This window comes from Schistocerca americana, chromosome 2 (assembly GCF_021461395.2).
Source record: "Schistocerca americana isolate TAMUIC-IGC-003095 chromosome 2, iqSchAmer2.1, whole genome shotgun sequence".
In the NCBI taxonomy this organism is placed as follows: Eukaryota; Metazoa; Arthropoda; class Insecta; order Orthoptera; family Acrididae; genus Schistocerca; species Schistocerca americana.
The window spans coordinates 385905510-385977598 of NC_060120.1; the positions used below are offsets into that span (position 1 = coordinate 385905510).

The 72089-nt window shown below is 40.9% G+C and overlaps 1 protein-coding gene across 2 annotated transcripts; it reads left to right on the plus strand.

Annotated features, from left to right (window-relative positions):
• Positions 1 to 13416: 13416 nt before the first annotated feature.
• On the plus strand, positions 13417 to 37719 carry LOC124595097 (centrosomal protein 20-like). Of its 2 annotated transcripts, none has more exons than XM_047133691.1 (4): positions 13417 to 13613; positions 13690 to 13893; positions 14202 to 14286; positions 17054 to 17111. In XM_047133691.1, exons 1-4 carry the CDS (start codon positions 13586 to 13588, stop codon positions 17076 to 17078), a joined length of 342 nt encoding a protein of 113 aa, XP_046989647.1. In that variant the 5' UTR covers positions 13417 to 13585; the 3' UTR covers positions 17079 to 17111. The 2 variants fall into 2 exon arrangements, with proteins under 2 accessions (XP_046989647.1, XP_046989646.1); XM_047133690.1 differs by lacking the exon at positions 17054 to 17111 and adding an exon at positions 37518 to 37719 and having other exon boundaries at positions 13422 to 13613.
• Positions 37720 to 72089: the final 34370 nt, after the last annotated feature.

Here is a 72089-nt window from a genome sequence, read left to right on the forward strand (position 1 = left end):
TGCTCATTTGTATTTCTAATACTCATTCCATGAATTGACCTGTGGGTTTGGAAAAGGAATGTACTTTTACTGACTGGCTGGAGTTGCCCAAGAGAAGGAAAGAAAGAAAGAGTGAAAATCAGTAGTGATGTTGCCGAACAAATGATTGAGCCCAACGTTTTCCAGGAGAATGTAGGTGAACCGTAATTCTTCAGGCCACACGAAGCCAGGTACATTTTTACAATGCAGTGAAAGTCAAATGTGGAAATAAGGAATCCAAACTCACTCAGTTTAACAGTATGCTGCATAAATGATTCCTCCTCTTCTGAAGTAAATGCACAGGTTCATTCAGGTACAGCCTTTATTCTAAGAATTTTAGAACTATGTGCAATCCCATAAACCAATACAGCCTTGTGAGAGTATATCATTTTTGCCATCATATCCGCCGAACACTATTGCATCACATCATACGAATAAATTTTGTATGGGTGACCCACAATCTTCTGTCATGCTCTCTTACCATCATTCATTGTTGCCTAAAAGTTATACACTCAGAAAGATATTTTCATCAGTGAAAAACATGGAACAAACAGTGGTCCACACTGGAATGTAGACCATAGTTGCACTCAAAGTTACACATTCTACTTTTATTGCATGTTTCTCACATACATCATCAGTAGATAAGCACCAAACTGAGGATGGCATATGCCAAATATATTATAAGGTAAATATAGAAAATTCACATGAGGTAACTCCTACCTAGCTTTCAGTATGGAGGAAAGTAGGATGGCCAAGTTAAAAATAAGCTGCTTTACGTTTATGCTTTGGATGCCATGATGCATTATCAAGCAGGGCTTTGCAGTTTCTTGCTCTGCTGCTAGGGGCAGACCACCTAAATATTTCAGGAGTGATGATAGCACTCAGCTATTACCAAACAGTGCTGTGTGGAGTCTTCGTAACCGATATAGACCATCATTGTGCTTCAGGACCACATTTAGGGGAATCTTCTATATGCTAATGTACTTTCACGGATCCTAAGCAATGGTCCTCACAGATATGGAATATGTGAAAAAAATTTTAAACATATTTTGATTTAATAGGTAACAAATTACTTTTCACAAAACATGTCAGTGTCCAATACACTCAAGAGCATATGATAATTCTTAGGCCGTTGTAGCCATGTGCCATCAAATAAGAAAATCAATTTACAGCACTTATTTACAGTGATTGTATTACTGAACTGAATTTGCACAGAAGTCATACTGTACTAATATTTGCATTATTTAATATTATTGGTAAAATATACACATGAACTGGTTCTACTAAGGAAATCATCAGTGTAGCAGTTGTTCACCACAAAATCCTTTAGTCTTCTTTTAAACTGAACTTTGTAGCAATTAACCTTTTTGTGGCTGCTTGCAAGTTATTGAAAATGTGTGTTCCTAAATAATGGATCTCTTTTGGGAGCAAAATAAGTGATTTAAATCTCTGTGGAGATCTTTCTCATTTCTGATATTGATACCAGGAACTGATCTGTTAGTTTGAAAAAGAGATATACATGGTCCAGTCATATTACTGTGACCACTTTCTGTGCCCGATGTCAATATGCAATAACCACTCAGACGGTATGTGACAGCTCTGGCAGTGGAGGGTCTATCAAGTGTGGCGCGGTGATATAGAAAACAGTGCAGTCATTGTTGTAATGCAGAAACAGAGTGATTTATCTGACATCCAAAAGGGCATGATCATTGGGTTACAGGTAAAGGGTGGATGCATTTTTGAAACAGCTATGTTTGTAAGCTGTTTGCATGCAACCATGATTAAGAGTACCTTGCATGGCAAAATGGCACTAACCAAAACCGGCCCAAGGCAACTGTTGTGCACTGCTGTCCATAGATTGCAGGTGTGAACAATGGCTGCAGGGATTTGTATGGGCAAACAAATGTGTAATTGTTGAACACCTGACCACTCGGATGAACCACGAGGCTACCAACAGTGTCTCCTCCAATGACGTTCAGTGATGGTTGCTGCGTATGGACCTCTGCAGCAGGCGTTGGTTCATGCACTCATGCTGACTGCTGTTCAATTGGTGACGAAGGCTGGAACTTGCATGTCAGTACCACAGAGTGGTGACAGGTGGCCTTTTCAGGTGAATAACTTTTTATGCTCCATTGGACAGATGGCTGTTGATACCTACAAACCTGCAACAGACATTGGTAGGGTCCAGGATGAGGGTGGGAGCATTATGGTCTAGGGAATGTTTTTGTGGCATTCCCTGGGCGATCTCGACATTCTTACAGGCACAGTGGATCAAGGCAAGTGTGCATGTATCCTTTGGGACCATGTCCATTTCCACATGCAGTTTGTTTTTTCTGCAACATGATGACATCTACCAGAAGGACAATGCAATGTGCCACACAGCTTACAATTCACATGCATGGTTCAAGGAGCACCTGGATGAGTTTCCCATAGTCCCCTAGCCAACAGACTTGCCAGTTTTAAACCCAATTGAGATTCTGTGGGACCACCTTGACCAGGCTGTTCATGCCATGGCTCTTTGACTGAGAAACCTTGTGCAGCTGGTCACAGCACTGGAGTTAGCATGTCTCCACGTTCATGTTGGTACCTTCCAGAATGTCATTGACTCTCGTTATTCAGACTTTTGACAGGTGGTTATATTAATGTCACTGGACAATGTATTTTTAATGACAAATTTCATTAAGGCATAAATATTGGAAAGCAGTATTTCGCATCCCCAGTTTTCTACACAGACTTCTGTAGGATGATGTGGTTCACACACAAAAGAATTGCATGTTTTTGGATGCAGAAACCTGTAGCTTTGCTTGATCATTTACACCAAAAAATAAACCGGTAATGCATTATGGTATGAAAGTAAGTAGTGTGCTAGCTTTTTAGTTACTGTGTCACCTATGTCTGACGACATTCACATTGTAATGGTGATTAGTTTGGTCGTTTCTGTAATATGTTCCTCCAATTAAATTTATTATCAATTATCTGGGTTGCATCACCAGCAATTATTTCAACATATAATTTCATTACCGTCTCACAGTTATAGAATTTTGTATTGTGGGCGTATACACCTGTAGAGCTGCACCATGATTAAAAAGCAGTATGATATATATTTATTTATGCACCAACTAGTTTCATGATGTTAGAGCCAAATCTTAAGGAATATAAATTCATTTCATAACTTAGTTCAAGCTACTCTGTCCAATTGTAAAAATAAATGTTCACCTGTCAAGTGGTCGGTAGTCAAGTTAAAACAGACCAGAATGCAGGGAACATCATTTTGATAAAGGAAATCAAAGATGTAACATTTTCGTGAAGACATAAAGCACACAGCGGCCACCAAGACTTCCATTCAAAGCAGTTGCTGCATGCCGCACGTCATCACGACAATGTTGCAGCTTTGGTTTCATTTATCAGAATGATGTTTCCTGCATTATAATATAGTTTAACTTAATGACCAACCTGTTGATGGCTGAACATTTTTATTACAACTGAATTAAGGTATGAAATAAATATGTGTTCCAAAGATGTGGCTCTAACATCATGAAACTAGTTGATTCATAAATAAATGTTTATCATTCAGCTGAAGTAGTTTTTTTCATCATGATACCTCACTATTTTGGACAAGAAGAGAATAGAAGCTTTTGAAATGTGGTACTACAGAAGAATGCTGAAGATTAGATGGGTAGCTCATATAACTAATGAGGAGGTATTGAATAGGATTGGGGAGAAGAGAAGTTTGTGGCACAACTTAACTAGAAGAAGGGATCGGTTGGTAGGACATGTTCTGAGGCATCAAGGGATCACCAGTTTAGCATGGAAGATAAAAATCGTAGAGGGAGATCAAGAGATGAATACACTAAACAGATTCAGAAGGATGTAGGTTGCAGTAGGTGCTGGGAGATGTCTCAGGACTGAAGACCACAACAACAACCACCTCACTATTATGTCAGTCACTGACAAGCAGGCACATTCCAAAGGAAGGACGATGGTCAAGGTTCAAAATCCCGTTGACAACAAAGCCATGACGGACTAGGTTTGCCATATCTAGCTGGACCCCGTTGGGACACTGAGAGATGGGGATGTAGAAATTAAATGAAAAATTATTTAACATGATTACAAGGTGTACAACTTTGTTTCTGCCATTTGCCGATAGGTGGTGACAACGGTAAGTAGCGGTCGAAAGAAACAGATCGCAGATGTCAGGCAGTTAGCTTGGACCTGAGTCCACATAACCTCATTCAAACATTAGTCAATTTGTGTCTGCATCATAAAGTTGTTCTTGATTGAAAATGTCAGTTTACGAGCCTAATTCTCATCATTTGCAGGAGGTGTTACTGTTTTGTTTCAATATGCAGAAAATAGCGGCTAAGTCTCATCAAGTGCTCTCAAGTACATAAGGTAAGGAGTAAGGACGCTAGTAGTGAAAGAATGTGCCGTGAGTGGTTTCAACACTTCAAGAATGGTGATTTTAATGTCGCAGACCGGCATAATGGTGGAAGATGCAGAATTGGAGACATTGCCGAGTGAAGACTCGTGTCAAACTCGAGAAGAATTGGCACGATTAGTGGGAGTGACACAGCAGGCCGGGACGAAAAATGGGTTCATTACGATAACCCTAAATGCAAAAAATCATGGGGATTTCCCGGCCGTGCTTCCACATCGACGGCCAAACCAAATATTCACAGCTACCAGATCTGCATTTGTTGAGACCAGCTCGGCGTCATGTACTATGAGGTGTTAAAACCACGTGAAACAATCACAGGTGCTTGTGACCAAACGAAATGAATGCATTTGAGCAGAGCGTTAAAAGACAAACGGCTACAATACAGCGAGAGGCCGATAAAGTGATTTTGCAACATGACAACGCTCAACCCCATGTTGCAAAAGAGGTTAAAATTGGAAGTCCTACCCCACCCGCCATATTCTCCAGACATTGCTGCCTCTGACTGTCACTTGTTTAGATCATGGCGCATGGCCTGGCTGACCAACACTTCCAATCTCATGAAGAAGACACAAATTGGATTGCTTCAAAAGATGAACAATTTTTTCGACGCAGGATTCGTATACTGCCCAAAGATGGGAGAAAGTAGTGGCCAGCGTTGGAAAATACTTTGAATGATACATGTGTAACCAGTTTGTTTCATTAAAGCCTCAAATGTTGGGGAAAAAACGGCGGAAGCAGAGTTGTACACCTTGTGCTTACTATTTAGAACATAATTACATGGAACTTGTAGTGGCAGAAGTAGTTGGTACACCATATTTTTTGGGAGATTTCATCTTTTTCAGCAAGCCTTTATAGAACTCTATGTAAGTCAGCTTGTAATAAAACTGACACCGTAAGACTGATTCCATCATCCCTGGCAGCAGTCGATTTCTTTTATCAGGACTGGGCCGACATCAGTAAAAACACTTTTTCCACAATGGTGGTGTGGCAGGAATAAAAAGAGAATATTTGCATAATTTTGGCATTTGCGTTCAGGAGTTTTGGTTTTCGTTAGAAAGTAAATCCACCTTTCTTTCATGGAGTGTTAGACTTCCATTCTTCCAAGTAATGCTTAGTTTCTAAAAAGCTCTTCAGATACGTATATTCCTGAAAACAATTGTCACCTGAAATCTTGACCCCATTTTTAGTCAGTTATGTAATAGAGTTTTCAATCATCTCCCAATCCGAGGTTTCAGACAGCATCATTCAATCGGATTCTTGATATTTATTAAAAGAAATAGCCCATTTCTCTAACAAGGGGAGGCCACAACATTGGAATCACAGATTTACTACAAACTTCGTATACTTTTGGTAGGCCATTAAAACAACACAATGTGCAAGTAGTAAGAATTCCGAGGAAGTCGCAAGAGAAGTTTTACGCGTTTATTATGTATCGGATATATCTGTATGCAGGTGCCCTATGTTAAAGTTCATGATGGTCAGGTTGTTAGCATTCGAGTGCCATGAGGCATGACAATTCAACTCCAACTCAAATTTAGTTTTTAATCCGTATTTTTTTCATCACTGGTCACACAGTTTAATCTATGTGACATTTGAGAGGTAATATAATTTTAAAAAGCACATCTGTTTGCATGAAGTTCTTAGTGAATTTAGTGTTATTTGACTGCTTACTATTTTTAATTAAATTTAATTATTACTACAAATATTTTATATCTATCAACAAGTAAATGAAGAAAAGCTTAAAATTTTCCTGAAAATGTATGCCTGTTGTGATTTGCAAAATCAATTATGCATGCAATCTGGTGAGATACCCAGAACTACTTCCTAGAACTACTTTGCACCACGACGCTTTGACTGCAGAGACAGAGGCTAGCCTCACTTGGCAGTTAACTTGCATAATGGTGAGACATTGGTAACGTAGCAGCAAAGAATGGTGTAGGTGCAATTTTTTTAAATATCACAGAATTTACACTTGTGCTATAAAAATGAAGATTTGAGTGGGTATCGAACTGTCACCTCGTATACTTTCATCTAACAAAGTTCGGACACTGACACTAGTTTTTCCATAGGGTAAAGGAATAGAAGGAATGGTCTCAGTGGCAAAGTGAGCAGGCGTCATTGTACGAGGCCTGGCTACGATATCATTATCACCAAACAGCAACACATGGAAGGGGTAAATGGGCACAGGAGAATATTCATTTATTTATTGACAAAAATAAATCTGCCTATTCTGTGACTTGTCTCTTTAAAAAAAAAAAAAAAAAAACACACACACACACACACAAAGCTACACTTCTGTGACATGCACATGTGGCATCGATACTCCACAGACGCTGCTGCCCCATTTTCATGGCATGTCTTCTCGTAATGTCGTGTAGGTATCGTTATCTGTTCGTTTCTTTGTGTGAATGTATCAAATATGTCTCCTGCAATGAATAATCCAGCTACGGGGCGGATCATGGAAGATGCTCAGCAAGAAGTTCGAAAAGTATTGACTGTACTTAGCTTTCTTCTCAATAGCACAATGACGATCGTATAAATAGGTCCAAAAATCTACGAGTCCTCTGACACCACCAAATAACGAATCGCATGACCACTTACCCATGTGACAATGTTGGGTTTCGTCCTCGGGTAATAAACAGCATCTGGGTAGAGGAGAGTGTGGGAATCGATATAAGCAGGTGGCATATGCAAAAAGAGAGCCAAAATTTGATGGAAAAAAATACCAGCTCTCTTCCGCTGGCCCACAATGTAGTCAGTGTTCATCTGCATCTTGGACGTTGCAGTTCACAAATAAAGGCAAATCTGCAAGATGGATCCAATGGAGTCTCGAGTAATTTGTTTTCTGTTCACCATCAAGTACCAGGTCAAATGTACATCTGAATCTAGCGTTACAGTGTTGACAGTGCGCCATATGACATTCCAGTGCATGGCAGGACATCTCAGTTCAATATGATGATCTGCAAGTCCAACACGGATGTGTTGCAAGAGTCTCCGATAATTAAAGGTCATCGTGCTTAAGATGTCACCTGTGAAGCTGATGCCAAGACAGCAGATTATATCACACAGTCTGAGTGGGGCAATGCTTGCAGGTGTCATCCCAGTGCCAATATTCAAAGCCATCAATTTATGTATATTTATACAGCTCCCCAAAGCTTCACCATAAGTGGCTAACCAATCCAAGGCTCTGTGTACATCATGTTCGTCATGAAGAATTAACATCAGATCACTTGTGCATGCAGTGCACCTAAAAATGAAGCCACCAGAGACAAACCTGTGGGGTGGTGTTGCAGACCACACAACAAAGGTTCTAATGCTAAAGTGTACAGTATTGTTGATAATGGGCATCCCTGTATAACAGAGCAGCGAATTTGCAAGGTGTTCAACAGTCTACCATTGACAAGCACTTTCGATGTTGGGCCACATAGGAGGCAGCATACCACCTCGACAAAAGTACTCAGGTAATGCATATTCGGAAGAACAGCAGTCAAGTACTTATGACTGACGCCATCAAATGCTAGACTGAAGTCTATCACAGCCAGTGTTCCCAGTATTTGATGAACCTTAGTGAGGTCCCTGTAGTGGCACGGGGCAGCGCGGATATTATGCATTCTACCCATCGATACCTGATCCACTGATAGGACACAAGATGTCATACACCAAATTCGAGCTGCAAGTAGATGAGTGGAGATTTTCATATCAAAGTTTAACAAAGTTAATGGTCGATGGTCCGTAATATGTGATCCTCTGTGAGGTTTACGAATAGGGATGATGATACTTCCACAAATGCAGCCAGAAGTTGCACCTCCAATAGGGCACCAAAAGTCTCTGGAAGGCCCTATAAAACTCCAAGGTAACCCATCAAGTCCTGGTGACTTATTGGGTACCCCTTTTCCTATTGCATCCAACACCCTTTTCCTGTTGCATCCAACACTTCTTCTTTAGTTACTGGTTCTAGCATTTCCTGTTGGAGTTCCGGAGTAACCGTTGCATGTGTCAAACCAGTGACAGGAGTTGTGATCTCTGGATCAGATATCTTCTGTGCATACAGGTGAGAATAATGTGTAAAGTATGCATTGCTTATGTCTCTTTGCCTGACGTGACGGACGCCATCTTCTGTGGTCACCTCATGGATCACTGTCCTGTGTCTGCGCTTTCTTTCCATGGCTACATGGTACATGGAGGGCCATTCGTTGGCGATTCCCTGTGTCTGCGCTTTCTTTCCATGGTTATGGAGGACCATTTGTTGGCTATTCTGACCCTTTGACATGTAAGAATGATGGCCACTTCCAGGTGGTGGTGTGTCAACATCAAAATCTTTGCTTTTGCTCAGTTGACAGTCATCTGGTGGGCTGGTGATGGGGGCGTAATGGAACACGCCCCCAGAATTGCATAATAGAACACTGTAGAGCTGCGCCTCCATGCTGCAGCTTCCCTGCTAAAAGTCTTCAAGGTATGTCGAAGGCTCGGCTTGGCACAGTCCAGCCACCACTGTAAAGCAGATGTATATGCTCCTCATCACCATAGGCACAGTCTCCCACTGCCACTTGACATTCTGGTGAGGCCAGGGGCTGCGGTTGCACCACACTTGTTGGTGTTGAAGCGTGATGGTACAGTATGGTCAGTAAATGCTGCTGGCCACAACTCAGCTGCCATGACCACATCTCTGAGAGAGCGGGAGATATGTATCCTATCAATTCTTCTAGACAAAAGTTCCATAAAGTGCGGGAAACCCAGTCTATCAGCATAGATGATGTCCCAAGTGTCTATCAAACCGAGCTCACGAATGACAGTGCCAACTGCTGGGCATGGTGAAAGCTGAGGAATTTGGTCCTTGGGAGATCATGTACAATTAAAAGTGCCCTCGATCACCATATCATCTCTCCTGCCTTAGCATAGTTGTGTTAATTCCTCAGTAAAGAATAGCGAACGTTCATGCCTCTTGCTGGTACCGGACAGTGCATAAACATTGACGAGATGTATCCCTTTAATTATAAGCGCAACGCCCCTGACACTCAGCAGGTAATGTATATTGGTGGCTATTAAACCTTCTTCGAGATGTATTGCGACACCACTACCTGTATCCAACACGTGTAATATGCATGTCGTGTATCTGGAGATGTCCTGGAAGCACTCTTCTTCGTTAATCTTCTTAACATTGACTACACTGGCTGTGATCGAAAAGTGAATACCAATTATGTACTGTGGATCTAGACATAGTTCATCATGCAATAAGTTTTCTGCTTCATATGCTCGCAGTCTTGGATATTCTGCTTGGAACATTATCTTGATAGTGTTCTTTCTATAAAGTTCGACATGTTACTTCAATGAGCTTGTAGTAAACGCCTCGCGCTCGCGGGAAGTAAACAAACTCGCGTACGTCACTAGACCGGTGGGGCAGTAAGCGCATGTCATCCTCGCTCCGTCGCTGACGGCCAACTGCCACCTGACCTCTATCCAGCACCTACGCCCAAATACATCAGTTATACAAAAGGTGCTTATTGCAACTTTTTAGGAGTTGGCAGAGTGGCGCATCTTACTACTTGCACATTATGTTGTTCTAATGGCCTAATAAAGGTGTACAAAGTTTGAAGTAAATTTGTGATCCGAACAGCGAGGCCTCTCCTCGTAAGTAAGCAAGTTCTGTGGTGTAGAAGGCAGTGGCGGACACCAATCATAATCCCACCATCAAACCACGATCTCCATACAGGTCCCTTTCAAGGACATTAAGGGGTGTTATCTGATTCCTGGTTCACGCCAGATGAAAGCCCAGCGAGAATCACTGTTCAGACTATACCTGGACTCATCAGTGAACATAACCTGGGACCATGTACTGTGTTCTTGACACAAGGCTTTACGGGCTCACCTATGACCAACTCGCCTTCCCCCCACCCCTTGCGGTACCCTCCCTAATTGCCACCAGCGCAGTTCCTACCAGTCAGCCCGCACGCTATTCGTTAGTTTCTTTCGTCAGTCGACTCGACCGAATCGATTTATCGAGAGTAGTTTTACTTTCCTATGTAGCACGCGGGTCCGCGTCATCGTATTTTATACGTTTCTGTCTGGCACATAGATAGCTAACACATACCTACGAGAAAAGTCGCGGCCATTCTAGTGATCTCGATACGTTATTCTGTCTGTCATTTGTTCGAGAAAAGTCGCGAATATTCTGCTGTTGTCTTGTACAGAGAACCTTCGGTACGTAGCGTTATAAACGCGGACTATTCGCCGAATAGGAAGCAACGTAGTTTACATTCAGAAGCAGAAATATTAAGACTGAATAATGAATAAGTAAAAATAGTTGTAGCAAATGTGAAGATTAGTCAAGAGTGAGAGTGATCAGCTGATTGTGAAGTATTAATAATAGTAACTCATTAGTAATTACTCAGTAAAAATATTGCTACGAGACTCGTACATTATTTTTACTAATAACGTAACATTAATTTCCCCTTACCTAACTCGTATATCTCCGGTAATAGTGACTTTCGATAAGATTCCTAAAAGCGCATTATTTCCATCGAATGCACTAGAAAGGAACGGAATCGACAATAAAAGTTCCCCATACATAAATTGCTGGATGATGTCATCACTGGAAACTCGCCCTTATATTATAGGGTGTATGGTAGATATTTGCTTGTTACTTTCACAGTAGGTATTTGTTCACACTCCGTAAAAGTCTGGAAGCGAGCGGTAGCTCAAGATATCTTTAGCGCCCCCTGCTTGAGGTTTTCCTGTATCCGCTACTGATAGAAAGTCATTGTATTTTCCTCAAATTTCGAAATCGGATTAATTATTTCTTGGTTAGGATTCTCCTTCTTTAATTTGTTCAAATTCATCTTGGTTTGCATGCCAATAAAATTGGCAGTCTTCCTTTCATTCGGACGTCTAGTGTCGATCAAATAACTAAGGCTGCATTTACATGTTGCACTGACAGATGGCGTTACTTCAGTATCGAAGCCAAGCTTGTAAGTCGCAAAGCCTAGTTTACACGACGACATTGGGTTGCGCCACTCGTGGCGTGGAATGAGTTGCGCGCAAATGGTTTCATAATTGACAGTAGACACGGCGAAACCAGTATATACCTCAGTTTCGTCGTTTTGTGGGTTTCTGAGTCGTGTCTGAAATGAAAGTTTTTGCAGCTGCACATTGCACGAATTGTGATGGAGTTAAAGCTTGTTACCTGGAATAGCTGCATAAGAAAAAAAAATAAGAAACCTGTTTCGATTCGTGACTGGATGAAGAAAAGACGTCAGCTCGGTTGTTCAGCATCCCTGCTGAAATAATTTGTAATGGAAGACCCCAGAAGTTCTTTTAATTATCTTAGATTGTCACCAGAACTGTTAACGTTTCTTCTAAATAGAGTTAATTATGCGATAAGGAATAAAGATATTGTAATGAATGAACCACTGTCGCCAGAACTGAAATTACATATCATATTGCATGCCATAAGATACGGTTTTAGTTGGTGATGACGCTTTTTCATTAACACCAATAATTATTAATAGTAATAATTATTAACATTAACAGCAGTAATAATTCGAAGCAGGCCGCATTAAGAAGAGAATGGTGTGCAAACTACTATAAAGAAGATAGATCTGTATAGTGGCAATAATTCCAAATTCAAACATATGTGAATGGGAAGCACTGCTGCGACGTTTTAAATAGATGAATACTGATTAAAAAATGTAGCTTATTGATTTGTGTAGCATTTCCTCCTGTCAACAATACTCCTTAAAAAAAAAAAATCGGCTAATTCGAACGATGGGAGTTTAGTCCTGTAGACAAGAGAATTTCCAGATAGAATTACATTTGCTTGTATTTTTCTTAATTCATTTGTATATGTGCTCCTAATTCAATAAATTTTGCCCTGCAACCGAGCGAGGTGGCGCAGTGGTTAGCACACTGGACTCGCATTCGGGAGGACGACGGTTCAATCCCGTCTCCGGCCATCCTGATTTAGGTTTTCCATGATTTCCCTAAATCGCTTCCGGCAACTGCCGGGATGGTTCCTTTGAAAGGGCACGGCCGATTTCCTTCCCCATCCTTCTCTCACCCGAGCTTGCGCTCCGTCTCTAATGACCTCGTTGTCGACGGGACGTTAAACACTAATCTCCTCCTCCTCCTCCTTGCACTGCAGTTCAGATATTGTCAAACTGTCTATGTTCTGATCCACGTAACGGTCTCAGGAGCAGCAAAATGTTGCTTATTTTTGTAATCAGCATCACTGAAATCCCACAAACACCTATGCAAAGCATAGATATCCAAAAAGCGAACATTATTCTCCGTTCCCCCCTTCATATTTCAGTTTGTCTACACTTCACCTCAAAACCCATTCAACTAGTGTCGCCAGAGTTTGAACACGCCGAAACTGTTTAGTTTCACCGACGATTTGCGCAAAAGCGCGGCGCACTTGCGCAGTGGCCGGTAGCGCAGTTGCCTGCAAGAGTCGTCGTGTAAACTAGGCTTAACAGTAGTTTGCAAAATGGAGACAAAAATTAAGTCTTTTCAGGACAGGAAGGTCCATAACGGTGACAGTCCCGTTATATCGGGACGGATGACAACTCTATTACGGAGGAAATCAACCTCAGACTATAGAGAAAAGTGAAAGAAACGATGTAACCTTTCAGGTATTGTTTATTGATTTTTGGGAAATCGCGCAGTTTGAGATTCTGATGGCCGAACCAATGAGTTAAAATTTTAACTCGTTGGGCCGAACAGAGAGTTGAAACCGATCCTCCCGAATGGGGCGCCCCACGTTAGGCGTAGTTAACATCTGTCTGCATGCTACTCGGTAATTATAAATACAGTAGTAAAGAGTTTGGGGGACAAATGCAGCGCTTATTACATGTTTCTGTTTTTAAGAACTGATCGTGTCAGTACCGGTATAGATATAAAATCAGGATGCGCTCTCGATCGCATGATGTCCTTAGGTTTTTTTCCTGCAGCAATGGTATGTCTTGTGAATTCTAGTGGGATCATTTCAATTTTTCAGAAACCCAAATTTTCTAAACAAGACAAAGGAATGTGTTTTTAAGATCCTGGCGTCAGAGATAACTTACCATAGAGAAACAAATCAAGGAGTGGTAGCGAGAAGTTGTCACAGCTACTGCGAAGGCGGCGATACGAAAAATGGATTCAGAGCGGGAGCTCTATGAAGGTGCTGAAGCGTGTAGGTTTCAGAAGTAAATAATATTTGTGGTATGTTTTATGGTTACTGACTCTTGGCGTTCCAGCTTTAAAGGAAAACTTGGAATCATCGGGAAGCCTACGCAAAGTGAGAGCCGAAGTAAAATCAGAAATAATGAAAGTTTTCGACACTAATCCGCAGCCACGGGATAAACCAGAATTGCCCGAAAGTCTACTACTTATTAACAGTTTAATTCAAGAATACTTGGAATGGAATGGGTACATGTATACGTCCCAGATTTTAGCCGACGGTGAGTTGAAGTGTGCAGAAGAGTTTTTGAAATCTAAATATTGGCTCGTGAGTCGACGAAAGTACCTTTCCGTAGGTTAAAAGTGTATTGAGGCGGAAATACACTTTCAACAATAATGTACACGAAAATAATCATCGTGAGGGGCTTTTTGTGTAATATCAGTGATTCTGATAACATTCGCCAATGATTTAATAGTTTTGTAATTTGTTGGGCGTAGCCTTAGATGTAGTGTGTTTCATGCAACTGTCATTACGGTATGCAGGTCTTAAATCTAGGTGTAGGACTTTCATTTTATTGTTAACTTGCAGAGTCCGGAATGACAAGCAAGACATACAGTAGGCAGAGCATGCAGAAAGAACTACAGGTTTCAGAAGACGAAAATACTCGAAAACTGTGAGTACTTACAGTTGTGCTAATAACAAATGTAAAAAATTGGAAGGTTACACTTTTGTTCAGCATTTTTTGTTTTGTTTTCTATTATGTATTATTTTCATTTTATGGCCTTCATTGGACTACTCCAGTCGGTTATACAGAGCATTAGACTGTGTGTTGTTATTCAGTGGTATAATGCAGTTTAATAATAATTTAATAAGAAATTCAGTAGTGCGGTAGTTATACAGGGATTGTTATAATTTATTATTACATGAAGGGTGTATTTCTCTTCTGCTGCCCAGTACTTCTTCATTCTTTCAGATATTTTCTTTCTTCGTCTGAGATCATTCTTCCTGTAACCCGGTTATTGAACTTCATTTGTAGCCTGGTTTGTGTTCTTGCAGTAGTCTGCTTCTCCCTGTTTTTATGTCGTATACTGTAATTTGGAGTTCTTATATCTTCATAATTTATGTGCTCCTTTTAACGTTGCTCTTACTATTCCACAATTTTTCTATTATTATCACACTAATTCTGTTTTCTGATGATCTAAGCAGATGTCCAAAGAATGAGATATGCTTCTTCCTGATTGTGCTCATTACTGGTTCTATTTTCTTGTACACCGTTTCATTTGAAGCTATTCTCCAGTGCCCATTTACTTAATATTGTTTATTTATGCATGTCCTAATTATTCTTCTTTCTTATTTCAATATATTGTCAATTTCTGCTGTATTAGTTGTTTTGAAGATGGTTTCGGCCGCATAAGTTATTTCTGGTTGTGTGACTGCTTTATAAAGTTTTAATTTTGTTTCTGTGGATAGGCTTTTTTTGTTGTATGTGTTTTTGGTAATGTAATTTACTTTATTAAGTTTTTTATTCTGTTTTGTCATGATGCTTTCTCATTTAGATTGTAAGTTAAGATTTCACCTTATTAAGTTTATCAACAATTTTGATTTCTTGTACCCCTATTGTAATTCTGTTTGCAAGTGCTGGGTCAGTTAGCATAATCTCTCTCTCTCTCTCTCTCTCTCTCTCTCTCTCTCTCTCTCTCTCTCTCTCTCTCTCTTTTTTAATGATATTCTGAGTCCAATTTTCTGTGCTATTTCTTATAGTGATTTCACTTGTTGCATGGTTTCTCAAACAGCATCGGCTAGGAGAGCAAGATCATCAAATCTCATGCATTTCGAACTGACATTATATTTAGCACATCCAATTCTTATGTTCTTTGGGTTATTGTTGTACCATTCTCTCATTGTGTATTCCAGGGCACAGTTGAATAATAATGGTGATACATGGTCAGTTGTCGTAAGCCTGTTTTTATAAGGAGTGGTTCAGAAATGTCTCTTCTAAATGTAACCTTCGAATTGGTGTCTGTTAGAGTAAGTAATCTAATTAGTTTTGTATGGAGTCCCAGATTTCTTAAAATATTTAGTACTGGAGGTCTATGGAGGCAGTCATATGCCTTCTTAAAACCTGCAAATGTTATTGCAAGAGGTTTGTTCCATTCCATGTAGTATGCCATAATCAGTTTTAAACCAATGATCTGCCCTGCAAAGCTTCTCTATGGTCTAGAAGCTCCCTGGTATTCCCCTAACTCGTTTTATTATTTGCGCTTAGACAATTTTCATAGAATTAGACACATAGTTCAAACATAAGCAAGAATAACCTGTTAGCTGTTTGTGTTCCAGAATTGGAGGTACATGCATTGACTACACTGAAATACACTTGAAAAAACTAAACAAAAACCATGCATAAATGTGCACACATTAACAAAATCTTTGCTGGAGACACAAATACTCATATGCACATATGGTTTGTATTATTTGCAATGATGTTCTTACAAGTATTCTCACATAGGGAGGAGGTTCAGCCAATTAACATTTTAGTTGTTGTTTAAATGCAGACAATACTTTCTTGCTCCTTTGTTTTGTGGAAGTTTCTGGTCCTTATTCATTAGTTTGTCATTCACTTGTTACGTGATGATTATTCATGCTTCCAATATTTGCTCAAAAATACATCAGTGTTCTTAAAAATACAGTGTTGCCTGAAGTGTTAAGATTATGAGAGTTCCAATTTTTTTCTGCAAGGTTCTCTTGACTGTGATTTTGCCAGTATTATTTCTTTATTTGATCTAAATGCTCTGATATCATCCAATGGACTACAGATGTCAGACTAAATGTCAGTATTTACACTGGGTGTATTATGATTTACAATATACCACTACAGATTTATATAAAATTTGCTGTGCTGAATAATCCATGTGATACACTTCATCATAAGCAGTAGATTTTTTTTTTGGGTATTCTTTTATGGAGTAAGTGTAGTGATAGAGCAAACATCAGAGTTGATGGCTTAAAAAAATTATGTCTTGTCTTTGTTTGACTTTATGCTTATGGGAAGTTTTCTGTGAATCTAACGGCCCTTGTTAAATGTTCCCTTTTGACAGAGCTGTGTATTGGCAATGTAACACATGAAGATTTGAATTTATTCTTGTGTAATGTTTATGAGTGTCACTGCTTTTCATTAGTCTGCATTCATTTGGAAATGACTCTAGAAAAGAGTTCACTAAAATGTGTTTTAGATGTTATGAAATGGTTAGCAGAGAGAACATAATAGCAAAGGCATGAATCTGAATTTGACAAACAATAAAGAGGGGACTGGATATTCTGCTAAGTTAAAATATACTGTACGTGCTTTCCATGTTGCGGCACATAAGAAGCAAAGGTACAGTAATAAAATCAACAAAACAGAATGGATATGAAGGTACGTTTTCTGTATATGATTATTTCAGTTCAGATTCAAGAATGCCACCATAAATCACAAATACTAGAGCAAATAGAAATGCAATGCAGAAGAAAGGCCTGCTATTAAAAGGTAAGCCTGTGACACAAATGCAAGTGAAAAATTTTTGATGCTAATTTTTTTGAATATATGTATATAGAGCAAACTATAAATTAACAAAGACTTATTTATGTATTTCGGTAATGGTACACGTGCAAATTAAATCACTTACGAGTTGCCATTGTCCAGATGAGATGCACAAATCATAAAATACATGAATAAGTGTTTTTGTCTTTACTGTGCCTTCTCCATGTACAAGGTGGTCAGAAACTGTGTGAAGAGTGTATAAGCATGTTGCAGGGGAAGTTGTGGTGGGAAATAATTGTCAAGAAAAAAGTTCAATAATTTATATCGTTTCAGAGTTTTGTAGCATTGAAGTTACCCAATCAGGTCATTGTGCACACAAATTCAAGCATCCTGCCAGAGGCAGTTGCCAAACGTGCTTCGTTTGATTTCTTCAGATTGAACATACATAGCTTTTGCTTTTGTAGCTTACATTTGCCACTTCCAAAAAAGGCACACTTTAACTGATAATGAGCATTTCAGCAAGTGCTAACTGATGGACCCACAGATATCTGTGCATTGACATGTGTAAATACTTCAATATGCTCGCGCGATGACATCACTGGCTGACTTAAGTGCTTCTGTGCATGTTTATAGTAACTTGACTGTAACACCATGAATAGGGTTTGATGTGATCTATGTTACCTTTTACTGTTCTTCTTCAGATAATGCCACCTTTTTGTTTTGTTCTCATGGTCCGGCTACTCAATACTACGACCATTTGTGAACTTATTCTTCTCTACTTCATCTCCAGGCAAGGTGATTCTGTAAGAGAGTGTCTCACTATTTCCTACCACTGGACGATGAACATGTCTTCAATGATAATCTGCTGCATTATTTCAACTATTTAAGCCAAGTGTGAAGACATATCCAGTTTTCAATAACTCATAACTTCAAATGCACCATTCAATACATCTGACTACACCAAACACAACTTAAAAGCTAAGATTTACAGTCTTCATTTGTCTTCAACGTTTTATGTTGTAGTATGTCTGTTTTCTCTAGGGTGTTCATAACACTTTCAAGGGGCACCATCACCAAGGTATAAATGTTCACGTCCAGCAAGTGCTACTGTGCTCACCACACTGTGCCTTGCCCCTGCTGTGTTGTGCCACTACACAGGCACCGCTTGCACAGATCACAGATCAGTATATGCACAGTGGATTTTTGTGAGTACATTAAATGACCATCTTTCACCAGTATGAGTGTCTGTGGTGGAACATACGTCATTCTCGCGAACAACCCATGTTACACTAGGAGCTTCATTTTCAGTTGCCACACGTCACATCTTTTCTCATTCACGATGAAGCTGTAAGCCTTGCGCCAATCTAGGATTTACTTTTTGCCTTTCAGACTACACAAAAATTCCCAATCAGTTAGCTGACTCATTTTTGCAGCTCAATGAAAGTTGCTACACTTTTGAAACCAGTCACTGTTTGAATGGTTGCCAAACTATTCACTGGTAGAGAGTAAGTAAACACAATGCAAGCGATGTCACAGAAAGAAACCAAAGACCAAATATTCAATGCCAATATCTCCAACTACTCACAGACTGTACAACATGAAATATACATAATATATAAAAAGCGCTCTACTCTCCAGTTGCAGCATATGTTTACAGAATGAAATTGCAGAATGAAAGCAACAAAATGAGCAATATAATGAAAGGTATATCACACCCGTATTTTACAGCTCAGTTCTCATTTAGGGGGAAAAGGAAATTTTACACTGTGATATAGCCATTACTGATGGGGTATAAAATTCAGTATTTTAGGACAGGCATTTCAAATGGCATAATTATTCTTGCATATTTAACAGCTCGAATGTCACATTCCAACCTAGGTACAGACCAGTGAGTCACCACAACCAAAAATTTTGCTTTCACGTTCATCAACTTTACCAACTCCTAATCAAACTGTCACATTTTGACCTAATCTAGATTTCGAGATGTGCTACAGATCAGTCTGTTAGCGCAGTCAAGTTTTTTATCATCACCCACCCCCATGAACCATGGACCTTGCCGTTGGTGGGGAGGCTTGCGTGCCTCAGCGATACAGATGGCCGTACCGTAGGTGCAACCACAATGGAGGGGTATCTGTTGAGAGGCCAGACAAACATGTGGTTCCTGAAGAGGGGCAGCAGCCTTTTCAGTAGTTGCAGGGGCAACAGTCTGGATGATTGACTGATCTGGCCTTGTAACATTAACCAAAACGGCCTTGCTGTGCTGGTACTGCGAACGGCTGATGATTGACTGATCTGGCCTTGTAACATTAACCAAAACGGCCCTGCTGTGCTGGTACTATGAACGGCTGAAAGCAAGGGGAAACTACAGCCGTAATTTTTCCCGAGGACATGCAGCTTTACTGTATGACTAAATGATGATGGCGTCCTCTTGGGTAAAATATTCCGGAGGTAAAATAGTCCCCCATTCGGATCTCCGGGCGGGGACTACTCAAGAAGACGTCGTTATCAGGAGAAAGAAAACTGGCGTTCTACGGATCGGAGCATGGAATGTCAGATCCCTTAATCGGGCAGGTAGGTTAGAAAATTTAAAAAGGGAAATGGATAGGTTAAAGTTAGATATAGTGGGAATTAGTGAAGTTCGGTGGCAGGAGGAACAAGACTTTTGGTCAGGTGATTACAGGGTTATAAATACAAAATCAAATAGGGGTAATGCAGGAGTAGCTTTAATAATGAATAAAAAAATAGGAGTGCAGGTAAGCTACTACAAACAGCATAGTGAATGCATTATTGTGGCCAAGATAGACACAAAGCCCATGCATACTACAGTAGTACAAGTTTATAAGCCAACTAGCTCTGCAGATGACGAAGAAATAGATGAAATGTATGACGAGATAAAAGAAATTATTCAGGTAGTGAAGGGAGACGAAAATTTAATAGTCATGGGTGACTGGAATTCGTCAGTAGGAAAAGGGAGAGAAGGAAACATAGTAGGTGAATATGGATTGGGGGGAAGAAATGAAAGAGGAAGCCGCCTTGTAGAATTTTGCACAGAGCATAACTTAATCATAGCTAACACTTGGTTCAAGAATCATAAAAGAAGGTTGTATACCTGGAAGAATCCTGGAGATACTAAAAGGTATCAGATAGATTATGTAATGGTAAGACAGAGATTTAGGAACCAGATTTTAAATTGTAAGACATTTCCAGGGGCAGATGTGGATTCTGACCACAATCTATTGGTTATGAGCTGCAGATTGAAACTGAAGAAACTGCAAAAAGGTGGGAATCAAAGGAGATGGGACCTGGATAAACTGACAGAACCAGAGGTTGTAGAGAGTTTCAGGGAGAGCATAAGGGAACAATTCACAGGAATGGGGGAAAGAAATACAGTAGAAGAAGAATGGGTAGCTCTGAGAGATGAAGTAGTGAAGGCAGCAGACGATCAAGTAGGTAAAAAGGCGAGGGCTAATAGAAATCCTTGGGTAACAGAAGAAATATTGAATTTAATTGATGAAAGGAGAAAATATAAAAATGCAGTAAATGATGCAGGCAAAAAGGAATACAAACGTCTCAAAAAAGAGATCGACAGGAAGTGCAAAATGGCTAAGCAGGGATGGCTAGAGGACAAATGTAAGGATGTAGAGGCTTGTCTCACTAGGGGTAAGATAAATACTGCCTACAGGAAAATTAAAGAGACCTTTGGAGAGAAGAGAACCACTTGTAGGAATATTAAGAGCTCAGATGGCAACCCAGTTCTAAGCAAAGAAGGGAAGGCGGAAAGGTGGAAGGAGTATATAGAGGGTCTATACAAGGGTGATGTACTTGAGGAAATTATGGAAATGGAAGAGGATGTAGATGAAGACGAAATTGGAGATAAGATAGTGCATGAAGAGTTTGACAGAGCACTGAAAGACCTGATTCGAAACAAGGCCCCGGGAGTAGACAACATTCCATTAGAACTACTGATGGCCTTGGGAGAGCCAGTCATGACAAAACTCTACCATCTGGTGAGCAAGATGTATGAGACAGGCTAAATACCCTCAGACTTCAAGAAGAGTATAATAATTCCAATACCAATGAAAGCAGGTGTTGACAAATGTGAAAATTACCGAACTATCAGTTTAATAAGTCACAACTGCAAAATACTAATACGAATTCTTTACAGACGAATGGAAAAACTGGTAGAAGCGGACCTCGGAGAAGATCAGTTTGGATTCCGTAGAAATGTTGGAACACGTGAGGCAATACTAACCTTACGACTTATCTTAGAAGAAAGATTAAGAAAAGGCAAACCTACGTTTCTAGCATTTGTAGACTTAGAGACAGCTTTTGACAATGTTAACTGGAATACTCTCTTTCAAATTCTGAAGGTGGCAGGTATAAAATACAGGGAGCGAAAGGCTATTTACAATTTGTACAGAAATCAGATGGCAATTATAAGAGTCGAGGGACATGAAAGGGAAGCAGTGGTTGGGAAAGGAGTGAGACAGGGTTGTAGCCTCTCCCCGATGTTATTCAATCTGTATATTGAGCAAGCAGTAAAGGAAACAAAAGAAAAATTCGGAGTGGGTATTAAAATTCATGGAGAAGAAGTAAAAACTTTGAGGTTCACCGATGACATTGTAATTCTGTCAGAGACAGCAAAGGACTTGGAAGAGCAGTTGAACGGAATGGATACTGTCTTGAAAGGAGGATATGAGATGAACATCAACAAAAGCAAAACGAGGATAATGGAATGTAGTCAAATTAAATCGGGTGATGCTGAGGGAATTAGATTAGGAAATGAGACACTTAAAGTAGTAAAGGAGTTTTGCTATTTAGGGAGTAAAATAACTGATGATGGTCGAAGTAGAGAGGATATAAAATGTAGACTGGCAATGGCAAGGAAATTGTTTCTGAAGAAGAGAAATTTGTTAACATCGAGTATAGATTTAAGTGTCAGGAAGCCGTTTCTGAAAGTATTTGTATGGAATGTAGCCATGTATGGAAGTGAAACATGGACGATAACTAGTTTGGACAAGAAGAGAATAGAAGCTTTCGAAATATGGTGCTACAGAAGAATGCTGAAGTTAAGGTGGGTAGATCACGTAACTAATGAGGAGGTATTGAATAGGATTGGGGAGAAGAGAAGTTTGTGGCATAACTTGACTAGAAGAAGGGATCGGTTGGTAGGACATGTTTTGAGGCATCAAGGGATCACAAATTTAGCATTGGAGGGCAGCATGGAGGGTAAAAATCGTAGAGGGAGACCAAGAGATGAATACACTAAGCAGATTCAGAAGGATGTAGGTTGCAGTAGGTACTGGGAGATGAAGAAGCTTGCACAGGATAGAGTAGCATGGAGAGCTGCATCAAACCAGTCTCAGGACTGAAGACCACAACAACAACATTTGCTGTCCTTGCTGACTCTCAACAAATTCTTTACAGCTTAACCTAGACCTTGTAATACACTAAACAGCAGTTTGTCTCTGCAACCAGATTTTTTGTACTCACTTCTGTGTCCATCATTTAATGCCACCAGTGAATGATGTAACATCAGAGTTGTAAACCTATATCTACATGCATACTCAAATGCCTCTGTGTGCATTGTAATTAATCTAATCTCCTCATCACTAACCCTATGGAAGCAATGTGTTGTGTGTTACTGTATATCCCTAGATTCGCCATTTCAAGTTGGTTCTTCTAGACTTTCATGTGATAGTTTGTGTCCGTCCAAATAGGCACTTACATTTCAAGAACTTCAGTGTAGCATCTATTCACCACCACCCAAATACATCATACCTATAGCAGAATGGAACGAGCTTTTCCTCATAAGCTAATTCATACGACACAGAGAGACTGGCAAGAACAGATGAGGTACTTTTGGACATTCTCTATCAATTAAGTAACAGAATGCATCGAGATGACTGGGACAAGACTGACTGCATCACCCACAGGAGCATGCAGAGTGACCTCAAGTGCTGCACTGAGCGACAGAAGAAAAAGTTTGTAAGATGCTGGAAGCAGACCGACAATGCGTTTCCCGACATGTCGCAAAAAGTGGTCAACCTCACTGAACCACAATTGACCACAAAGGAAGTGTCTGTCCAAAAAGCAGGGAACTTCACGGTCATCCCGAGAATTGTACCTGTGGAGGACATCATTGCTAATATCGAAGCGACCATTTGGACCATTCAGCGGAGGAAATATGCACTGAAACAGCCAGGATACTGTGCTAAGCAAAATCTCCAGCTTGCAACCTGAAGAAAGAAGAGGTACAATCTATTAAGAATTTTAATACTCACAAGAGTTTATTGGTACTGCCTGCCAATAAGGGAAATGCGACTGTCGTAATGAAGACCGAAGATTATGAGCAGAAGATCTGGGGCTTACTAGCTCCGACGACGTACACTATGTGATCAAAAGTATCCGGACACCTGCCCTCCATGGTAATGCTGGAATTCAGTATAGTGTTGGCCCATCCTTAGCCTTGATCACAGCTTCCATTCTCGCTGGGGCGTATGTTCAATCAGTTGTTGAAGGTTTCTTGGGGAATGGCAGCCTATTCTTCATGGAGTGCTGCACTTTCTTGGGGAAAGGTATAGGTATAGATGTTGGTCGGTGAGGCCTGTCACGAAGTTGGCGTTCCAAAATATCCCAAAGGTGTTCTGTAGTATTCAGGTCAGGACTCTGTGCAGGTCAGTCCATTACTGGGATGTTATTGTCGTGTAACCACTCCGCCACAGGCCGTGCATTATGAACAGATGCTCGATCGTGTTGAAAGATGCAATTGCCATCCCCGAATTGCTCTTCAACAGTGGGAAGCAAGAATGTACTTAAAACATTAATGTAGGCCTGTACTGTGATAGTGCCACGCAAAACAACAAGGGGTGCAAGTCCCCCTCCATGAAGAACACGACTATACCATACCATAACACCACCGCCTCTGAATTTTACTGTTGGCACTACACACACTGGCAGATAATGTTCACCAGGAATTCACTATACCCACACCCTGCCATGAGATCGCCACATTGTATACCGTGATTAATCACTCCACACAACATTTTTACAGTGTTCAATCATCCAAAGTTTACGCTCCTTACACCAAGCAAGGCATCGTTTGGCATTTACCGGCGTGATGTGTGGCTTATGAGCAGCTGCTCAACTATGAAATCCAAGTTTTCTCACCTCCCACCTAACTGTCACAGTACTTGCAGTAGATCCTGATGCAGTTTGGGATTCCTGTGTGATGGTCTGGATAGATGTCTGCCCATTAGACATTATGACCCTCTTCAACTGTCGGCGGTCTCTGTCAGTCACCAGATGACTTTGGCCTGTGCGCTTTTGTGCTGTAAGTGTCCCTTCACATTTCCACTTCACTATCACCTAATATGAAAAAAACATGTTCTTGTGGGTGTCCGGATACTTTAGATCAAATAGTGTGCCAAAAACTAAATACAGATCCAACACTGTGTATCACACAGAATACGAATCGGTGAATCAAGGCATCTTCTCTGCCAGTGGACATACAGAGGAACCTGTGCAACACAGAAGCCCTCCTGCCTCGGCTGTATGGATTACCTAGAGTCACAAGAATAACGTTCCACTAAGACCGATTGTTAGTGCTCCTGGCTCACGACGTATAACCTGGCAAAACACTTGGCCTCCCTGCTCCGTCCGCACATACATAAAGGACTCAGAACATTTCATTGAGAAGCCGAAGATCTTAAACTTGCACCAAACGACATCTTGGTCAGCTTTGATGTTGCTTCTTTCTTTATGAAATTGCCATTCAGTTACTCTTTGGAGCACATCGGTTCCATTTTCCCACAAGACATCGCAGAACTCTTTCATGCATGTCTCACCACGAGCTATTTCACGTGGAATGGCAACTTGTATGAACAGCTGGAAGGCGCCGCCATGGGTAGTCCTCTTAGTCCAGTGGTGGCCAACTTCTTCAAGGAACATTTCAAAGCACATGCACTGGACTTGGCACCTTTTCAACCTAAGGTGTGGAACAGATACATCGATGATACCTTTGTTGTGTGGGGCCATATGGTGAAGAACAGCTCGGTGACTTCCTAAGACGTTTGTACAGCTCCATGTCAACATGAAATTTACCATGGAATTAGAAATGGACAAACTACCATTTCTAGATGTGCTGGTCACAAGGGATGTTGAAAACCTGGGACACAGCATGTATTTAAAACCAATACATATGTATCGATACCTGCATAAACTATCAAATCACCACCCAGGCCAGAAAAGAGGCATGATTAACACGCTTGTAACGCGAGCAGGATGAATATGTGAGCTGCTGCACCTCAGACACAAAATAAAACATTTGGAAAGTGTTTTGAGGAGCGTTGGGTACTTCACAACTTATATTAAAAGTATCAGGACCAAACACTTGGCGAAGTGACAAATCAGAGATAGAAATGTCTGGTACGGCCTTTCTGCCATACATTCCCAGAGTGACTGACAGAATCGGCAATATGTTGGGCAAACACAGCGTAAATACTATTTACAAACCGACAAAGAAGATCGAGTGTCTCAGATTGGCAAAGGAGAAAAGGGATCAACTTGCAATGTTGGTAATATACCACATTCCACCCACCTGCGGAAAAGTTTGTTGGAATGACTGGATGATCAATCAACACCAGGATCACAGAATATAAGCAACTTTGCAGGTGGGGCAAGTGGAGAAGTTGGCTGTGACAGAGCATGCTCTATGTGAGACCAACCACATAGTAAAATTTGCTGACATGGAAGTTCTGGCTATAGAGAAGAACTATCACACACACTTTTTCAGAGAAGCTATAGAAATACACAAGCATGAGAACGGCTTCAACAAGAAAGAAGAAAGCCTCAAGCTAAACGAATCCTGGCTTCACTTGCTGCAGTGAATGACCATCACAGGTAGCAAGAGAACCACATTGGAGATGACCACGGGGAAGCCTTTGGACATTGGTGCTCCACGTAAATATAGTCTGCGACCGTGAGCTCGGCTCCGGTCCACCATCGGCAATGGAGAGAGAAACTTTGACAATGCCAGACACTTGTGCTGGTGAAATGTCTGAAAAATGATCAGACAAGTGGCTGAAGAACCCGAGACAGCAGCCAACAGGCAGTAAGATCAGCATCTTTGGATATGATGGAATTAAATTTGTTCGTCGTGACTAGGCAAAGACTTATTGCCTTAGTGCACCACTGCTACTGTGAAGCATTCTATCTGTATCATGGTGTGGGGCTGCATGCCAAGTCATGATATTAAATGTCTGGCAGCATTACAGGACAACGTTATCACAAAAAAGCACCAAGTCTTAAGGCCATCTTCAGTTTGTGATGAAACCAGATGATCTTCGACAGCTGGTGGACTCAATGCCTTGCAGAGTCGAGGCAGTGATTAAATCAAAAGGACATTCCATAAAATACTAACAAATATTGCAGTAACTGTTGTGCCAAGGAATTTGTAACTTTCCGAAATTGTTGGGCTGTGAATATTTTGTTTCGATTTCTTGACTTTTTTTATTAAATTTTTGTATTTGAACTTTAATTTGCAAATAATGGACATTAAGGCGTGATTCCTGAAAACTTTAAGTGAATTATCTTGTACATTTCAACTAAAATAAATTCCTGAATGCAGTACTCAGTGAAATCCCTACAAAGTATCCAGTATTAACACCATTTCTCTAAGTCTGGTTCTGTATTTACTTTTAATGTGCATAAACTCAGAAAAATCACTTTCACACATGTAACTAGTAACAAACACCACTAAAACTCAGATGGCTTATTTCAAAGGAGGTGTTTTTTTCCCAAAGAGAAAGAAGAGTATTCCTTGTGAAATCATCTTGCATTGACCATCAGAACAATATGAAGAGTTTTGGGCATATTCTCAGAAGCCAGTTGCTTGGTGTATTATGCAGTGTCTGCTTTGACAATCAGGTACAACATTCTTCATGTTTGCTGCCATTCCTGTTAAGTTACCAAACATTGTCTTTGCCCCATCTGTACAAATAGCAACACCTTTTGCCAAGAAATGCCTATTTTTAACAAATAAAGGGCAATCATACAGGAAATGTTCTCTGCTGAAGCATTTGACTCAAATGATTTGCAAAAAACACACACTTCTATTATACCATCATGATTGTCAAAACATACAAAAATGAGGAACTGTGCCATAATTGTGCTGCCTCCACTCTTGTCTATTTGAAGAGCAAAATCGGTGCACTCTTGCAGTTGTAATATTAATGCTTCTTCAATATTGGAAGACATGACTTCAGCTCTCCGTTTTACTGTATTCTTGGGTAATGGAACTATTTGTATTTCTTTTGCCTCTTTTCCCCGAAAAGCTACTGGGGCCGCATCTAGTTGCAAGCAGTGGGAGAGACGCATGAGGTTTTCCTTCCTTTCCAATTCTAAAACAAACCAGGTGTGAGGCTTTTATTGAGTTAGTATCAGTGTTAATCAAATTTGCCACCAATATGAACTTTTTTTACGACGTCCACAGCTAATGGTCGCGTTCTCGCTTCCCGAGCATGGGCTCCTGGGTTCGGTTTCCGATGGGGTCAGGGATTTTCACCTGCCTCGAGATGACTGGGTGTTTGTGTTGTCATCATCATTCATGAAAGTGGCGAGTTTGGACGGGGCAGAGGTTGGGAATTTGTATGGGTGCTGATAACCGCCCAGTTGAGCGCCCCACAAACCAAACATCATCATCTTTTTTACAAAACACACATTTCTTTTGAAAAAAAATCAGTAGTTTTACCAGCTGACTCAGAATGCTTAGAACTTCGAAGATATTTTAATAAAGAAGGCTTCATGCTTTGATTTGAAAGCATTTCTGAGCACACAATGCATAGGAGGATTGGGTTATTACTGGTTTCTTTGTTGGCCTTTACTGTAATGGAAGGGTGTTGGCAGGGTATAATCTGAACTTCCTGTGTCTTGCGTACAGCCCGAAATAAACATTCTGCGACTCCTCAGGGGGCTCCTGGCTCTTTAATGAGCTTGTGCATTACCCCCAGGCTGCTGCGGCCATTTCTTTCACCCAGGGCTGCATTCCTTTTTTCATACCCTCCTTCCTTCCCCTCTGCCCCCTCCTTCCCCTCTGCCCCCTCCTTCCCCTCTGCCCCCTCCTTCCCCTCTGCCCCCTCCTTCCCCTCTGCCCCCTCCTTCCCCTCTGCCCCCTCCTTCCCCTCTGCCCCCTCCTTCCCCTCTGCCCCCTCCTTCCCCTCTGCCCCCTCCTTCCCCTCTGCCCCCTCCTTCCCCTCTGCCCCCTCCTTCCCCTCTGCCCCCTCCTTCCCCTCTGTGTTTCCAGCTATCCTCCTGGTTATTGGTACTCCTTCTGGTTTTTGTTCCTCTTTATTTTTCGTTTTCTCCTTTCCTTTTTGGCATTTTTGGTCCCCTATGGGATTTGACCTTCCCTTCTTAATATTCACTCCATAGTGTGAGCCAACTGGGGAAGAACACCTTACTTAGTGTCTTCGGAAAGTGGCCTTACCACTTCCTGGAGAAGGTCAAGGTTATGTGTTATTGGTGTGACCTGAAGCCATACGTTCCCCCCACCATAAGGTGTTTCCTGTATTTACATTTCGGGCACATGTCTTCCCGCTGTGCAGCAGCAGAGCCTCTACGCTGTGAATGTAGTCATCCACTCCGTGAGGGGAGCCCCTGCGTTCCGCCACCCGTGTTTGATAATTGTCATGACCATCACTCTCCACACTTGCCAAATTTCCTGGTTTACAGAAAGGAAAAGAAGATAAAGAAGTGTAAATCCCTTGAGCACTTATCATACATTGAGGCTTGTCAGAAATATGACTGTCTTCACCCTGTCTCTATGACAGCTAACTTTGCCTCTGTTATGATCTTTGCCCCTCCTCCCTCCTCCTTACCCCAGTCCAGGTCCCTCTCATCTCTGCCTCCCCAGCAGCTCCCACGTGTTTTCCCCTCCAATGCCTCTCTCCCTACCTGGCCGGAGTAGTGTGTCCCTTCTTCGGCACCTCTTGGTCTTGATGCCCTTCTCCCAGCTTGTCCCAGACTGGAGGTCTGGCACCACAGGTTGGCCATTGGACCCACAGTTCGTGCACCCAAGGTCACCCATTCTCTTTCAGTCCCAGGTCTCACTGAAGCCTACTCTCTGTGTCTCTCTGGGCCCTGCCCTCCTTGACCTATGAAAAAATGGTAGTCCTGGGATGAGGCTGCTCCAGTGCCCCTGGAGGTGCTGACTTCCCTCTCACAACTGGAGTCATACTTCTTGTTTATGGATATCACCCCATCCATCTATATACCTCCCAGGTTGTGTTTACCCCTTCTTTATTGGGTATTATTGATGAAGTCTTCCGTGACATGTCTGATAGAATTATTTGCACCACCGGTATTGCTGTCCCCCACTTGACGAGCCCCTTTTGCCACCAGCCAGTCGCTTGGTGGAGCACGACTATTGCTTTAAGCAGCATTCTTGCTCCACCGGTCTTATCTACCTTCTTCACACCAGAGCCTGTTACTTAATCAAACAGAGCCAGCAGGTGTGTTGGGAACATTTTGTCCCCTCCTTAGGTTCTTCTGTCCCTTCATCACGGGTCTGGGCTTTGCGCCACACCCTCCAAGGTTGCCAACAGCAGTCTTCTATCCTGAGCCTTGCCCTTCCGGGTGCCCTTTGTGTGGATCCATTGGTTCTCACAGAACAACTTGCGAAATATTTTGCGACAGCATCAGCCTCCTGTCCGGCCACCTTCCTCCTCCAGAAACAGTGGGCTGAAGCTTCCCATTTACGTTTCATCTGCTTGTCAGGTGGAATCCTACAATAAACTCCACATCTAGTAAACTTTGTGTGATAAAGGGAACTCCCACCACATTGCAGCCTTCCATTCACCTTCCCTGGAGGGACCCTACCACCCTCTGCTCTCTTCATATCGACCATACCAGTTGACCTATGATTTTATGCTCCATAATGAGCCTCTCCCCCCCCCTCACAGTGGTCCATATTTTGCTGAAATGCCACCATCTTTTGGTCCTTCGCATTAAATATGCCCTCCCCCCCTCCTGATCTTTATTCTTCCTGCCATCCAGACATTTATTTTGCCTCTTTGTTTGCCCATATTCCTTTACCAACCATTGACTGAACCATGCTGTTAATGTTGTTCCTTTGTTCAATCATTTTTCTCTCTTTCATTTAAAAATAAAGCAACATAAGAGAATAATTTTATGTATATTGATATGTCTTTTGGTTACTCAAATGTGTACCAGCTGAAATGTCCTTACTTACCACGAGAGGTACGCATATCACCATTTGGGAACCTCTGGTCTAGAAGCAAATTAGAAAATGAATCTAGCAGATATTGTTTAGCTACCACAGGGATATGCCAATTATGATTACTTTTCTTGTAACTTTCTTCATTACAAAGATATGAACACCAGTAAGTCTTTTAAATAGCACCCTATTTTTTAATTTTTTAATCCACATTGTCTCCTCAAGACCAGTTCAAACACTTATCACAGTGTAACGTTTGAATAAACATGACATTATTAAAAATGTAACACAAAACTGACTTTGGCCCTCTTGTACTAGCACACAGTCTGGGTATCTGATTGACATAAGTCGTCCACTTGTTAGAGTTGACAGTAAATAAATGGATAAAGATTGCAATGTTGAGAATGGATCCACATTTTGCATGTTGGATATGAGATAGCTTTTAAAATAATGCATAGCATAAGAATTACTGGGACTTGTAATATAGCATGGTTATTGGTGTGGCAAATGCTCTTATTTTCACATTTATGCAGCTTAATTGCTGATAAAGAAATAAGGCCAATGAAAATTTCTAAAACATTGTACATGACATTGGTGCCGCAACCCATTCAGGCACACATTAGAGAACAGTTACAAAAAGTTAAAACCCATATAACAATTCTATAAGAAACAATGCTTTTGATAAGCAAAGATTAATCCTTAGTTATAAGAAATATAATATTTGTGGTTTTACAGCTAAACCCATGTAGGTAAAAAAACATGGATAGATGGTGCCAAGAAGATACAAATTAATTTAAGTGATATCAGAAATTACTTTTATTCCCATAATTGTTTTAATGAAAACCATGATAAACTTGGACGTATTGTTGGTTAAAATTTGATAAACCTATTGTTTTGTAATTTTTGTAAATAATTATGATCTCTCAAAACTTACACAAAATTTGGAAGTTAAATGAAATATTAAAGTAGGATTAGAGTTGGATGAAAACATCTTAAAATCATGCTTGCCTGGGAAGCATTGATGCTCACTTTACGATTAAAATACATTGTACTAGGTAATTTTGTTGTGGTATGAAATTATGTTAAGTAATACCAGTCAAAGCTTATGTACTGCAATGTTGCCAGTATGTTGCACATATCAGTCATGTTGCTGTTATTGCATTATACAGGGTGATTCAAAAAGAATACCACAACTTTAAAAATGTGTATTTAATGAAAGAAACATAATATAACCTTCTGTTATACATCATTACAAAGAGTATTTAAAAAGTTTTTTTTTCACTCAAAAACAAGTTCAGAGATGTTCAATGGCCCCCTCCAGACACTCGAGCAATATCAACCCGATACTCCAACTCGTTCCACACTCTCTGTAGCATATCAGGCGTAACAGTTTGGATAGCTGCTGTTATTTCTCGTTTCAAATCATCAATGGTGGCTGGGAGAGGTGGCCGAAACACCATATCCTTAACATACCCCCATAAGAAAAAATCGCAGGGGGTAAGATCAGGGCTTCTTGGAGACCAGTGATGAAGTGCTCTGTCCGGGCTGCCTGGCGGCCGATCCATCGCCTCAGGTAGTTGACGTTCAGGTAGTTACGGACAGATAAGTGCCAATGTGGACTCTCTATACAGTTGATTGTGGAATTTGCAGCTCTCTGCTAGCTCTGCGAGTCGATTTTCCTGGGCTGCGAACAAATGCTTGCTGGATGCGTGCTACATTTTCATCAATCGTTCTCGGCCGTCCAGAACTTTTCCCTTTGCACAAACACCCATTCTCTGTAAACTGTTTATACCAACGTTTAATACACCACCTATCAGGAGGTTTAACACCATACTTCGTTCGAAATGCACGCTGAACAACTGTCGTCGATTCACTTCTGCCGTACTCAATAACACAAAAAGCTTTCTGTTGAGCGGTCGCCATCTTAGCATCAACTGACGCTGACGCCTAGTCAACAGCGCCTCAAGCGAACAAATGTACACCTAAATGAAACTTTATAGCTCCCTTAATTCGCCGACAGATAGTGCTTAGCTCTGCCTATTGTTGTTGCAGAGTTTTAAATTCCTAAAGTTGTGGTATTCTTTTTGAATCACCCTGTATTAGAACTAAGTGAATTTTAATGTGGGCAAACTATTGTTGCTCATGTGGTAGGTATTTCTGTAACCAAAGCAGCCAAAGTATTTGGTGTTGCAGGAGGCACCATATTGATGATTTATACTGCATACGAGAAAAGAGGAAAAGGCTCATCCACTTAGTTGTGACACAGTTGAAAGTGTGTGTCAAGTGATAGCACAGATAGGCATTGAAAGAAGACTGTGATGAAAAATAAGAAGACAACAGCTGCAGAAGTAACTGCAGAACTGAATGTTGCACTCAAGAATTCACTCTGTCAGCACCAAAACAGCACGAAGGGAACTCCATAAGCAGAGAACTGCAGGGCAAGCTGGAATTACAAAGCCATTCATCGGTGATAAAAATGCCTGTAACAGGAATACATGGTACTGGAGCCATAAAACCTGGACTATGGAGCAATAGATTATCATCATTTGGTCTTATTTCACACTGTTTTTGACTTACAGCAAAGTATACATCCCAAGAATGGAACATGACAGGTGCTCTGTGAAGATTTGGGCAGCCGTATTGTGGTATTCCATGGGCCCCAGGTTACTTTACAAGGCACATTACTGCTAAGGATTATGTGACCATGTTGGCTGTTCAGGTGCATCACATGGTACAATGTTTGTTCCCAGATGGTCTTGCTATCCTCCAAAAAGACAGGGCCTCTGTTCAAACAGCTATCATCTTCCAGGACTGATTTTGTGAGCACAAGGATGAGTTGTCACATGTGCCCTGGCTGTCACTGTCACCAGATCTCAATGTTATTAAGCGTTTATGGTCTCCTTTGGGGGGAGGGGGGGGTGCATCATCACTATTCACCTCTGTCATCGTTATTTGAACTTGCCACTGTTTTTCAGGATGAATGGCACAAAATTTTCTTGAAAACCATACAGGATTTGTTTTTATCCATTCTGAGATGACAGGAATCTGTTTTGAATGCCAAAAAGTTTCCTACACTGTATTAGGCATAGTAATGTAATGTCTTTAGTGTTTCCATATTTTTGTTCAACCCCTGTAATTAGTGTCCTCTGTTATCTGTTGCTCATTATATTTACAAGTTACCACACTTTGGTTCCTGGTGTTTTATGTAGCCGAGTGCTTAAATTCTTTTACAGTTGAGTGAGTGACTTCGGAAACCATGTATGTCTATAATTTTTTGTAACATATTTTTTCACATTATTGAACTTGTCTGGGGTCAACATACAGTGTGCATAGTCCAGTGCCTCATCTCAAAGATGCTGAACCATAGAAAACTGCAATGATGGCAGGGACAACACAAGCCCGTAATGTATGCAGCTTCTGCTCCGATCAGAAGATGCCATAATAATGCTTGGGAATGATACTCTGGTGTTGGTTCTGGGCCGATCAGTAGATGTCACAACAATGCTTGCGAGTGATACTGTGCAGGTGTGTTTGGCATTAACAAATGATGTGTCCACACTGTTGTCAGCTTTCAAACACTGTACTGTTTGTTAAGAATCCGTTGTAATATGGGGATACTCGCCAATCTGTTGAAAATGATGTTACAATGTACCGGATGTGCGAATTGGAAAAATAACTTCATACCAGCAAGAGCAACAGCTCCTGTCTGTAAGTGAGCATACAGTGTTTCTTCAAATTAAGTACTGACCAAAAGTCTGGCTTGACCAACACTGTTAATTTGTTAGCAACCTGCAACAACCCATCAAAAAGGAATAACATAAAGGAGAGTAAACCTCAAAGTGCCTGTCCAAAATCTTGCACAACCTCCTTGAAATAAAATATTTTGATTGATGGAGAACAAATATGTACATTAGAGTGGCATTTAATTCTTTGCATGGTGTAATAGAAAACAGGGTGCTGTGACTGACAAAGCTGCTATTGAAAGGAGTTGTGCTGTTGTGTAAGTGAAGGAAATATCATAAGAAAAATGAAACAGATGCAGAAATATGCTTTGAGATTCATGATCATATTGAGAAATTTCCAGCTAAGTTCAATCATTATCATTACCAGAGTATAAAGTGCTTAGATGCTGGGCTGGACATGACTCTGTATCTGGATTCACATGGGAAATAATTTAATGAAGCTGTAATCTGCACAAAAGTGATGGTATAATTAAATGTGAGTGGAGACATTTTACTGTCATCCCTTATGAGAAAAGTAACTGAAAAAGAAATAGAAGTTAATGAAAGGAGAGCAAAGAATTTTGCCGTAAAACTTAAGTGCAAAATCGATTTGTGCATGGAACAGGATGAGACTATTGGTGTCATATTTTACTTCAATGAGAATCTTCTGCTAGCAGAACTTCTCAATTTTTAAAAAAATATTTATTTGTTTATTTATTTATTGTGAAAGAGAAGTAGGGAAAGAGCCATACACTATTACTCAAATACATAAATGAATATTTACCTCCTCCACTAAAAATCTTCACCTTTTCCTGATGGTTTTCTTGGACAAAGCCGTAACTGTGTTTTGATTTTGTTTTGTTCTGACATTGTAAGTGCTCAGCAAGATCATGCATAACTTTCCCATTAGATGCCATTCCTGTCTCCATAATGTACAAAAGTAATATAATTGGTTGTATGTTCCAGAAGAGTATGTAGTCATAATCAGTTAATCTAAATTTGAAGTGACAAAATTCACATCCTCACACATTTTGGATTTTCATTATTCACTATGGAAAGACTGTTACTAGAGGAGTACTATAGCTGTGGAACCACTGGGTATGCCCTATGCTGGCCAACAAAGAAACTTAATTTTTACCTGGTAAATACATGGAATTTCTGTATGAGTCACAGCACAAGGATCTTGTAACAGCCAATGAGTTTATTCATAGATTGGTGTGTTAGTCAGGCTCAAAACATGTCAGGCTGTCCAACTCTCTCTCTCTCTCTCTCTCTCTCTCTCTCTCTCTCTCTCTCTCTCTCTCACACACACACACACACACACACACACACACACACACACACACATCCTTCTGGACCTGTTGCAGTGAGTAAAATTATGTTAAGCAATGTGACCAAGATGGTGGGATATATAGTGCAGGATTTCCACAAATTTTATAAAAAATTCTGCATGTTTCCCAGTGCTGAGTTGGCAGATGACACTGCGGATTATGTTTTTCGAATTTATCACTCACATAACCTTTTGTATTCTGTCTTTTACAACAATAAGTTTTCAGTGTGTAGCTTTTTTTTGGCATTTTACAAGGCTTGAATGAAAAGTAATGCCTCCACCTTCGTTAACTGGGTTTGGAAGGGAATATTTTAATAAATCAAATGCAGAAATAACCCTTAGAATGTGATCTTTAATTACCAATATTCACTTTTCCACATAATCACCAGCCAATTGGATACATCTCTGCCAACGATGAACAAGTTACAGAAGACGTCGACACTTTTTCCGCAACCACAGTCTCTCAGTTCTCTCAACGTCTTCATCAGAAGCATAATGATGTCCCCGCAGATTGTCTTTCATTATCGGGAACAGATGGAAGTCAGACAGTGCTAAATCTGGACTGTATGCCGTATGGTGGTGAGATTCAGTCTCTGAAGTTCTGCTGTAGTGGCACACGAAGTGTGTGGTTTGGCATTGTCATGCTGCAGGAAAACAGTTCCCTTTTCCTTTTGGACCCTTGTTAGCCATATCCAAGTTTGTAGCATTGTGATGTTATGCTCTGGATTTATTGTTGTTCCACGATCATGGAAATTAACATGGATAACACCATCTGCGTCCCAGAACACTGTGACCATGATTTTTCCAGCTGAGGGCTGCGTCTTGAATTTCTTTTTCTGGTGCGAGTCTTTGTGTCTATATTCCACAGACTGACATTTTGTCTCCAGGTTGTAATGCTGTACCCACATTTCGTCTGCTGTAACAATTGGATGGAGAAAGAAATCACCTTCATTCTCATAACGTGAGAGGAGTTCCTGGCAAATTTAAAAGTGTGTGTGCTTTCATTTCAAGAGTGAGCATCTGGGGTACCCATCTTGCACAGATCTTCTGATAACCAAGCAAAGCAGTAATGTGACCCACACGTTCATGTGAAATGCTGTTTGTGCTTGCAATTTCTCTCCAAGTGATACAATGATTGTCCTGAATCAATCTATCAACATTTTGCTTGTGAAACTTGTTGGTTGCTGTCACAGGACGTCCAACTCTTTGTTTATCATGCAGGTCAGATGTTCCTGCCTCAACATCGTTAAACTTACTTGCCCAATGACACACAGCACTCACATCAACACAATCACCACAAACTGCTTTCAATCTCTGATGAATTTCCTTTGGGGTCACACCTTCTACTGTCAAAAATTCAGTGACTGCACATTGCTTAAATCGCATTGACCAACTGTCTGTGCAGGGTTCCATACTTTACATTGTAACAACACAACCATTCAGTGCTAAGGCTTCCCGCCAACTGGAGCTGTAGAGAAGAGGCTACAGAACAAGCCAGTACCTGCTGCATACCAATGCTGCCAACTGTTGAAGAGTTACGAAGATAGAGGCATTACTTTTCAGTCAGCCCTCGTATGTATTTCAGGTGTCTTCATAAGTGTTGAAAATGAGAGGTGTTTTATCATATTTCCACATTTGTTTTGAATCTGGAAAATAAAACTGAATGAGAATTTGTGTTCCATCTACTTTGGTGATTAAGCGTCTACCTTCTCTGAGTGTTTTCTTTTTCTAATTTTTCCCCCCTTATCCAAGTGTTATGTAGTATAGACACCATATAAAACATTATTTTTACATACAGAAATTTAAATTAAATTTGAAACGTGTAAAAATCAGATGGACTCTGTTCTCTCTTTGGAAAGATACAAAGATACAATTTCTTTCCTCTTCTGTAAAATTTATAAAATTTGTTTTATGTCATTTTTGCAGTCACCTATTCAATTGCAGTGTAAAATTGGTAAAACTGCAAACTTTCTTTTGAATCAAACGTTCTACACTAAGCAGCTCAACAAGGAATTCTTATATTACTAACAAATTTACATGTATTGTGAAAATAAAAAATAATTTCTTCAAATTAAGTGTCTGACTCCACTGATCTTTCCAGGCCTCTGTTATGCAGTTTAGTATCAACATTCAAGGAGGCTGCAGGTAAAATATCGCAGTGACATTTTGTGTGCATGATTATTAAATTATTAGTAGGTTTGTATTTTTTAAAGAAGAGATTGGTGTAGCAACAATTGTTTAATAAATATGTGTACATTTCTGTGTGTTTTTACAAAAGCAATTAAAGTATACTTTGACATTTATTTTTTCTACACTTTTATTTTTAGTCCAAACAATTACTCAGCCAATTTTAGTGGCAAAAACCATGAGAGATCAGATATCCCTTGGACAGGGTCATGACTGCTTCTATTTTCCATGACATTGCAGCTGCTCATTTTGCTAGGTGTCAGCGTATGATTAAAATGTAATAAAAAATAGTGTTCAATATAAAGATGTGTTATAACCCCAACATTCCAATATTGTCATATATTTATATTCCTACAATTTTAAAATTACACAGCTATATCATTCCAGAGTGAAAGTTTTTTAAATTAGCCATAAGTTGCAATTAGAGTTCTTCCTATACATGTGTGAAATTTTTCCACGATATTTTGGTGACCTGTTGTTGAACCTTGTAACAAGATACTTTTTTAAAAAAATTAATATTGTTCTCATTTACATCAGAAATTAGGCTATACTATCTAAACCTCAAGACACATGATAGCATTAAAGGTTGGGTTGCTTCTTCCTGTCCCAAGGCAATCCCTTGTTGAAGTTGTTTTGGCTCACTCATCATGACGGAAAAATCTCTGGCGTCGGTGTTCTTAATCTTGATTCCATCAATGTGTGGTTGGTTGAAAGTCTCAATAACAGATGCAATAGCAAGTGAAGAGAGGTGTTACAAGACTGGAAGAAAAATAAACCACTGATGTGCAAATTTAGGAAAAACATGAAATTGTTGTCAAAAGTCTTCTCAAACCTATTGAGAAGTGTGTTATAGCAAATGCTGTGAAAGTTGAACTATCAATTTGTTAATTTTGTGTTTGAGGTAAGTTAAATATTGCAAATTATAAGTGAGTACCATATCAGACTGAGTAATAACTAACTGAAAGTGAACATTCATTGTAAATACGTTGTTAGTGATGCTTTTAAGTAGGCATCGATGTGTTCATTTATTATTCTGATTTGTTTGCATCACAATAAATAGAAGCCACAGTGTTTGTAAGTTTTGTGTAGGCACTTAACATTCAGAACTAACATACACTCATCCTGGTTTATTCAAGAAATTGAGATGTTATAGTAAGCTCTCCAGATCAAAGCAAGCTGTGTTTAAGTAAGTATTCATGCAATGTCAGAGTAGCCAGTTACTAAAAGATTCCAAAGAGTAAGCACCCACAAACAAAATCCATAGTGAAAATCAAACCAATAAAGCAACTGGCATGAACTTAGACTGTTTCAGTACTGCAATAGAACTGTGCGCTGACCCGAAAGGGAAAGGCCTCAGTGAAGAAATAGCCCTGTAAGTTGCCATAAAACTGCAGAGGGTGTTATAGAAAATGTGCATCATTTCCTTGTAGAGCTGGGTCTTGAAAGTGTAGACAAAGTATTCTACACAACTGTTGGAGGCAGGGTTAAGTACAAGGTGTTGAATCCTGTTATGGACACAAAACTGCCAAAGTCATGGGAGCTAAATGCCATCCTGTTATTTGAAGCTAAGTGTGGGGTGCCTTCAAGAGCAGATATGTTTCCCAATGCCACAGTAGTAGAGGAAGAAATCACCTTGAACATCCCAAACATACAAGAGCTGTGAGACAATGAATCAATCCCAATTAAATTACATTGTCTGAAAAAACAGGTTAACAAAAATCTAGGTAGATACACTCCTATGACTCCATAACATTAGGTCAGGGAGAGGATCATTGGATAGGTCCAGTTTGTGGAGCCTGACAGGTGGATCATTGGTGGACAAGTCGGAATTAATATTGGGCCGGAACATGTGTTGTGCCAAACTTTTCATCCAGGACTTGCACTAATGGGCAGTATACAAGAGGTGCAGTACTCGGGGCAAAAGAGAGGGAGGAATGAAGATGAAGTGGTTAGAGACAGACAACAGGACTCATTGGTTTAGGTGCATTGGATTTTGCCATGGCCACCAGGGGTGAAAACCAGATCTGAGAAGTGTATCTGGCCAACCGTGTTGTACAGAGTGAGGTAGTGTAACATATTGGTCCAAAACTGAAATTGGGACAGCGTATCTGCGTTAGCATGTGAAGTTGCTACCCAGTGGTGGATATAATAGTGAAAATTAGGCAAGTACAGCAACCTGGGCTGGAAGTGATAGATAGTCAGAGTTGATATGTGATGCATAGGGCCAAAGGTGGAGGAGAGAAATGGTCAATTGCATGAAAGAACACTTGTACAATTTTTCGTTTGAGTCTTCTTGCTGCTGCTCACTGGAAATAAGAGGTTGAGATTGTGAAAGTGGTAGCACATTTGGATTATCTTGTAGTTACTGGTCCATAAAATGCTGAAATATGGCGGGGAATAATGAGATTCTGTAAGATAACTTACTATAATGTTGGATGGTGTATTGAGCTCTAGGTAAGCTTGTGATGCTGAGTCCAAGCGAATTTGATAATATGCTTCTGTGATGTCAGTTTTACTGAAAAGGTGCTGTGCTGTGGCCTAATTTTGGCAAAAGTTCATCTATGTTTGGTAGCGGAGAAATTTCAGTCACTGACTTGAGCTGCAAGTATAAAGAAACTTTGAAAAATACCAATAGCAAACTTCAATTAAAATAATAATGCTGCATGAAGTGAAAGGATGTTATTGGTCTGAGAGGGCTCGGTAGCGCATCAATGCAAAATCATTTCTGTAATGTAGTTATGAGTAAATATTTTATAATATTGAAGGAAATTCTTGGAAATGTAGTAAAATTTTGTTACAGTGGTGTTCTGGGGACTGAAGTAATGTTTTTCAGAAGAAAGTGCTTTGTTTTATGTAGAAATTATGAAAATGATCGAGTAGTTTTGAACGTCAAATCATAGATTAGTCAGTAGCTATACAAGTAAAGCATTTTCAAAATTCCAGTCCTAGTGCAGTAAAAAATATGCATGAATCGATTAAAACAAGATATGCATTCAGTAGTGCTGTATATTATTAATAAAGTAAAATAATCAGTGGAAAGCTCACAAAAATTACTAAATTACAAAACAGAATGATTTAAAAAAAAAAAAAACAACTGAGAAAACTGAGGTGCTAAGTTTTATTTGACTTTTTCAATGCATTAAAAATTTTGTTGTGGTAGTGTTAGTTGAGAGGTCAATTTCCAGGAAAAAAATTTTGAACACTTCCTGAAGCCACTGCATCTACATCACTGTAGCCTGTAGGCCCGCATATTCAGGCATTACTTTTCTGATGTTACTGTTTGTATATTTATGTGAAATGTGGAATCATTCGTTGTTTCCAACTACCAGTAGGCTTGTGCAACCCTGAATTCTGTAATGTCCCTATGTAATGTAATATGATTGTAATATTCTGGCCGCGAGTACCATCGATGATGCACTCCGGAATTTAATACGACAATGCTCTTTGCTCTGATGATAATTCTCTTTGCTTTGGGGGGGGGGGGGGGGGGGGGCAAAAAAGTAATTGTTGGAGATAAATAATGCTGATTGGACATTGCGGGTTTTTCTTTAGATAAGTTTGCATATAAAAGTAATGTGAAGTGCAGAGGTCAACACATGTAATCACTATTATCAAGAATAAAAATTGAATTTGTGATAAAGGTAAATATCATTTACGGACTTTTATTCGATGTTGGATCTCCAGACCTTAAAAAACTGTTAGTTTGTTTAGCAATACAGTGCATAGTGATTTCTTCGCGAATTAACAGTACTGGACGAATACTTTACTATCATGGTCCAAACGACGCGCAATATTTCGCCGTTAGCTTGTATGTTCAAGACGTTCCCAAAGCGACCCGTTTGTTAGTCGGAAGATATTGTACTGCCACTGTTGTTCAACCTTATCATTCTCAAAGTGTTTCCAGGAAAGAAAATTTTACGGCAACTGTGTATATTGTAGCTGCTAAGGGAGACGGCGTCTTTGTTGCGAGTTGTAGCTGTTTTCTCTGACTTTGCCTGGCGTTCTCTGAGGACTGAAGAACCAGAAACCTCTGACCAACTCATCCTGTACCTAACCCGTTCTCCCCTTACAGCAGCCACGAAGGAAAACATATTCATCTATAGTCAATTTTTTCACAAATTGTTTGTATTAGACAGGTAAAAATTTTATAATGCATCTAGGTAAAAAATTCAAAAGAGTTTTTTTAATGCAGTACCTGTCTTATCTTTGTCAAAGACAAAAAGTCAAAGAGCAGGCAAGTTCATTAATTAATAATATTTTCTTTTCATGTAGAAGCAGTCTCGTTTCAATTCCTACAGGGTTAGTGTTCTAAAGTAGAAAGGTTTTTCCATATTTCACCTATTGTGTAACGCGTAAATGAGACAAGGATCACCAGCTCCTACATGACTGAAGGTAACCTCCTGAAACCATATTGAGGATGACTAACAGAACTGATTCTGAAAGATATGTGGTGAAATTGAGGCAGCATTCACTTCCACAATTTGACTTTCTTGACACTAATGTAATATACAGAGATTCGCATGTTGTAGACTACAATATTTACAACTAAACAATGGAAACACCAGGCTGGGATATCAACAATGTAGAGAAAGATAGATTACTGCTTACCACAAAGATGGCATGTTAAGTTGCGGACTAGCTCAATTGAAAGACACTTGACACAAAACTTTCGGCCGCAGCCTTCATCAGAAAAGAAAGAAAAACCTGAATGAAAGGTGAGTTTCTTTTTCTGACGAAGACTGTGGCCGAAGGCTTTGTGTAAGTGTCTTTTAATTGTGCCTGTCTGCTACTTAATGTGTCATCTTTACGGTAAGTAGCAGTTTGTCCATTTCTACAGTGTTTCATAGTATTGCATTGGTACTTCACAATTAAGATCATTTCTTTGTAATTTTTCTTTTGTTCTCATTAGTCTATAAATGAAGTAGTTAAATAAATCAGTTAATAACAGGGATGCACAAAACACTGTATTGTTAACGACACTTGATTAAAGTAATTTTCATATAAAGATGTCATTTTTTTGGTTCCAATCACTGGAAACATGATTATACAGTGGAATCTCAGTAGCACGAGTCTGATTACTCCATTTTCCTGCATAGTATTTAAATTTTTGGAAGTCCCAGTCACAATAGCATTAAAAACATGCATTTCTCCCTCCCAGCTAAGTGTGTTCAAATTTAGCGATATTGGTAGTGTTTGGCTGTTGCAACTTTGGCCGCCGAGAGTTGTGAGAGCGGTGGGAGTAGGAAGCTCGCGACCGCATGGTGCAGAAATATGCAGGAAGCAGTGTTGCCAGCCAAATAAAAGCTACTTCAGAGACAAGCATACTCAGATTCTGCTATAATATAAAATATAACTTATTATATAGCCTACCCAAATTACCAATGATGTACAGGCTAAAAAAAGAACTTAAACTATAAAAAAAATATTCCAAATTTTCTAGCTAGCCAGTTGATGATCAGCAATGCCAAAGATGACAGTGACTGAAGATCGTGAATCATTCACAATGTCACTGTTAATATGATAACTGTAATTTGATGCAACAGATACTTTCCTTTTGATGTGGAATTTGAACTTGTGAAGGTATCAGATATTCATTCACAAGGGGGCTTTGTTAGCTTTATGTGTGAATTTTAATGTTTCTTAAAATGGCGGTGAAATACACAAGCCTCCAAATATAGCAATAATTTGCTCACCTTGGGGTAGCTGATATGTACATTTTCCAAAGCAGTACTCAATGAAATATTTTTTGTACTTCAGACTGGAAATTTACAGAGGTTTTACTTTCAGGCAAAAGAAGTTAAATTACAATACATTTTTTATAATTTCACAATTCTGCCACTACACCACAAAGATCAAAAAAATCCTCTTGTGTGTGGCAGAATTCCACAACAGTTGGCAACACCGGCAGGGAGACAGTACTATTCTGTGCTGGCAACTTTGTAAGTAAGACAGATAGTTTGCTATGTTATGGAAAGAATAGATCACTGTGCACTACATAGTGGAGAGTTGAGTCAACATCTCCACTATGTGGTGAGTAGCAATCTATGCTTTTCATAATATTTTCATTATTCCGTCCTGGATTTTCCATTGTTAGATCATTTGCTCTGGTAAAAATGACACGTAGAGAAGTGGTTCATTTAGTTTGGTGATAGCTCTGATGATTTCAGGCTTCAATAGCGGTGAGACAAAGCGAATAGCGTATAATTATCACTGGTCTCCTTTGTTCGTGTTTAGCGTTTGACTGACTTTCAGTCCATGATTTCTTTGCATTCTTTTTAGCCTGATTTTTTTTGTGTTAAATAGTGTATCGGTTCATCATGAATAAAAAGAATGAGAGAGTTTACAAATAAAGAAAAGTGGGAGATTATTCAGGAAGTGGAAAAAAATTCACACATGAATGTGTTGATATTACACAAGAACTGAACATTCCTCCATCAAAATCAAATACAGTCGTGAGCAAACAAAACATAAATGAGGCAGCAAGTTTGGAAACACAAAACGGCGAATGAGGAAGAGTGCATGATGGTCAGCATCCAGAAATGGAAAACATGCAACTAAAGTGGATAAAACAAGCTTGTGCTTCAAACATTCTAATTGACAGTACAATGATTGGTGCTAAAGGCAGTATATTTGACACAAAAGATGGGACTCTCAAAGTGTCCAACTATTGGATCGAAAGGTTCAATAACTGAAATAATTGAGTGTATAAATGTGTTCGAACTGATATTGGAATTGTGAACATTGCCACTGTTCAGTCAAGGAAAATACTCTTCCCTCAATCACAGAAAAATAGGTACAATGATGTTTTCAATGCAGATGAAATGGGCATATATTTGTGTAATGATCACTTAAAAGTCACACAGGAAGAATGTGAACATATTTCAAATCAGTGGGAGTACTGCGAAAATGCTGTAATGGTCAGTAAATCAGATGACACCAGCTAATACACCAATGACTTTATTTTATGTATTTCGAGTAGAACCCATCATCAGAGTGCTTGCAGACAAGAAATACATAGCAAATAACTGAAAACGTATCGTACAAAGAATAGAAAAGAGTACGAACTACAAGTATTGTCAAAATTAAGCAAGTGAAATACACACTACGAACATCTCAGTGATCAGATACATAAAGACGTATTGTAACAAACAAAGCTGTCATCATAGACTGACTGACTGACTACCTACAGTAGTCAGGAAGACAATTTAAGCCACCAGAGGGTGGTGGTGATAGAAGTTGCAACATGTACTGACAAAAGCAGATTATTATATAAAAGTAAAAATTTCCAAAAGTTTACAACGTGTGAATAGTAAAATGAAAGTTATACAAGGTGTGATCAAAAAGTAATGTGAATTTTTGTTTTTCTTAACACATTGACTGCCGCGTGAGTTAAATATAACTCACAGGAAGAGTTCTCTTCGGGCCACGTGAAGTAAATACAACTCACGGACATTTTTCCATTTAAAGCTCCGTGGTGCAGTTGTAACTCGCAGGAGCGTGCTGTGACTCTGTGTTCTAGTAGGTTATGGCCCCAGTAACAAAACATGTTCATGGCCTACGGTTTTGAAGAGCTAAAGAGTAGTTATTGACATTTGAATTCGTGAGTTATATATAACTCTCATGGCTCAGTCATGTTGGACTTTTCTTCTTTTTATTATTTATTTATTATTTAGTTTGACATATTACTTACACAGTAGATTGCAAATCACATACAGTTTTATTTACATTCTTCAACTCTAATTGCAACAACAATGAAACTGAATAATTTGGGTCATTCCACTTTGTTTCTCTAAAACCTGTTTGCACTGTGCTTTATGGAAGAAAAAAAAAACTCTCTGCAAAAATATGAGTCACAAGTCTTAAATTTCCATTCAGTTTGTTTGCATTTCTTGACAGCTTGTTGTCGTCCAAATTCAATCTTCATTTTTTCGTAGCACACTGTACACCTATGTCTGGCTACTCCTATGTACAAGTTACATATACAAATTAGTTTGTTGAGTCACATATTCTAAAATTTCACCAGTTACAAAATATTTGAAGAAATCGTATGGTGTCTTGCCTTTGAGAGTTAGTGCAACAGAAGCATTTACACCAGAACTGGAATGAATAAATGTAAAATTTTTCATATTTTTTTATGTAACTGGCCCCCAGACAATCTCATTAGAATTTGTTCTAAGTTTGTCATCTTCATCTTCAGAACTTTCTGATATTACACTTGCTTCAATTGAACCTGAATCAACTGCAGTAGTTACGGCACTAACATGGTTTGAGGTGCTTTGTTGCTTGGTTTTTACAGCTGTGAAGTCTAGTTCTTTGACTGAATGTGGACATAAAGCTCTTCTTCCTATCTTCACTGATGTGATTTCATCATCAGAACTTCCGGTTTCACTTCTGGTCTCCTGTAGTAAAAATTCATTTGAGCTATCACCAAATAAAGATACAGAATCTCCATCACTTATGTCCATAACTATATCTAAAAGCTGCTGTACATGCCTTTGTTCATCTTCATAACTTCTACGAGACATTTTATTCTGCCACAATATCACTTTGTTATGGAGAAAACAACACTGAATAAAGCCTGTAGCAACAATGCAGGAAAGCAATAATGGAACTGTACACAAATAATGCTGTGGAATGAAAAACTGACAGGAGTACAAACCTAAAATTATTAGTGACATAGCAAATGACACACCTGGTACCTTTCCTCTGGGGCCGTGTGAATCATATGTAACTCAAACAAAAAAGTTTTAAAGAAGGTACTAAAATGGCATATTTTCGCTTTATTTGCACTTAACAAGTTTAATTGGAGCAAACTAAACCAGGATATTGAAAAAAGTAAATGGCCCCAAGGGGTCGGTAACCCAACTCTACCATGGCAGTCAATGTGTTAAAGAATCTCTATTTAGTTATCATCATCTCAACATTAACTTTGCCTGCTTCCTGTCAGATGTACACCAAGGTGACAAGAAGTGTGAGATACTGTGACGAAGCAAGCTGGGATCTTTTTACTTCCTCTCTTGTTTTGCCATCTGACTCCTTAAATCCATTTTTTAAATTTTTGACTAATTACCTTTAACATACGTAAGTATAATCTGCATTTTCATAAAAGAGAAAGGTTGGATCTCAGTTTTAAGGAATATAACACCAGATCTAGTATTGTACTGAGTTTTGTGTGTGTCATAAATTTCCTAATTTATTTTGACTATTCCTAGTTAATACTTTTGTTCTACAGTGAAATCGGTAATTATTTTGTACCTTAAATTCTATTGTTGATTTATAAAGAAATATAAATTCTGTACTAATTATAAACATTTGGAAGACAAAACACTAGAATTCTTTAAGTATTTATTTGGCTCTATTCGAAAACATGTTAGCAAAGCCAGCCCTTAATTAATTCCAAAGTAATTGCCAGTTTTGTCAAAAGTATTGTTTGTGTAACTATATCTGTTAAGTTTATGATTTAAACAAATAATATGGCTTCACTCTTGTAGTAGAAGAAACTGTTAAAACGACAGAATTTTTCTATATGTTGAGTTATTAACTCACATGTTTTAATTGTAATTTCTGTCACTTAACCTCAAACAATGTATAGTTTCAGTGCCTATTATTGTGATGGTATATAAATGCCTGATTTTTGGTCCTGAGACAGTCAGTCCACGGCCGTTTCAGACAACAGACGAGAAACCCTTGCTAGTTAGGTCAACAACAATGCATCAACCTAACTGTGAAATAAGTGTAATACAAACAGGCCTTGTGTTGAAACAATGACAGTGTCTGTGCAATATGTACCATATTATGCTTCAAGAACTGTGAACGGTTTTGTCAGGTTTTTACTGTTCGTAGATGCTGAACGTCTACATTTGATCATACTTGTAGCAGTATGCTGCTGTTTGCCTGCAACCTGTTAATGAGGCTTATCAAAATTTACCCATAGTTAACTGGCCATTTTAACTGTGTATATTGGGGCATTGTGAACAGTGAAAGTAATGAACTGAGAAACGCAAATATGCAACTGTTGGCTACATTGTTTAAAGTAGTCAGTGTTGAATTTCCAACCCAATATTTTTGAGCCACTATAGCAATGCAGTATGGCGACACCAAGGACAATCAACAGAGAAATAAAGCAGGCTAACGTCACAATACCTCTCGATTATGTCCCATAAATGATCAATGGAATTCATATCAGCCAATTTGTATGACCAAATCATTTGCTCAAATTGTCCAGAATGTTCTTCAAACCAATAGCAAACAATTGTGGCCTGATGGCAACATTGTTGTTTCGGAACATAAAGTCCATCAATGGCCGCAAATGGTCTCCACATAGCCAAACAACCATTTTGAGTCAATTATCGGTTCAGTTGGACCAGAGGACCCAATCCACTCCAAGTAAACACAGCCCACACCATATGGAGCCACCACCAGCTTCCACAGTGCCTTGTTTTCAACTGGGGTGCATGGCTTCAGGGGGTTTGCACCACACTCAAACTCTACCATCAGCTCTTACCAACAGAGATCGGTATTCATCTGACCAGCCCATGGTTTTCAGTCATCTATAGTACAACTGACGCAGTAATAAAACCAGGAGAGGTGGTGCAGGCTATGTCGTGCTGTTACCAAAGGCACTTGTGTTGTTTGTCTACTGCCTAGGCCATTAACGCCAACTTTTTCCGCTCTCCTAATGGACACATTCATCATATATTCCACATTGATTTCTGCAGTTATTTCACAAAGTATTGCTTATCTATTACCACTGACAACTCGAATCAAATGCTTCTGCTCTCGGTCATTAAGTACAGGACATCTGCCACTGTGTTGTATGTGGTTAGAGGTAATGCTTGAAATTTGGTATTCTTGGCGCACTCTTGACGCTGTGGATGTCAAAATACTGAATTCCTTAACAATTTCCAAAATAGAACTCCCCATGTATCTAGTCCCAACTACCACTCTGCATTCAAAGTTTTACTTCCCATCGAGTAGCCATAATCACATCGAAAACCTTTTTATGAGTCATCTGAGTACAAATGATAGCTCTGCCAATGCACTGCCCTTGTATACTTTGTATATGCGCTGCCACTACCACCTGCATATGTGCATATCGCGAACCCATGACTTGACGACTTAGTGTAATACACTTGCCCATCACTTTTATCAATCTTGGAAGCAGTTCTGGAACTCTTCTTTTGGTTATGGTGTTCAACTCCTTCATCGATTATTTTTATTTCATCAGTGATGGGAAAACGACGTCCTTTCATTGTTCTCTTCAGCCTCAGGAATAGAAAGAAGCCACATAGGGACGAATATGGTGGCTGAGCCAAAAAATGACGAACAATCGTTGAGAGCGGGAGCTTTATCATGATGCAATGTCTGCAAATGATTTTGACACAATTCTGGTAGTTTCTTTCGAATTTCTTCACACAAACAGCGCCTAACTTCCAGATAGTATTCCTTATTAACTGCGTGGGCGTACCCAGCGAGGGGCAGGGGGGTGGGGGGGGGGCAGCTGTGCCCCCCCCCCCCCCCCCCAGATGATATTCGCAGTTTTTTACCAGTTTACTGTTTTATTTAATAAGAAATACTGCATGTTTTCTCAGATTGTACAAGTGCATTCTTGTATTTAAAATGTTTATTAAAAGCAGTTTTTCACTGGTTTACTGTTTTATTTAATAAGAAGCGCTGTATGTTGTCTCGAGTCCTTGTTTCCTGAGACTTGTATGACCTGCCGCCCCCCCCCCCCCCTCCCTCCCTAGTTCAGATCCTGGGTACGCCCTTGATTAACTGTACAACCATAAGGCAAGAACTCATCATGCATTATCCCACTGTAATCGATAAAACAGTGACAAGAACCTTCACATTTGATCGAAATTGATGATTTTCTTTTCTGTCTTCGCTCTTCAGACAGTTTAAATTGGGACAATTGGGCCTTGGTTTCGACATCATAACCTTCTTTAGAAGCTCTGGATCGGTGCCAACATCATTCAGCAATTCCTGAGTGATGTCTATGCCACGTCATTTTTGGCCAAAATCCAGCAAGTTTAGAAACTTTGCCGCTACACGTTTCATGCCCAAAACATTTGAAAAAATTGCGTGGCATGAATCAGAGGATATGCTGACATCATCAGTAACCTCTCAGCTAGTGATTCGACAATTTTCAGAACTGTTTTCTTTACTTCTTTCACTGTGTCGTCTGTAATTGATGTGCTAGAGCGTCCAGCACGGTCGATGTCGTCAACATCTCGTCAACGCTCTTTGAAACGTTTATATCACTTGTAAGCTCTCGTCTTACTCATATTAGATTTGCCAAAAGCCAGGTCAACATTTCCAATGCAGTGCTTGCACTTTATTCCATTTTTCAAGCAAAATTTAAAACAAATTCTTTTGTTCCGTCTTTTTCGAAAGTAAAAGGTCGCCAAGCAGTCTAAAAATATATCAATAATTAAGTAAGTATTCAAAACAGCTGAAGAAGCAAACATACGTCAGGAACATGTGTACCAACAAGATTAAAAGAAGTTTGGGAATTGGAGGTATAAAGCCTATAATATTAAAAAAGTCTTGTTACTCTTTGATCACATGTCGTACAAAAAATACCATCATCGAAAATGGCATACATATAAACTGACAGATAGAAATAAAATTCCACAACAGTTACATAAATTCAAGGCTTCATACAAAATTACATAAAGAATATGAAGGAAAACAATTCAAAAAAGTACAATAAAATACAAATAATAATAAAAGCAGTTGTAAGATAGGGCAAGGACTCAAACCATCACAAAATAGTAAAACTCGTTACAAGATAAAATACACGATGTAACAATAAAAGACAAAGGAACACAATGGAAAATAGGGAATATTGTATAATTTCTAAAAGAATTAGGCTAAGCCAGTAACAACAACCTATTCGGCACATGAGCATTAATTATAATATTAGATGTCAAGGATGTCAGGAACTGGAACCCTAAAAAAATACGTATAACAAAAGCGATAAGTTCGGGAAACAGTTGCAAGTAGGGAGAGACATAAAGCACAGGATAATACATGCAGGAATGCTTTAAATTACAGGCCCAGTGTTTCACGGAATATCTTAAAGAACCACTTGCATCTAGAAGACAGCTGTTCATTAAAAATTAAAAATATTTTGAATTTCGCACAGGCTTTGAACCAGTTGCATCGTAAAATTTGTTTCACCGTTGAATTGTAGAATAATAAGCATCTCAGTTTTCTAGATCTTATGGTAACAATAGTGTGCCTCACTCACAGTAGATATTATTATAATTCCTTTTTGTGTGCCATTCACTGTGGGAATCAAGGTGAACGACATGACGATATTTAATGTGTACAAGCCACCCTCCAGCGCTTGGTCTCCATCAATGCTCCCTGTGACACTCCACCCCTCTGTCTACATAGGAGACTTCAACTCTCATCACTTCAAGTGGGGATATAACAAGAAGAACAGTGATGGCGTCTGTCTGGCAGACTGGGCTGAAACCAATAACTACCACTTTCTGTACGATGCCAAAGATAAGCCCACTTTTCACTCGAGTGCATGGAAGACCAAAACTACTCCCGACTTATGTTTTGTGTCCAGCACAAATACAGGAGCAGGAATGCCAGCATCACGGACAGTACTAAACCGCCTGCCTAGAAGCCAACACTGCCCAGTCTTAATAAAAAATAGGCCTACAGCTACAAATTGTAACCAGCCCTCCCATCCCACGTTGGAATCTGAGAAAATCCAACTGGGAAGCATATCTAGAAAGTGTGGAGAAAATGATAATGAGAATACCATCTACTGCTGCAAACTATGCACGCTTCTGTTAGTTACTCATCCACGCAGCTCATAAAAATATCCCCAGAGGAGCCAGAAAATACCACATCCCAGGCTGGTCTGAAGAATGCAGCAACCTACTGGAAGAATTTAGCAGAACAGAAGATGAGGGCACTGCCCAGACTCTTACCGACCTACTGGACGAGGAACGAAAACAAAGATGGCACAAGCTGATGGAACAAATGGACTTCACACATTCAAGCCGTAAAAGCTGGAGTCTCATGAGAAAGCTGTGAGAAGCCAACCACAGGAAGTCAGCAGAGGCCTGTATCCACCCAAACAAAATCGGCAAGAAACTCAGGGATAACGCCAAGGTAACAGTGACTCCTGAGCAAAGAAAAAACATAAAAGCTCAGATGGCTGTGGCACTGCAGGAATGTGAAGAAAAAGCCGACACGTTCACGGCAGCAGTCCAAGAAGGAGAGGTGAAGATGGCACTCCAACACACACGGGCAGGGAAGGCAGCTCGACCAGACAACATCCTCCTTGAATTTTTGAAAAGTCTGGGACCAAAAGTGCTGAAATGGCTATGCAAACTATTCATGAGAATAATGGAAACCTCTGAAATCCCCAGAGAATGGAAAACGGCCAAAATCATTGCCGTACTTAAACCAGGGAAGAATGGAACTGATGCAGGGAACTTCAGGCCAATCTCATTACTGTGCATAACCTACAAACTGTTTGAAAGGATACTGTTGGAAAGACTTAAACCAGTACTGGAGGAACAACTACCGGTGGAGCAAGCAGGTTTTAGACAAGGAAGAAGCTGCTGTGACCAGGTGCTGGCACTTACCACACACATTGTACGAGGCTTTCAGGCAAAGAAGAAAACAGGGATAGTCCTCATTGACTTGACATCAGCGTACGACACTGTATGGCTAAATGGTCTCATGTTAAAACTGACAAAGATAGTCAAATGCAAAACAACGTTGAAGCTCATGAACAACATGCTGAGCGAAAGGAAGTTCAGGATCAAATTAAATGGTGAAACCAGCAAGTGCCATACCCTAAAAAATGGTCTTCTGCAAGGATCAGTCTTAGCTCCCTGGCTCTTCAACATCTATATAGCAGATTTACCTGATCTGCACTCACGTAAATTTGCCTACGCAGATGATTGAGCTATTAAAGTGCAAAGTAACTCGTTTGAAAACCTGGAATCAACACTAAATGAAGATCTAGCTACACTGAAAAAATACTATGACACACGACATCTAAAAATTAATGTGACAAAAACAGTAAGCACAGTCATGCATCTAAACCACAAGGAAAAGCGAGAAGGGAGCTGTGCCTGGTTATAAATGGTAAAGCTGTCAGCCACGAGAATTTCCCAAAATATCTTGGTATTAAGCTAGATCGCAGCATGACTTTCAGACAACACCTAACTGATACTGCCCAAAAGCTAAAGACGAGAAATAACCTGCCCATCAGACTGGCAGGCACCACTAGGGGCTGTGATGCAGCCACTCTATGAACTGCTGCACTGTCACTGGTGTATAGCGTTGCCAAATACTGTGCCCCAGTCTGGAGCAGAAGCCCGCACGCCAAAAAAGTGGACGTACAACTAAATGCCACTCTGAGAACCGTCACCGGCACTCTCAGGCCAACCCCCATTGAGTGGCTTCTGGTGCTGGCAAACATCGCTCCTGCTTCCATACGTAGAGAGAAAGCAACCCAGGACATAGTAGAAAAAATTGAAGCAAACCCAAGGCTACCCATACATGCCGGCAAGGGAGGACCCACAAGACTCAAGTCCAGGAAACCTATCGTCTGGAGCAGAACATGGGCACAGAGGGTCACGATGCTGAATGGAAGAATGCATGGCAGGGTCTGAGAAGAGGCGTCGTGGAAAACCATCACCTAATCCACGACCCAACCAAAAGGGTTGAAGGCTTCAATCTCAACAGGAAACACTGGTCAGCTCTAAACAGGTTTCAGACAGGAGTTGGGCGATGCAGACAGCAAACAACCAAATGGAGCTATAAAGACAATTTGTGTTGTGACTGTGATGAGGTACAAACAATGGACCATCTTCTGGTTTGTAACATTCATGGTTTCAGAGATGGCTCTCTGATGTCGCTCCGCAAGTTAACGGACAATGCCAGGAAATGGCTACGTAATCTTACTGCTACTGTGTAATTAATTGTCTTCAATTTATGTGATTTTTGTTCCTTTTAATGTAATAATGTAGTTTCCATGACATAGTTGTAATGTAATAACTGATATAATTTGTTTCCACATTGTAAGTTCCAAACGTTTATTGTGATCCATATTAATCTTATCTGTTCTTTGTAAAATGTATCTGGCAAATCGAACGAGAAATAATGTGAGGGAAAAGTTTTTGGTAAAAGCAGTCTTCAGTGTACTGTAACCTCAGAAAAACTACTTTATGCTTCTATCTCTTATCAGGACCACATAGTGAGACTATTGCATATGCTTGTAAGAAAGTGAAATTTGTAACGTGTTTGTATGCAAGTGATTTGGCCACCTGGAAGTAGTACGAGGTGAGGTGAATTTGTTTGTGAGACTGAGTGCTGGCAGTCAGCCCAATGCTGCCAAGTTCTGCGGCTGTTCCAGAGGCAGTGACCGTTGCTGGGGAGGCCAGGTGCAGATACAAAGGCTTGACTAGATATGAGGAGAATCCTGGTATGGGGATTTTAATGCTTAAGAAGACAAAGTGCTCCAAGAAATGATAGTGTGTCAGACAGGCTGAAAGATAGCTTCTTACAGCCCTCCAAGAATCTATAATAATTCAAAGGCGAGTATTAAGCAAATCTGAATACATATTCGATCTCAGAAATTGAGGTGCATCCAATGACACAACAATATTTCAATATCTTTAAAACTACAGGCGTTAATATTTCACAGCAAATGAAAATTGTTGCTATGAATCTCTGAATTAACAATTTTTAAATACTTCGTGTGATTTCAACATACAATATCTTAAATGATAGCACTGCTCTGTAGCTGTCATCTCTTAAAGCTACGTATCTGTATCTGTATCTAATTTATTTCTTGATTGATTATGTTTTTATGTTTTTTTATCGTGCATATGTTTGTCAGAACATTGTGTTCTCCACAATTGCACAGCAAATGAATACAGCATGAACACATCGTATTTTGTCATGCTTGTGTATGTATTTAATGAATAGGTTACTATTTTGCCAGTAATTTGACTTAAATATTAATTACAATTGATAATACAAAAAACAGTAATTTAAGAAGTGGTCAGTCAAATGTGTTAGCTGACACCAGCTTTGAAAATAGTGCTTATGACAAGCTGGCTAAAGAGTATTGAACGACAATCTGTTGTCATTTATTGCGGAGCACTCTTGTGCAAGAATACTGGCTTGTTTATTTATGGACAAACCTGTATTTCCACTGATCAGCCAGAACACTATCAGCACCGACCTACTATTGATATAAAACCATCCAGGCAATAGCAGTGTCACCTGACGTGGAATGACTGCTAGTCACACACACACACACACACACATACATACACACACACACACACACACACACACACACACACACACACACACACACACACACACACACACACACAGAGAGAGAGAGAGAGAGAGAGAGAGAGAGAGAGAGAGTGCTTGTAATATCAGTGAGCGAGCTGTGTGCATAGAATGAGGAAGACAGGTGATCTGTCTGAGATTTAGGAAGTGCTACCCAGTGTTGATGATAACTCGGAGCCAGAATGAGATGCCTCTCCTGTTGGGCCAGCAGCTGATTTTTCTGCCTAGTCTGGACAAGTGCAGAGGGTGGGTATGCTTGCCACTGGGAGCTCCAGTGTTAGGTGGGTGATGGAGCCCCTCAGGGAAATAGCAGGCAAGGCAGGAAAGAATGCCAGCTTGGGCTCGGTATGTCTGCTGAGGGTCTCATCCATGATATGGAAGAGGTCCTACCAGCAGCTATCGAGCACAGTGGGTGCAACTGGCTGCATATAGTAGCACATGTTGGCATGAATGACGCCTGCCACTTGTGTTCTGAGGGCATCCTTGGCTCCTTTCGGTGACTGGCTGATTTGGTAAAGGCAACTAGCATTTCACACAGGGTGCAGGCTAAGCTGTCTATTTGTAGCATCTTTCCCAGGGCTGATCGCGCTCCTCTGGTTTGGAGCAGAGTTGAAGGTCTAAACTAGAGGCTCAGACGACTATGCAACGGTATCAAATGCGAATTTCTCGACCTCCGCTATCGGGTACAGAATTGCAGGGTTCCTCTTAATAGGTCAGGCAAGCACTACATGCAAGAAGTGGCTACTAGGGTGGCGGAATATGTGTGGCATGCACATGGGGCCTTTTTAGGTTAGAGAAACCCTCCCTTGGCCTCAAAGACCACAATGTCCCCAGAGAATTTTCGTCATCACAGATCAGAGTTAGAAAAGGTTAATATGATTTTAGTGAACTGCAGGAGCATCCAAGGGAAGGTCCTAGAATTAGAATTGCTCACTGAAGGTTATAAAGCACAGATAGTGTTGGGAGCAGAAAGTTGGTTGAAACCTAGCGTTAATGACAACGAAATGCTAAGTTCAGATTGGAATATTTATTGTAAGAGTAGGTTAGTCACCAGTGGTGGTGGCGTATTTATTGCAGTAAAGAATTCGATAAAATGTTTTTCTCATTGCTCTCCTTATGCTCATTTTCGCTTCGTTTAACTTTTGTCAGCTATTTTTTTTACTTCTCTTGAGATTTCGATTGTGAAGTAGTCTGGGTGAAGTTACGTTGGTTGGTTGATTTGGGAGAGGGGACCAAAAAGTGAGGTCACTGGTCCCTTCGCGTTAAGGAAGGATGGGGAAGGAAGTTGGCCATGCCCTTTCAAAGGAACCATCCCAGCATTTGCCTGGTGATTTAGTAAAATAACTGAAAACCTAAATCAGGATGGCCAGATGCGGGTTTGAACCGTTATCCTCCCGAATACGAGTTGAGTGTGATAACCACTGCGCCACCTCACTTGGTGAAGTATCAAAGATAGGTCAAAAATGGTAATTAGATGCTTTTATAGGACTCCTGGGTCAGGAGCTCTAGTGATACAGCGCTTCAGACAGAACTTGCAGAATATTGTTACTAATTTTCCTGATCATGCTGTTGTAACAGGGGTGGCTTCAACTTGCCAGGTATAGGTTGGGAGTGTCATGCTATCAAAACTGGTGCCAGAGACATAGATTCATGTGACATTGTTCTGGATGTCTTTTCCGAAAATTACTCTGACCAGATAAGTAGAGAACCAACTCGCGAGGGTAACGCCTTAGACCTCCTGGCAACAAACAGACCTGAACTTATCAAATCAGTTAACGAAGAGAAAAGTATCAGTGATCATAAGGCTGTGACAGCATCTATGACGACAGATCCTACAAGTAATATTAAGAAAGGCTGGAAGATATATTTGCTCAGCAAGGGAGAGAGGATACAAATTTCAGAATATCTCAGCAGTCAGCATCAAATAATAGGTGATGAGGACGAAGATGTGGAGAACAAATGGAAAAACTTCAAAGGTATCATTCAATATGCCCTAGACGAGTATGTTCTGAGTAAGGTTTTAAGGGGTGGGAAAGATCCACCATAGTTTTATAGCCGTGTTAGAAAAGCGCTACGTAAACAAAGAGCACTTCATCTCAGACTCAAGAGAAGTAAAAAAATAGCTGACAAACAAAAGTTAAACGAAGCAAAAATGGGCATAAGGAGAGCAATGAGAGAAACGTTCAATGGTTTTGAAAGTAAGACTTTGTCAACAGACCTGCACACTTGCACCAAATGGAAGATCAGAGAGAGAAGGCCGAAATACTGAATTCGCTCTTCCAAAATTGTTTCACTGTGAAAGATCGCAACATATCTCTCTTTCAGTCATCGTACGAATATCAAAATGTCAGATAATGTGATAACCGATCGCGGAGCAGAAAAACAACTACAAATGCTCAAAAGTGGAAAGGCGGCAGGACCGGATGAGATACCTACAAGATTCTACAAAAATTATTCGAAAGAACTTGCTCCCTTGTAGCAGTAATTTATCGTAGATCGCTTAAGCAACGGAGGGTATCTACCGACTGGAAGAAAGCGCATGCCATTTTCCCGGTTTTAAGAAGGGCCGTAGGGCAGATACACAAAATTATAGACCTATATCACTGACGTCAATCTGTTGTAGAATTACTGAACATGTTTTATGATCAAGACTTACGACATTCTTAAAGAAGGAAAATCTCCTCTACAAAAATCAACATGGATTCCGCAAACATATCCTGCAAAACCCAGCTCGCTCTGTTCCTCCATGAGTTCCACAGTGCCATAGCCAATGGCACTCAGGCTGATGCCGTGTTCCTTCATTGCAAAAAAAATGGCTCTGAGCACTATGGGACTTAACATCTGTGGTCATCAGTCCCCTAGAACTTAGAACTACTTAAACATAACTAACCTAAGGACATCACACACATCCATGCACGAGCGCCTAGAACTGCTAGACCACCGCGGCCGGCCCTTGACTGCAGGAAGGCATTTGTCGTCCCACACTGCCTTTAGTGTAAAGAGTGCTAGCTTATCGAGTATTGGAGCAGATTTGCGACTGGATTCAGGACTTCCTTGCAGACGAACTCAAGTCGTCGCTCTTAATGGAACAAAATCGACAATGTAAAGGTAATGTCTGGTGTACCCCAAGGAAGTGTGATAGGACCGGTACTGTTTATGATATAAATAAATGATGTAGTAGAAAGCATCAGATGCTCTCTAAGGCTGTTTTGGAGATGATGCGATTGTCTATAACGAAGTAACAACATCAGAAGAAGTAACAATTTGCAGAATGACCTCTAGAGAATTGATGATGATGCAGGCTCTGGCCATTGATCCTGAATGTAAATAAATGTAACATATTGCGGCTACATAGGAAAAGAAATCCGCTACTGTATAGCTACAGTATTGATATCAAACCACTGGAAACATTATCCGCTGTAAAATATATAGGAGTAACTATCTGGAGCTACTTCAAGTGGAACGATCATATAAAACAAATACTGGGAAAAGCAGATACCAGACTCAGATTCATAGGAAGAATCTTAAGGAATTGTAACTCATCCTTGAAAGGAAGTGGCTTATAAGGCACTTTTTCGAGCCATTCTTGACTATTGTTCATCTGTCTGGGATCCCTACCAGATAGGACTAATAGAAGAGATAGAGAAGATCCAACGAAGAGCAGCACATTTCGTCATGGGATCATTTAGTTGGCACGAGAGCGTTATGGAGATGCTCACCAAACTCCATTGGCAGACATTACAAGAGAGGTGTTGTGTGTCACAGAGAGATTTACTACTGAAATTTCGAGAGAGCACTTTCAGGGAAAAGTTGGACAACATATTACTTCCTCCTGTGTAATCTGAAATAATGATCATGTGGAGAAAATTCGAGAAATTAGAGCCAATGCAGAGGCTACCCGATACTCATTCTTCCCATACGCTATTCACGACTGGAACACGGTTGGAGGGCTCAGTTAGTCGTACTAAAGTACCTTCCACCACACACCATTACGTGGTTTGCAGAGTATGATGTGGATGTAGCTGTAGATGTAGAGGGCAGATTGTGATGGTCAAGAGGCTCAGCAGGAACCTTTCGGAAACTGCACGACTTGTTGGGTGTTCGAGGAGTGCTGAGGTGAGTGTCTTCAACATGTGGCGAAACCAAGGTCAAACCACGTGCAGATGTCGTGGGGTTGGGTGGCTAGCCCTCATTACAAATGTCAAACATCATAGGCTTGGCAGACTATTAAAACAGGATAGGTCGCGAACTGTGGCAGAACTAACATCAGACTTTACTGCTGGGCAGAATACAGTTCTGTCTGAACACCCATTTCCTGTGTACAACACACTATGTTTCTGATACGAACTTGTATAAGGTGAAATATCCGGGTGCAAATACCAAGTATGAGATTTATAATACATATTTCGAAGAAAATTTTAACGTAAAGTTCGGAAAGCCACAAATTGACACCTGTTGCTTTTGCGAGGAAAAGAGGGTGAGGATATGTAGTCTTGATTTACATGATAAGGAAAAAGAGTTGCAGATGCAGAATTAATGGTGCACATGAGGCGAGCTAAAAAGTTCACATCTGAACTTGATGAAATGACTAAAATGAATAAAGACAATGGAAACATTTTAGGCCTTGTGTTTGACTATATGCAAAATGTAAGTTTACCAAAGATCCCTGTTCAAGAAATTTATTGCTCGAGGCAACTCACAGTGAACGATTTTTGTATTTTCAACACAGATACAGATTTAGCTCATTACTACATCTACCATGAAGGACAGGCCTGCAAAGGACCCGATGAATTTGCTTCATTCCTGTTGGACTACATTAAACATTATGTATCCGAGACAATTACCGAGCTACACCTATTTTTGGATGATTGTCCTGGTCAAAACAAGAATCAAACATTGTCAAGAGTTTAGTCTTGTCCTAACCGATAAATGCAGCGTAAAACAATTCTTTCCTTCTCGCGCACACTCCTATAATCCATGTGACCACAAGTCCAGAGTAATAAAATGTTCCATTAGGAAATGTGACCATATTTATACTCCACATGAAGTTAGTGAGCTTATAGCCAATGCTGAGAAAAATATTCAGGGACAGTTACGCTGGTCGAAACACACATGATCACTGGGTGTTCTACTTGATGCCCTACTTATTATAAGAAGTTGACTGTCTCTCTTGAAACCAGATACCTTCCAAGAAATGAATGGGTGCAGTTTCATGTTTCCAAACATCATTATTTTGAGTACTCACATGAATACAAAGATATCGTTAAAGCAAAGTGAGTTTGTAAGATATTCTGGTTTTCAAAACCTGAAAACCCTTATCCTAAAAAACTACTGAAGTATCTTCACCCTATCAGGAAGATTATCCAGAAGGAAGAATACAAATCAAGAAAAGCAAAATTGAAGACTCGAAAGAAGTTATGCCATATGTTGTAGAAGACCACAATCAAGAAAAGCAAAATTGAAGACTCGAAAAAAGTTATGCCATATATTGTAGAAGAACACAAAAGCATTTATGATCGGCTTTCACAGTGGCCAGTAGCTGATATTTCTCTCAATGATAATGAATAAAGTTCAGAAAACCATGTCTCAGTAATGTAAAAATATTCTTTGCCTCTTAAAGAATTGTGTTTGTAATATGAGATAACAGATATTACTCTTTATTTAATAAAAACCTGCATTATTTTAAGGTAAAGCTATGCTTCAAATTTTGTGGAGTGTTAAAAGGGACCTAAGTCAGCAAGATAAAATAATTTGTTTCTGTTTTACTATTAGGTATACTGTGTGAAAAATGTACCTAATTGTAGATCTATCAGTATATTCTAATATGTAATTTAACCAGTGTGGCACTTAACAGCACAAAAGAGAGAACAAGTTTTTTTTGTTTCTCTCGAAACTATAAAAAAGTGACTTAGGTACCTTTTAAAAATCAGCCATTCAAATATTGTTGTAATATATTAGTTTAGCCTGGTAAGTGGTCATGTTGAGTCAAATCGTGTCTATACAGCACGAGAACATTCTAGTTTTGGTGGGAATGGCCTTCTGCCAACGGAAAAGCAAACAGTAGCGGAACACTATGGGAGTCAAGTGGAGACTGGGACTTTTAGAAGGAAGGACTCAAGGGAGCGATTCTGGACACTTGGATGTTCGTTCCGGAAAAAGGTAGACCTGCCTGTGATAATGTGTGATATTCAGACATTTGACTGATATACTCTTCGTGGTGAATGCCCAATACAGTACTCTATATTTTGAGAGGTCTAAATGTGCTACAAAGTAGGACTCTTCAACTTTTTCTACTTGTATTACGGAACTGAGAATAGACAGAGTATGTGTTGTTATTCTTTGTATCACATGTGTTAATTTGTAAATCATCACGTTGTACTCTGAACTGTTTTGAGCTGGTGAATATTCCATGTACTGTGATTGCAAAATTGACTTAGTTTTGATGCACACACCAAAAAAAGTTTTGCATCACCTTAGTTCTGAGAGTTCTGGAACCTGTACAGAAACTTGAAATAGAGATCAACATAAACCTCATTTCCGCCCTTTTTATTGCTCAAGAAAACCACACATTGCATGTTGTACCACCATACAGCGACACCTTCATAGGTGGTGGCCAAGATTGCTATACACACTGGTACCTCTAATACCCAGTAGCACATCCTCTTGCATTGATACATGCCTGTATTCGTCATGGCATACCATCCACAAGTTCATCAAGGTACTGTTGGTCTAGACTGTCCCACTCCTCAATGGCGAGTCGCCATAGGTCCCTCAGAGTGGTTGGTGCGTCACGTCGTACACACACAGCCATTTTCAATCTATCCCAGGCATGTTCGATATGGTTCATGTCTGGAGAACATGCTGGCCACTTTAGTCGAGCGATGTCATTATCCTGAAGGAACTCTTTCAAAAGATGTGCACGATGGGGACGCGAATTATCGTCCATGAAGACGAATGCCTCCCCAATATGCTGCCAACTATGGTTGCACTATCGGTCGGAGGATGGCATTCACGTATCGTACAGCCGTTACAGCGACTTACATGACCACCAGCGGCGTATGTCGGCCCCACATAATGCCACCCCAAAACAGCAGGGAACCTCCACCTTGCTGCACTTGCTGGATAGTGTGTCTAAGGCGTTCAGCCTGACCGGGTTGCCTCCAAACACGTCTCCGACGATTGTCTGGTTGAAGGCATATGCGACACTAATCAGTGAAGAGAACAAGGTGCCAATCCTGAGCGGTCCATTCGGAATGTTGTTGGGCCCATCTGTACCGCATTGCGTGGTGTCGTGGTTGGCAAGATGGACCTCGCCATGGACGTCTGGAGTGAAGTTGTGCATCATGCAGCCTACTGTGCACAGTTTGAGTCGTAACACGACGTCCTGTGGCTGCACGAAAAGCATTATTCAACATGGTGGCTTTGCTGTCAGGTTTCCTCCGAGCCATAATCCGTAGGTAGCGGTCATCCACTGCAGTAGAACAGTAGAAGCCCTTGGGTGGCCTGAACGAGGCATCTCATTGACAATTTCTGTCTCTCTGTATCTCCTCCATGTCCAAACAATATTGCTTTGGTCCACTCTGAGATGCCTGGACACTTCCCTTGTTGAAAGCCCTTCCTGGCACGAAGAACAATGCGGACGCGATCAAACCGCAGTATCGACCATCTAGGCATGGTTGAACTACAGGCAACACAAGCCGTGTACCTCCTTCCTGGTGGAATGACTGGAACTGATTGGCTGCCGGACCCCCTCTGTCTAATAGGCGCTGCTCATGCATGGCTGTTTACATCTTTGGGCAGGTTTAGCGACATCTCTGGACAGTCGAAAGGACTGTGTCTGTAATACAATATCCACAGTCAACGTCTGCCTTCTGGAGTTCTTGGAACCAGGGTGATGCAAAACTTTCTTTGATATATAATAATTTTCCATGGACAAATGGAAATGGGGACATACATAATGGAAATCAAAACTAGGAATGAAGATTTGAGGATCAGGAGCCTCATGAAATGCAACACTAGAATAAGAGGTTGGGGAATTAGTGATCGCAGTATCTCAGGTCAGGAGATGGAGAAATAAACTGGCATTGAAAAAGACAAGTTATTTTAAAAATTCTGTGAGAGTCGAAAATTTTGCAAATAAGCCACAAATGTTGGAGAAGGAAGTTATAAGAAAAAAGGGGAGTAATTTTAAGCAGTGCAGCCATAAAGAGGTCGCAAGAAATATGGTAAAACGTGTTGAGAAATTTGATGATGATGATGATATGGGGCTGAATAATTTATATTGTGAAAGGGAAGTGAATGATGGAATGCATGTATGTTTGTTGACAGATTCTGTGAACAAAAGAGAGGCAGAGGTAGATCTGAATTTAGTGGAGGTGGAATATATGATGAATTTTAAGAGGTACTAGTCAGTAGCAACAATTACAGTAATGTAGATCAGAGGAAGTAGATGAAGCTATCCGTGAAGGCAGTGAAGCTGTAGACTCGTCAGCTGGAGGTGAATTTTGTGGTTTATCGATGTAAGTATATGAAAGAATTGGTGAAGGCAGCCTAGCAATATTGTCATCAGCTGGTGATGAACCGTGTTATGTCGTGGCGGATCCGATTTCAGTGATTTATTGTTAGAGGGAGGTAAAACTGGTGTTGAAGCTGCTGATTTAGATATCTTCGCAGAAGGAGTCTCTACATTTATTTCTACTGATGGAAGTGGACCAATGGTTCTTGATTAAAGCATGAATTATGAGTGGATGTGGAAGGATAATGTGAAAATGTGTTGGACATAGCATAAAGTGGCAGAGATATCTGAGAGTAGCGAAAATAGACCTGAGACAGCTAGATCCGAGGTTGGTGCAATTCGCACGTACTGTGAATTCTAATGTGGAATGACGTAGTAGCGGCAGTTTATGAGCTGTATCGGTGGAGGTTGATGGAGTTATTGGTGATGATTTCCATGATGTATCAATGGATGTTTTAAGTAAATTGTGATAAACTTTGTAGTGATTTGGTAGAAATAAGTGAGGATTTGTTTAAGAGAGACAAAATGTTAAGTTATGTAGTTAATTGCGAGAATCTTGCAGTTACTGGTATCATTAATTCAGTGGAAGGGAACAATATATTTGATGCTAACAAGGACAAAAAAGTGACACATTTAGAGGATGGTTTAAATGCTGCAGATGATTTTGAGGTAGATCACGAGAATATGGGATTGGGCAATGACGAAAATATTTGTTTAACAGATGATGTTAGTACAGAATGGTACAGTAAGGAAGAAAGTGAATATTCTTTTAATGATTGGAAATGGTATGGAAAAATATTGGAATCATTACTGCCTCACTGGTAGGAATGGGAGAAATATAAACTAGCAAGAGGTTTTGAATGGAGAAAGGACGAAACTGCGGTGAAGGAAGTGTTTAATGAATTGTTGGATGGTGATAGTTAGATTGAGGGTTGGTCTGAAGTTGCGGTGTGTATCATAAATATGGAGTAAAAAGGAACGGATTTTGAAAATGTTGTTTTGAGAGAGAAATGTTTAGAGAGGGGTGAAATTAAAAATGTGCAGCCTATAAGCGAAATGATCCAGGTTGATGAAGAAAGAAAGTGTGTGTTTCTCCAAGGTGTTCCAACAGTAGTCACAAATTTTGTATGTAAACATAAGAGTCCATTGGTATATGAGGAAACAGGACTCGAATATGAGCAGGAGTAAAAGTGGAAAAAGTGAGGTTCAGTATATACTGTCACTGGCGAGATAAATCTGTGAGGCAACGATGAGAGTTGCACCATGTAAAAGAAGAATGGCACGGGGGCGTTATTTGTATTGTGTGTAAGGGGTGAACTCAAGGAGAAGGCAATTATATTGGTCGCACAACTCTTGGTGCATGGAGGTTGGCAGAACATAATTAATTTTTCATTTAAGAAACAGTGAAATATTAATCATAATGCTCAAAAAATTTGGGAGCAAATAACAAGGGTTATTTAAATGTGCTACTTGTAGTATTTTAGATGGGTTTCTCATGTAATATGTTTAGTTTATTTGTAAATATCGTTCACACAAAATTTGGTGTGTGGAGGCCTCAAAAAATTTTATTTGATTGTGGAAATATACACTCCTGGAAATTGAAATAAGAACACCGTGAATTCATTGTCCCAGGAAGGGGAAACTTTATTGACACATTCCTGGGGTCAGATACATCACATGATCACACTGACAGAACCACAGGCACATAGACACAGGCAACAGAGCATGCACAATGTCGGCACTAGTACAGTGTATATCCACCTTTCGCAGCAATGCAGCCTGATATTCTCCCATGGAGACGATCGTAGAGATGCTGGATATAGTCCTGTGGAACGGCTTGCCATGCCATTTCCACCTGGTGCCTCAGTTGGACCAGCGTTCGTGCTGGACGTGCAGACCGCGTGAGACGACGCTTCATCCAGTCCCAAACATGCTCAATGGGGGACAGATCCGGAGATCTTGCTGGCCAGGGTAGTTGACTTACACCTTCTAGAGCATGTTGGGTGGCACGGGATACATGCGGACGTGCATTGTCCTGTTGGAACTGCAAGTTCCCTTGCCGGTCTAGGAATGGTAGAACGATGGGTTCGATGACGGTTTGGATGTACCGTGCACTATTCAGTGTCCCCTCGACGATCACCAGTGGTGTACGGCCAGTGTAGGAGATCGCTCCCCACACCATGGTGCCGGGTGTTGGCCCTGTGTGCCTCGGTCGTATGCAGTCCTGATTGTGGCGCTCACCTGCACGGCGCCAAACACGCATACGACCATCATTGGCACCAAGGCAGAAGCGACTCTCATCGCTGAAGACGACACGTCTCCATTCGTCCCTCCATTCACGCCTGTCGCGACACCACTGGAGGCGGGCTGCACGATGTTGGGGCGTGAGCGGAAGACGGCCTAACGGTGTGCGGGACCGTAGCCCAGCTTCATGGAGACGGTTGCGAATGGTCCTCGCCGATACCCCAGGAGCAACAGTGTCCCTAATTCGCTGGGAAGTGGCGGTGCGGTCCCCTACGGCACTGCGTAGGATCCTACGGTCTTGGCGTGCATCCGTGCGTCGCTGCGGTCCGGTCCCAGGTCGACGGGCACGTGCACCTTCCGCCGACCACTGGCGACAACATCGATGTACTGTGGAGACCTCACGCCCCACGTGTTGAGCAATTCGGCGGTACGTCCACCCGGCCTCCCGCATGCCCACTATACGCCCTCGCTCAAAGTCCGTCAACTGCACATACGGTTCACGTCCACGCTGTCGCGGCATGCTACCAGTGTTAAAGACTGCGATGGAGCTCCGTATGCCACGTCAAACTGGCTGACACTGACGGCGGCGGTGCACAAATGCTGCGCAGCTAGCGCCATTCGACGGCCAACACCGTGGTTCCTGGTGTGTCCGCTGTGCCATGCATGTGATCATTGCTTGTACAGCCCTCTCGCAGTGTCCGGAGCAAGTATGGTGGGTCTGACACACCGGTGTCAATGTGTTCTTTTTTCCATTTCCAGGAGTGTAACTTGTAGATACATGCAAAGTGTGAGCTAATATTTGGGGGGTATGTTACATGTGTTAGTACTATGATGTATTTTCTTTTGGAAGGGTTTTGAATAGATTTGTATTTAAAAAATTTTGGGGACATTTTCATGTAATGTTTAAGTAAATAAATGTAGGGATAAGTGTTTTATTATGCAGATGGGATATTGATGAATTCAGAATACATTTATTAACTAAGTTTGAAAGGAGAGTTAAAAGGACGATTTCTGCACAAGTTTTAAAGTTTCCAATGAGACGCAGTGAAAGTGAAGAGTAATGATGAAATGTCAGTGGATTTATGGTGCTGAACAAATTTCATAGGGTGAAAGATGTGTTTTCTAGTGGTAACTTCCACAGTGTTCGAAATGTCAAGCTGAATCATATGTGTTTTGCTACACTTTAAATCGGTTTTTGCTTGGAATCCTGTTTGTGACTGTATCGATTCCACTGGGGAGGACGTTCAGTGCCTGATCTGGGGGGATCCGGGAAGTCATATGGTTATTGGTAATTATACCACAGTCGTATTTCGACAGCCATCGTTCTGCAGCATTTACTGTGATTGCAGACTGATGCATGTTTGGCGCCAAGAGGGTCACGAAATTCTTCAGAGGCGGCTGGAACATGAACCATCTAAACTTCAATGCCAGAAAACGAAGCTTGTGTGTGTTGGCGATGGTGAAGTGATACAATGTGATCATACCAAAAAAGTGCTATCAGATGAGCGCAAAAGCACTAAAAACTTTTGAAAAGATCAAGCTGACTCGAAAGATCTGTAAAAATTATGTGTTTATTTACACATTTAATTAATATGTCATTATGGTTATAATTTCTGTTGGATTTAGTAAACGTATACCGATAATATGTAATGACATCGTATGAGGTACATGATGTTCCACACACCACCACAAAGATAATTACACAATTGTGCTGACACACAAGTAGTACACACTATTTACTACCTTATGTATGTATTTATTATATTATTTATGCTAGTCAAATTTTGTGTCATTTAATATGCCGAGTTAGAGCTCTAACATACTACATGAAGTGGAAGTGTGTAACATTACATGTATGGAGCCGAGCGATTTGACTGCATGGAAGTGAATCGTAGTATACAAAATTAAACATTTACAAAAGTTTACAAGTTGCAAATAATAAAGTGGGCGAAAAATAACAGGACCAGATCATAATTTGCTTTGTGTGGTTCCCTATGGGTCTAAACAATGTAAATAAATAAATAAAACTAGTAGCAGTAGCAGAAGTAGTAGTAGAAGTAGCAGAAAATTCAGAAAATAAAAATGACCATGCAGGTGTCATCCAACACATTATGAAAGAGAAGGTACAAAGTAACATCTAATTAAGCAGACTACAGGATGGATGGCAATGAGGAAAAATACTAACGAGATCAATGCAGACGGAAAAGCATTGGCTGCTAAAAGTTAATCATGTCGAGCTCCTCAACTACATCGAATGTGGTCGTTAGTTAACGATAACAGATGCTTAGTACAAGTGAATAGAAGAATTGTAATAACAAACAAGCATTTACAGCCAAGACATTTCAACAATTAAACCCATCAAAGAGGTAATACATAAATGTAATTGAAAATCAACTATACGGGATTTACATCTCTATAACTCTGGGGAATTAAGCAGAGAACTTTCTGGAAGCAACAGTAGTTTACATGCAAGGGACAGGGACTAGGACAATATGGATGCAAATAATGAAAAATCTGAAAGCACCACGAGACACAAAGAAAGGTAAATGGAGAAAATAAAGAGAAGGAAGATGCAAATCGTTTCATACATCTTTATATACACAATTTTTTTTCTTTATTGTTATTTTCACACCTGAGACAGGTAATCCAGCAGCGGCATACTACGCCGCTCTTCGGCCACAGATATGACAAATGATACAAAAGAAGACAATTGCAGAACAGACATGGTGGATATACAAATGTAGACATACAAAATTAAAACACACGGAGCTGTTCATGGGCGCAGTGTCCAAAATAAAAACGTTCAGAATTGTGGACACGCACAGAGATGACACACGCGAACTATGGAGCACAAACGATGAAACACTGGAACACGAACATGGCGGCACACACAAATACTAGGCGATGATCTCCGGCGCGCGAAAGTTCACTATACGTGTATGAGTCTGGGGACCTGCCAAAAAAGGGGAAAAGGTGGGGGAAGAGGGAGAGGGGAGGGTGTATATGCCAGTGGCAGAGGAGATGGGAGGGGGAGGAAAGGGGGTAGGGGAGGCCTGAGGGAGAGGAGGGAGGGAGGGAGGAAGGAAGGAGGGAGAGAGGGTGCCCTTGGGGGGAAAAACACAGGTGGTGGATGGGGATTTTCAAAGTTGGTAGGAGGGGTAGATGGAGGGGAGGAGGGCATCATCAGGAAGGGGGAGTTGGTGGAAGCCACCTTGGGCAAGAGTATGGAGAGTGGAGAGATGGAGAGCAGGTGGGATGTGGAATGACAGGCGCAGCAGTGGACGGGGGTGGAAGAGGATGGGAGAGACAAGCAGGTGAGGGGGATCAAGTTTGCGGGAGCTTTAGAGGATCTGTATCCGTTTGAGGAAAAGGTCTAGGTGCGGGAACGGGATGAGGCCATACGGGATCCGCATGGGGATGGGAGGCAGATGTGATAGGCGAGGCAGAGTGCATGGCGCACTAAGATTTGAAGGGATTTGTAAAAGGTAGGAGGGGCAGAGAGCCAGGTGGGATGAGCATAGCAGAGGATAGGGTGGATGAGGGATTTATAGGTGTGGAGGATGGTGGAGGGATCCAGACCTTATGTGCGGCCAGAAAGGAGCTTGAGGAGACAGAGTCAGGTGTGTGCCTTGGCTTGGATAGTCCAGAGATGGGGAGTCCAGGAGAGGCGACGGTCAAGGGTGACGCCAAGATACTTGAGGGTGGGAGTGAGGGTGATAGGATGGCCATAAATGGTCATATAGAATTCAAGGAGACAGAAGGAAGGGGTGGTTTTGCTTACAATGATCGCCTGGGTCTTGACCTTGAGCCACCACTGGTTACACCAAGCAGTGAACCAGTCAAGATGGGATTGGAGAAGGTGTTGCGATCGTTGCAGGGTGGGGGCGAGGGCAAGGAAGGCGATGTCATCGGCGCATTGGAGAAGGTGGACGGGGGGGGGGGGGGGGGTAAAGGCGGCGGCATGTCCGCCGTATACAGAAGGTATAGAAGAAGGGAGAGTACGGAACCTTTGGGCACACTGGCGGAGGGGTAGAAGGTGTAGGAATCCGTGTTATGGATGATGACATAGGAAGGACGTTGGGAAAGAAAGGACCCGATCAGACAGACGTAGTTGATAGGAAGGGCGAAGGTTTGGAGTTTGAAGAGGAGACCGGAATGCCACACATGGTTTAAAGTGCGTTCAAGGTTGAGGGAGAGGAAGATGGTGGAGCGATGGGAGTTGTGCTGTTCCGAGGAGATGAGTGAGGTGAAGGAGAAGGTCATGGGTAGAGAAGGATGGTCGAAAGCCACACTGTGTAATGGCAAGGAGGCGGTGCTGGCGGAGATGCTGGTGGATGCGTTGGGTAAGGATGAATTGCAGGACCTTGCTGAAGACCGAGGTAAGGGTGATGGGACAGTAGGAGGAGACAGCGGACATTGGTTTATTGGGTTTGAGGAACATCAGGATCTGGGAGGTTGTCCACAGGTCGGGGTAGAAGCCAGTGGACAAGACCACATTATACAGTCGGGCCAGGGTGGAGATGAAGGAGGCGGGAGCTTCACGGAGATGGTGATAGGTAACATGTTCGTGACCAGGAGCGATGTTGTGTTTCGCGCGGAGTGTAACGATGATATCCTGGGTTTTGATGGGAGCATTGAGTTCGTTGTGTGTAATGTTGTCCAAGTACTGGAACCAGGAGCGAGTGGAGGGACAGAGGTGTCAGTTCGATCGCAGACATCAGGGAAGAGGGAGTAGTCGAACCGGGGATTGTCAGGGAGGATGAAGATATCGGAGAGGTAGGAGGCAAAGTGATTGGGCTTACTAAGGTTGTCAGGGAAGGGGCAGTCATCATGTAGGAGAGGGTAGTAGGGGGGGGGGGGGGTTAGATCTGGTAAGGCGGCAGAAGGCTGACCAGTACTTGGACGAGTTGATAGGTAGGGTAGCATTAAGACGGGTGCATGTCTGGGGCCAGTCCCGGCATTTCTTAGCCGCGAGCAAGTTTCTGATGTGTCATTGTAGTTGCCGGTGGTGTTGTAGTGCTTCCCGGTCACGCGTGTGAAGGAGGGCACGATACAGAAGGCAGGATTCACAGAGGAGGATGACGACCTGTGGGGGTAAAGTGGGACGGTGCAGGCGGATGGCGACAGTGAGGACATGGGCATCCATGGCCTCCGACAAGGTCTGTTGGAGATAGGAGGCAGAATGGGTAACATCATCAGGGTGGTGGTAGGCGAGGGGGTGGCTATCGACCTGGGTAGAGAGAGTATCCCAGTAGGCATTCCAGTTGACATGGGAATAATCATTGACATACTTCGGGGGAGGGTCGATGTAGGAATCGGGACAGGGGCGTCGACCGTCTGAAACAGTGAGGAGGACAGGGAGATGGTCACTTCCAATAGGGTCAAGGATGTCCACCGCTATGCAGCCAAGGAGGTTAGGGGAGGAGAGGACATCAGGAGTTGTATTGGATTCGGGGCAGGTGTGCTGGGGAAGGGGAAGGAGGTCACCTTGGAGGGTGGAGAGGAACCGATGCCACCGCCGTAACTGGGCGGCAGAACGACTATGGATATTGAGGTTGGCGGCAATCACGTAGGAGGAGAAGGTATGGTCGATGTGGGAAAGGAAGTCAAAAGGAATAGGTGCAGTGGGGTGGACATAGATGGTGGCGCATATAATGGTAAGGCCGGGGAAGAAGAGACTAATGATCAGGTGTTCTGTGGAGTCGGGAAGGAGGGGTTTGAGCCAAACAGGGATCTGGCAGTGGTGGCCAATGGCTACTCCGCCACGCACTATCGAGAGAGGATTATCAGAGCGGTGGGGGAGGTAGTGTGATGTGCGTACGGTATTCTGGGGCTGCAGAAAGTTTTCATTTAAGAGGAAGGAATCCACGGGGTTGGTCGTGAGGGTGTGCAAAATCGATATACTCTTCCGCGAGAGCCATACGGTCGAACTTCTGATAATCCATCAAGCGTTGCTTGATAGCAGCTTTTCAGCATAAAAGTCTATGATCTTTCAGTCTCCTTCTCACAGTTCTTGCACTACCAGCAAACTGAGAAATCTCTCCCAGTTGACGGCAACTGAGGAACTGATTGGTGTGTATATTGTCGACGAGACATCGGGCGTCCTTCTCACTGGACACATGGGTCGCCCACTCCCACTTACCATCCGATACAGCCCATTCCGATATAGAGTTTTTCCATGAATGCCTAGCTCCTCTCACAGGCTTCAGACGGGTAGTAATTTCCGTCCTCAATCACTGCGATAAAACGTACTCCTCTACCTTGATTCCACTGAGCATGCATTATGACTGGTGCTTTCCTGATGTACAGCACAATTTATGTACCATGTGTGTGTGTGTGTGTGTGTGTGTGTGTGTGTGTGTGTGTGTGTGTGTG

Excerpts from the sequence above, each read along its gene's own strand:
- LOC124595097 (XM_047133690.1), top strand. The coding sequence starts at position 13,586 with ATGGATTCAGAGCGGGAGCTCTATGAAG. Across the intron at positions 13,614-13,689 it reads AGAGCGGGAGCTCTATGAAG|CTTTAAAGGAAAACTTGGAA; the intron begins GTGCTGAAGCGT and ends TTGGCGTTCCAG. Across the intron at positions 13,894-14,201 it reads GTCCCAGATTTTAGCCGACG|AGTCCGGAATGACAAGCAAG; the intron begins GTGAGTTGAAGT and ends GTTAACTTGCAG.